At 50.6% G+C, this 55,477-nt stretch overlaps 3 protein-coding genes across 5 annotated transcripts; 1 reads left to right on the top strand and 2 right to left on the bottom strand.

The window, feature by feature from the left end:
* Nucleotides 1-6,013: 6,013 nt before the first annotated feature.
* Nucleotides 6,014-16,116, top strand: Rbp3 (retinol binding protein 3). Its single transcript, XM_059274578.1, has 4 exons — nt 6,014-9,067; nt 10,950-11,140; nt 14,169-14,311; nt 15,794-16,116. Exons 1-4 carry the CDS (start codon nt 6,014-6,016, stop codon nt 16,114-16,116), a joined length of 3,711 nt encoding a protein of 1,236 aa, XP_059130561.1.
* Nucleotides 16,117-23,643: 7,527 nt separating this feature from the next.
* Nucleotides 23,644-24,630, bottom strand: Znf488 (zinc finger protein 488). Its single transcript, XM_059273711.1, has one exon. It carries the CDS (start codon nt 24,628-24,630, stop codon nt 23,644-23,646), a length of 987 nt encoding a protein of 328 aa, XP_059129694.1.
* Nucleotides 24,631-38,178: 13,548 nt separating this feature from the next.
* Nucleotides 38,179-55,189, bottom strand: LOC131919720 (anthrax toxin receptor-like). Of its 3 annotated transcripts, XM_059274134.1 has the most exons (16): nt 55,023-55,189; nt 53,772-53,843; nt 51,983-52,064; nt 51,866-51,899; nt 50,901-50,980; nt 50,751-50,819; nt 50,406-50,483; nt 50,253-50,313; nt 48,214-48,318; nt 46,570-46,639; nt 45,981-46,059; nt 44,484-44,756; nt 43,933-43,971; nt 42,856-42,978; nt 41,833-41,910; nt 38,179-38,489 (listed from the first exon to the last, which is right to left on the bottom strand). In XM_059274134.1, exons 1-16 carry the CDS (start codon nt 55,082-55,084, stop codon nt 38,280-38,282), a joined length of 1,515 nt encoding a protein of 504 aa, XP_059130117.1. In that variant the 5' UTR covers nt 55,085-55,189; the 3' UTR covers nt 38,179-38,279. The 3 variants fall into 3 exon arrangements, with proteins under 3 accessions (XP_059130117.1, XP_059130119.1, XP_059130118.1); XM_059274136.1 differs by lacking the exon at nt 51,983-52,064 and having other exon boundaries at nt 53,772-53,839; nt 55,023-55,114; XM_059274135.1 differs by lacking the exon at nt 51,983-52,064 and having other exon boundaries at nt 55,023-55,065.
* Nucleotides 55,190-55,477: the final 288 nt, after the last annotated feature.

A 55,477-nucleotide genomic window follows, 5' to 3' on the forward strand; every position in this document is an offset into this window, starting at 1 on the left:
TGCTCACTTTGTGGCCATGTGATTTCTGACAAAACCCGGCCCCTGAGTAAACATCCCCAAGCAACCACAGAGTGGAGAGGCAGTGCAGGACCTTAGCCCTCTGACGTTCACTGTGATCTGAGCTGCTTTCACTATTGGGGCAGTCCTCATATGTTTCGGGGGTCATGCAAGGCCACTCGCCTTTATTCCAATTCTGTGACCATCTGGGAGGGACTGCCTATGATTTGGGCCTCGGAAATTATCTACTCTGTCTGGACAGCAGCCCAGGCAGGAACATCTCCTGCCTGAGGATTCCACCGAGGACAAGGCTGGGGGTTGAATTTGTTGGGATCAAATGTGCTGTTGGTTAACTATTTAAAACTTGCCTCCTTTCCTTCCTTGGTGACCTGCACTGAAATGATTAGAGGTCCAGCCTTACTGGGTGAGGGTTCCTGGCTCTGTTGCTCATCTACTGCCATTGACTCTGCCCGCACCGGCCAGCTTCCTTGAGTAGTGTGTCCCCTAGGGAGGACAGGATTTCCAGTCTTGTACTTCAGCCCCTCACCTGACTCTCCCGGTGGCTCATAGGACTGGACGGGGTAAGGAAGAGCCTGATGCCCTCTGGCCAGGCAGGGCCCCGAGGGACTTGGAAAGATCTGGACCACTGTCACGGCTTGATGCTCCCACATAATTTAAAATGATGATCTACATTAACTGTTTCCATGGAACCAATGAACAGCTTTAACACAAAACACAATGAAGTATTATTCTTTATTGGTAGAGTTGAAGAAAAGATACATTCCCGAGACATGCCGGGCAACCTGGCGTGGCAGCGCTGTTCACAAACGGTGATCGGTGGTGATGTCTTCTCCAGGTCCTAGGGATGATTCTGTGTGTGTGAGTTTTACTTAGAAATCAAGTCTAATGTCTGGTATGTGTCTTTCCATAATGTAAGGCCACAGCTGAGGGCTCTCCAGTTCCACAGCCCTGCCCATCTGCCTATTTAGTCCCTAAAAGATGTGCCATCCCTTTCCCTGAGGTAGGGGAGCCAGGGGAGAGGGGGGCATGGAGCTTCCACAGGATAAAGGTGTGTGGTATCTGCACATTGGGGTCAGTGAGTGCATTTGTATTTAGGGGTGTGTGTGTGTGTGTGTGTGTGTGTGTGTGTGTGTGAAAGGTTTCCCAGACACATGTGTGCTGGCATGAGCAGCTATATGGACAGAAGTTTGCTGGAAGTTAGCTGCCCAACTTTACCCTCACCTCGTGTCCACATACACATGTCAGAGCAGAGTGTCTCTCTCCGGGAGACAGATAACCTTAGGTTATCTCCACCTAGTGTCCAAGGGCGTCTCTGTCAGTATCTGTCCACCACTGTCGTGCTCAGAAGCCCATCTCTCCAGCCAAATCCTACTCACAAGCTTCCTAACCCCCATTCTCCTTCCTCAGGCCAATGTTCTTCCCACCCCCTCCCCCAATTTCTAGCTGCACAACCCAAGTGACATCACCTGTGAGGGAGACCCCAAATTCTAGCACCACCCACTCTGGCCTACCGGACGTTCCAGCTCTAAAGAGCGACAGTCCAGGCTCAGGGGAACATCTCCCACACAAGGACTCCGCAGAAGACAAAGCTGGGGTCCGGGGCCCTTACAGACAACCGTGAAGTTTGGCTTTAGTGTCGTAAAAAATGGACACCAGGCAGGTGCCCCTCTGCATGTGTTTGCCTTTCAGATCCTGCCTCAACAGCCCCTCAGAGGACTTCCCCTTCCAGAAACACATCCTTATCTTCAACCTCTCCACCCCTAAACACATGACAGCCTGTCACACAGTTGCCAAGGCCCAGCACGGGAATCTGACATCCTTCTGGCTTATGCCACTTACGGTCATGAGTCTTCTAAAGGTGAGACCATAAGCTTCTTGCTTTGGTCAATTCTGGAGGGCCAACACGCCCTGTGTCACAGGACAGACTGATGTGGTGCAGTACGCAAGGACAGAACACACAAGGAGAGACTCGAGATGGGTCTCTTGCCTTTCCTGCCACTGGGTTATTTGCGCATAGCATTTGTCAAAATTTGCTCACCCACCGCCATGGATTGAAACACAATATGGCCATCCTCCGGCCACTTACATGACAGATGAGCCCATCTCCAGTGCTACATTGGACACAGCTCCTAAAGCACCTTCTGTTTATGGTAAAGTGGTGGCTGTGATGTGCATGGAGATGTTGAAACCGTAGGAGAGTGTTGTCCTTACGCTGCTCACAGAAGGGCAATCCTCTACCGCTTTTATGACCTTTCCTTTATGCCAGAAACAAGGGGAGAGAGCAGAAGAATGCCAAGAATATACGCCAGACACATGAACACAGGGACAGATCTCTGGGAGTGGTTTCAGGCCTCATGAATCTAGGCAGACAAAATCTGGGCTTTGCTGCAGAATACCTGCCCTGGAGTCTGATGACCCTGTTATCTCTGCCCCAATATGTGCCTAGGAAGCCCACAGGGTTTCTCCAGCCTGTGAGCCACAGGCAGCAAAACCATCCACCTCTCAAAGGCCAGCCAGGTGTATTCACCAGGCAGCTTCTTGGGAAACAGCTAGGACACATGCCACTCTCTGGCCTGCACTGTCCCAGCTCCGCCTTTAATGAGGATAGCAAGGAGATGGTGCCCATACCTGAGCAGGACACCTCGGGTGGTGTGTACTGGGTCAGACAGCGCCCTGTTTAGAACCCCTTTCTCTTTTGATAGCAGCCTGTGCTTTGTAAATCGTCCCCACTACAGACAGCCATGTGCTCACCACCAGCCTCAGCTTCACTTGGACACATTCTGCTCAGACGCTTACAGTTCCCCGCCCATGCACATCCCTGCTCATCAGAAAACTGATTCCGACCCGTTCCACTGTCAGCCTGTCTGCAACATTCTCTCACCAGCGTCTGCTTGACTTGGTTTTTCCTTTAGGGCTGATAATTCCTAACGCAGGAGCATCTTGATGGGGGCTGTAGAAGCCGCTTTTGCCACAGCTGATATGTTGAATGGTGTGCAGGTTTGAAGGGGGTCGGGGGCTCCTCTAGTCTGTGTTACTTTCTGGGTCAAAGCGTTTACAAAACAAGGACAATAAATAATGATCAGAAAAACCATGTGTGATTTGGAGCATTCACAAGCTTCCCCATTTTTTATGTATGTGTATGTGGTATGCATGTGCATGTATCCATGTTCTCATGTATGTGCATGCATGTGGGGAGAGATGCTCATGCATGTAGAGGCCAAAGGCTGGTGTCAGGTGTCCATCACTCTCCATCTTGGAGCAGGGTCTCTCACTTAAATCTGGGCTCAGGGATTAGACCGACCTAGCTAGCCAGCTTGCTCTCAGGACCCCGCCTCTGCCTTCTATGTGCTGGGATTATAAATGAGCCACCATGCCCATCTGAGATTTATGTGTGTGTGAGGGTTGGAATGCCCGACCTCGTGCTTCTATGGCAAGAATTTTACCCACTGAGCCATCTCCCCAGACCACTTACTCATTTTAAATGAAATAATTGACATGGTAGGTAATTTTTTTTTTTAATAACTCAAAAAAAAAAATGCTAAAGTCAGGCCAATCCAAGAAACCGAGAGCTCATGTGCTTCAGGGGAAGAAGCAAGATTTGAGAACCTCAAGACAGCCCTGAAATAGTACCTGAAAAGCAACTTTACTGTTGCTGTGACAAAATACTGACCAATGATGACTTACGACTCCTGATCTCCAAAGGGGGGTTTTCGGAAGTCTCTCTCTCTCTCTCTCTCTCTCTCTCTCTCTCTCTCTCTCTCTCTCTCTCTCTCTCTCTCTCTCTCCTCATACCTGTCCACCACTAAGTGAGCAACTTTGTTCTAGCATGTTCTGTCACTGGCCTAAAAGCGATGGATGCAGCTGAAAGCTCTGAAACCATGAGTCAACGTAAGACTTTCCTCCTGTAATTGTTTATGTCCGGTATATTTTGACGTTGTGGCCTTCTGGTCAGTCTTGCACTAGTGTGTCACAATACCGGATCCAGATCTCATGTCACCCAATCAAGGTATCGTGTACCCTAGGCAGCGGTAAGGGTTGTAGGTAGTTCTGCAGCCCATGCTGGGCAGCTGTTCATTTGTACACATGAGGACCTTCGCCTCCTATCCTTGGAGGGCATCTTTGTGATACACGTTCCTCCCACAAAAAGAGCATTATTCTTGGTAGTCTGCACCCTCTCCCTGTCCAGACCTTAGCCTGGGCTCCAGCAGTGACAGATACATACCCTCAGAGGAACTCTGCCAGCATGCTTGGACTTGAGGCTTCCCAGGTGGAGGGTGAAAAGACTCAGTCCCCCAGAGAGGCCTCGTGTCTGCCTGCAGCTTCCCACCCTAGGCTGATTCTCACAGTAAATCTGCCTCATTTCCATTGGCTGCAAACAGTGGAGTGATGAGACCATATGTCACTTGGGTATTAAACAAATCCTAATGAGCTAAAAATATGTTTGTTTTAGCTAATTGACCTCTCTGGCCTTTGTAAAGCACTTGGTAAACATCTTCAGATAATGATTTCCAGAAACTGGCTTGCGGGTTTCCAGCTTGCAGGGTAAGCTCTCTCATCCTCGTCCCAAAGACCACCATCTCTGGCTGTGACACCGTGGGGCTCTCTGCTCTTCACGGAGCCCAGCCAGCGTGTTCTAGATAGAATTCAAAAGCCGGAAGGTGGGAACGGGAAGTGGCTGCACCAGCTGCTACTCTCTGTCTGTACAACACCCCCACACATGCTACAATCCGGCCTAGGGATGTCTGCTAAGTGAGAGAATTGTGCCCACTAAAGGCTGGCTGGGCAAAGCAGGGGTTCCAGATGTGGGCTCCGTGGCAGAGGTTTTTAGATATCCAGGGCAAGTCAGTCACAAGCAAAATCCATAGCACTTTCATGAGAAAAAGGTGGAACATAGCAATGCACCTGGGACTGGCTCCCAGGTATACTCCTGCAGTATGAGAATGGCCTGTATTCTGTGTGTGACTTAGGGCCACAGACGGCCACTCACTTCTCACTGCAAGCACTGGGCTGAAGCTGAGCCCTTAGCCAACAGGGGTCCCCACTGACAAAGAGAGTGATGCTCACTAGATCTCACAGTTAACCTTATCTGACCTGGAAGTATTGACCCATGTCCCTCTCACCTGTCATACTGTATACTGAAATCCAGACATTCCATTCATCTTGTTGCTAACTTGTAAGGGGACCTATATTGTACCTAGAAGCATAAACAGGATATAGGAATAAACTTCAATTCCTGAGGCCAACAATGGCCCCAGACTCCTCGGCCTTGGCACTGAGATGATGGTGGCCTTCCCAGCCACTTCTCGCTGCCTTTCACCTGTCCCCATCGGAACTGGTGGGCTCAATTAGCTACTGAACTCCATGGCAATAAAATATATATGATACTTGTTATAGAGTTACCTCATTGGTAACTTCTAGACATGGCAATGCTTTGTGAAAATGTTCACATTTAATCTACCCAACAACTCTCATAGTCTACTGAATAAACAAGATACTCTGCTAAGTCTACGGAATAAACAGTAGCAGAACCAGACCTCCAACTACATCTGCCTAATTCCCAAGCCATGGGTCACCCACAGTAGTAGGAAAATGATATTTATTTATAGATGAACAGCTCTCATTTGCAAGGCTTTAACAAAAACTGTGAGTGTGTAAAGCATAGCGCAGGGCCTAGTATGTGGCAGGAACTCAAAATAAACACAATTATTTGTGTTATTTCATGGAGATGTGGCTCAGCAAGATGAGATGCAGTGTTCCTTCCGGGTCAAACCACCCTGGCCTCTTCCTCCTAGTCCCCTGGTGCATGCACTTGAATTAGACAGGATTAAAGGCTTACCAGAGCTGGAAGCCTCACATCTAACTCCCAGGTTGAGCCCCAGACCTTCTGTCTGCCTGCTAAGAAGGACGAGGGAGAAAGGCAGCTGTGGGAGCAAGACCACAGCCTTGTTCACGGTCAAGGGAGTCTGACTCAGGAGCCAGGGCTCCTGGTATCCCAATGACGAGAGAATGGGTCCTGGTTTTGTCCAGCACACTGCTCTGTGTTCTGGCTGGCCCCATGCAGCACCTGTTCCAGCCAAGCTTGGTGCTGGACATGGCCAAGGTCCTCTTGGATAACTACTGCTTCCCCGAGAACCTAATGGGAATGCAAGCAGCCATTGAGCAGGCTGTGAAGAGTCGTGAGATTCTGGGCATCTCAGACCCTCAAACGCTGGCCCACGTGCTGACAGCCGGAGTGCAGAGTTCCTTGAATGACCCACGCCTCTTCATCTCCTACGAGCCCAGCACCCTCGAGACCCCCCAGCAAGCGCCAACACTCACCAACCTCACCCGAGAAGAGCTGCTGGTCCAGCTACAGAGGAACATCCACCATGAGGTTCTTGAGGGCAATGTGGGTTACCTACGAGTGGATGACCTCCCTGGCCAGGAGGTACTGAGTGAGCTGGGGGGGTTCTTGGTGGCCCACGTGTGGAAGCAGCTCATGGACACCTCCTCCTTGGTGCTAGATCTCCGGAACTGTGCTGGTGGTCACATCTCTGGGATCCCTTATGTCATCTCCTACTTGCACCCTGGGAACACTGTCATGCACGTGGATACCATCTATGATCGCCCCTCGAATACCACCACCGAGATCTGGACCTTGCCCAAGGTCCTAGGGGAGAGATACAGTGCTGACAAAGATGTGGTAGTCCTCACCAGTGGACGTACCGGGGGCGTGGCTGAGGACATCGCCTACATCCTCAAGCAGATGCGCAGGGCCATCGTGGTGGGTGAGCGGACGGAGGGTGGTGCCCTGGACCTCCAGAAGCTGAGGATAGGCCAGTCCAACTTCTTCCTCACAGTACCTGTGTCCAGGTCCCTGGGACCCCTGGGAGGAGGTGGCCAGACGTGGGAAGGCAGTGGAGTTCTGCCCTGTGTGGGGACACCTGCAGAGCAGGCCCTAGAAAAGGCCCTGGCCATCCTCACCCTGCGTCGTGCCCTGCCAGGGGTTGTCCTCCGACTTCAGGAGGCCCTGCAGGACTATTACACGCTGGTGGACCGCGTGCCGGGCCTGCTACACCACCTGGCTAGCATGGACTACTCAGCCGTGGTCTCTGAGGAGGACCTAGTGACAAAGCTCAATGCTGGCTTGCAGGCTGTGTCAGAGGATCCCAGGCTCCTGGTGAGAGCCACTGGACCCAGAGAAAGCTCCTCTAAGCCCGAGACCGGGCCTAATGACCCCCCAGAAGCCGCTCCTGAGGTGCCCAAGGAAGAAGCCGCCCGGAGGGCGCTAGTGGACTCTGTGTTTCAGGTGTCTGTGCTACCAGGCAATGTGGGCTACCTGCGCTTTGACAGATTTGCAGACGCCTCTGTGCTGAAGGCACTGGGTCCTTACGTGCTGCACCAGGTGTGGGAGCCTCTGCAGGACACGGAGCACCTCATCATGGACCTGCGTCACAACCCTGGAGGGCCGTCCTCTGCTGTGCCTCTGCTGCTGTCCTACTTCCGGGGCCCTGAGGCTGGCCCCGTGCGCCTCTTCACCACCTATGACCGCCGCACCAACGTCACCCAGGAGCACTTCAGCCACAGGGAGCTGCTAGGCCAACGATACGGCAACCAGCGTGGGGTGTACCTGCTTACCAGCCACAGAACTGCCACCGCTGCCGAAGAGTTCGCCTTCCTAATGCAGTCCCTGGGCTGGGCCACACTGGTAGGGGAAATCACTGCGGGTAGCCTGCTGCACAGCTGCACGGTGCCACTGCTGGACTCGCCAGAGGGTGGCCTGGCACTCACAGTACCTGTGCTCACCTTTATTGACAACCACGGTGAAGCCTGGCTGGGTGGTGGCGTGGTGCCTGATGCCATCGTGCTGGCTGAGGAGGCCTTAGAGAGAGCTCAGGAGGTGCTGGACTTCCATCGCAGCCTGGGTACCTTGGTAGAAGGCACCGGTCACCTGCTGGAGGCTCACTATGCCAGGCCGGAGGTCGCAAGGCAGGCCAGAGCTCTCCTGCAATCCAAGCTGGCCCAAGGAGCCTACCGCACAGCAGTGGACTTGGAGTCCCTGGCCTCGCAGCTCACAGCTGACCTGCAGGAGGTTTCTGAGGATCATCGCCTGCTGGTGTTCCACAGCCCCGGCGAGCTGGTGGCCGAGGAGGTCCCCCTGCCACCTCCCGCTGTTCCCTCCCCAGAAGAACTCTCCTATCTCATTGAGGCCCTGTTCAAAACAGATGTGCTACCAGGTCAGCTGGGCTACTTGCGTTTTGATGCCATGGCTGAGCTAGAGACAGTGAAGGCCATCGGGCCTCAGCTAGTACGGCTGGTGTGGCAGAGGCTGGTGGACACAGCTGCGCTGGTGGTTGACCTGCGCTACAATCCTGGCAGCTACTCTTCTGCCGTGCCTCTGCTCTGCTCCTATTTTTTTGAGGCAGAACCCCGCCAGCACCTCTATTCTGTTTTTGACAGGGCGACGTCTAGCATCACGGAGATATGGACCCTGCCGCTGGTGGCCGGGCAGCGCTATGGTTCCCACAAGGATCTCTACATCCTCATGAGCCACACTAGTGGCTCTGCAGCTGAGGCCTTCGCTCATACCATGCAGGACCTACAGCGGGCCACAGTCATTGGAGAGCCCACAGCTGGAGGGGCACTCTCTGTGGGCATCTACCAGGTGGGCAACAGCCCCTTATATGCCTCCATGCCTACCCAGATGGCCCTGAGTGCCACCACCGGTGAGGCCTGGGACTTGGCTGGTGTGGAACCTGACATCACTGTTCCCATGAGTGAGGCCCTTTCCACAGCCCAGGACATAGTGGCCCTGCGTGCCAAGGTGCCCACAGTACTACAGACAGCTGGGAAACTAGTGGCAGATAACTATGCCTCCCCTGAGTTGGGGGCCAAGATGGCTGCCAAGCTAAGCGGTCTGCAGAGCCGGTATGCAAGGGTGACTTCAGAAGGGGCCTTGGCTGAGATGCTGGGAGCAGACCTGCAAATGCTCTCTGGAGACCCACACCTGAAGACAGCACACATCCCCGAGGATGCCAAAGACCGCATTCCTGGAATTGTGCCCATGCAGGTAAGATACAAGAAAGACTTGGCCTGACCCAATCCTGGGAGTGAGTTGTCCAATAGACAGCATGTGTGTGGCTGTATGCACAATGCAAGACTGCAGCTCCAGGCTTCTGTGTTTACATTTGTATTAGTAATGTCCTTTCTTCCCTTCACCATGCTGTGTCTTCTACTCTCTGGGTCCATGGTCCCTGGACAACCCTATAGAATACTCAACAAATCTAATGTGAAACATTGGGATGGAAGAACTTTCCGTCTTAGCCAGGAAGAAGGCAAGAGTTTTTGTGAGTTCCCACTATCAGTGTTGGGGAAGGGGGTAATTGAGTTATCTGAGGCTCCAACATGAGATTTTTCTTTCCCTGAAAGTATGAGATTTATGTTACCTGGATCTACTGTGTCCTTAGAGGTAAGGTATGGAGGCTGGTCCATACTTTGGGTGCAAAGGCACAGCCCAAAGACCTGAGTATGGGGCCAACTTGTCACCTTCTCTCTAAACAATGCACAGTATTTCTCCTGAGCAGAGGTGTGTGAATATAGGTCTGTTCCAAAGACCAGCTTGATGGGAAATTTGGAGCAAGGTGGCTGCAGTCAGCAAACTTGAAAGCCAGCACCGAAGCACCTGGGAACACCAGTGGGTACAATAAGCTGATTGTGGCAGCTGGGAGGGGGTGGAAAGGGAAGGGACCTGGCCATGGCCAAAGCACATGCGATTCATGGAGGCCCCGCTCTGCCTAAGGTTTCCATCAAAGAGCACTCCAGCCACCTCTCCACCCATTCTCACCGGTGACTTTGCTGTGAGGTCACAGCGAGCAGGCAAGGCTTTGCTTTGGCCTGAGGTGAGGGCTAAGGTATAGGCAGCTTATCTGGGAGGTAGTCACTAGGCAGGAAGAAGGTAAGGAGGAAGTAAGGGTGTGGAAGATCCCACTGAGACCCTGGCAAGTGTCGGAATGCCTCCTAGAACCAGTCCTTGACAGGTGAAAAGGATCTATCAGCATCCGTCCTCCAGCGGTGGGAGGTCAAGACTCTTGCATGCTGCAGCTACATAGACATGTGCCACATGGAGAGGTCTGAGGCAGAGTCGGAAGACACAAGACTCAAGTTTCCACAGGGAGCCTTGCTGCAGGGCAATCGCCTGCATTCAGACAAGAGCTAAGGGCAAGGAAGGGCTACAGGCCACTGTCTAGACCACACAGACCTCTTTGCCCTCTGTCTAGGTCATTGAGTCCCACCACTTGAAACAGTGTTTAGAAAAAGGAGAATCATACCAGGAGGTCTGCACTAGACTTCCAGGACCCCAGTTTCCAAAATTGCCATGTTGGGTTTTTGTTTATTTTATTTTGTTTTTCCAGCATAGGCCCCTCGGGCCATGGAGTGCAAGAGGGTGGTGGAATTTGGAGTGGCTTCCTTTTTCACCTGTAATGTCTGTGAGGGCCTCGGACAAGGTAGTCGCCTTGTCTGCGCTTCAGAATTGTCCTGGAAAGAGGAGAATAACAGTGCCTTCTATACAGGGTTGCTGTCCAACGTGATGAGGGCTGAGAAGAGCTTATCCCAGGGCCAGGCCCCTGAGAACGATTACTAAGATCTCCCCTCCTCGTCCCAGCAGAGATGGGCCCAGGGACATTAAGAAGTGTCTGGTGAGGTTGGAAGCACCATACTTCTCCAGACACCAGATGAGGGGTTGGCAGAGCTGAGCATTCGCCGCAAGGATGTCTCTGATCAGCTGACTCACACACCACACATGGTTCCCATCCCAGGGCCCATCACCCACATGCTCCCCTCCCAGACACCACTAACTCCTTCCCATTTCCTCAGTAGCCCATGGCACCCTTCTCCTGGGCACTGCCCTTTGCCAATCTCCTGATACTGAGCTAGACTTCCCGTTCTTCCAGATTCCTTCCCCAGAAGTCTTTGAAGATCTGATCAAGTTCTCCTTCCACACAAATGTGCTGGAAGACAACATTGGCTACTTGAGGTTCGACATGTTTGGGGACTGTGAGCTGCTTACCCAGGTCTCCGAGCTGCTGGTAGAGCACATCTGGAAAAAGATCGTACACACAGATGCCCTGATCATCGACATGAGGTCAGTGGGCTAGGCTATGATTCCAGGCTGAGCCATAGCACTGGCTGAGGACAGTCAGAGCTACAGGTCAAAGTTGGAGGGGGTGGGGAGGAACCCCATGACACAATCAAGGAGCTGGAAGGAACCAGGCCACCTGCCTGCCAGGGATCTGCCAGCTAGCCAGAGGTTCAGATCTTACTGGCTGGTGAGACCTCAGCACTGGTAATTTTTTATGCTCGCCTGATGATCCCAATGTGTATTTCAGGTGAAGAGTTACCCCACATCTGTTGCCTGACAGAAGAAACAAAGTGAGGGGGCAGGGATGGGAAAGATAAAAACTGCTGATCCTTGGCCCCATGGCAGCCCTGTATCAGTAGCTTCAAGGGGGATTGCATAATCTATAATTCTGATCGTCAGCCATTCTACTGTGGTTGTACGGCTGCAAAATCACCCCCAAAACAGCCATTCTCATGGGCATCACAAAGCCAGGGCCCCAGGGACCATTTGGAAATGAAGAGATGCCACTAGAGCAAGAAAGCTTTCCATAACAAAAAGGTCGTTGGATCTCTTCACCCATTCACCACCCTTCACTTCTGAAAAACAAAAAACAAACGAACACTTTACATGGGAGTTCCCATCACAAACCCCCATGACAAACACCCCCCTCCTCCAAGCAGAAGAGACCTCAGGCAGCGGCCTACTCAAGCCTCCCTCCAATCCTAGGCCTTTTGGGTGTGTCCCAAGCACCAGCCACCAGTACAAGGAAGATCAGGCTGCTTCTCTCCCAGGGGAGCCTTTCCCACTTCCCTGCTGCCGGAGAAAAGACTCAAGCCTCTCCCACCTAAGCACTCAGGTCTGCTGTAATTGCAGCTCTTGCACGACTCTTACTTTTTCCTTTTATTTATTAAAGGTTTTCATTTGTTTTACATACCAGCCACAGTTTTCCCTCCCTCCTCTCTTCGCATCCCACCCCCCACCCCCCCACCCCCACCCCACCCCCCCCCCCCCCCGCCTCCCATCTATCCTCCCCATCCACTCCTCCACTCCTCCTCCATTCCGAAAGGGGCAGGGCTCCCATGGGAGTCAACAAAGCATGTCATATCACCTTGAGGCAGGACCAAGCTCCCTCCTCCCCAACCCCTCCCCCGCATCAAGGCTGGGTGAGGCATCCTAGCACAGGGAATAGGTTCCAAAAAGCCAGCTCAAGCACCAGGGTCAGGTTTTGATCCCACTGCTAGGGGCCCCACAAACAGACCAAGCTACACAACTGTCATCCACATGCAGAGGGCCTAGGTCAGTCCCATGCAGGCTCCTTAGCTGTTGGTCCTGAGTCCCTGAGCTCTCATAAGCTGGGGTCAGCTGTCCCTGTGGGTTTCCTTGTCATGACTTTGACCCCTCTTGGTCGTACAATCCCTCCTTCCGGAGCTCGGCCCAGTGCTTGGCTGTGGATCTCTGCATCTATTTCCATCAGTTACTGGATGAGGGCTCTCTATTGACAATTAGGGTAGTCACCAGTCTGATTACAGGAGAAAGCCAGTCCAGGTACCCTCTCTACTGTTGCTAGGCGTCTTAGCTGGGGTCATCCTTGCGGATTCCTAGGAGTTTCCCTGGTACCACGTTTCTCCCTAACCCCCAAATGCCTCCCCCACATCAAGACATTCTTTCATTACTCTCTCCCCTCTGTCCTGCCCCCAACTCAACAAACCCAACCCCTCATGTTCTCTTCCTCTCCGCCCACTTCCCCAGCCCCTCCCCCTCCAGTTTAGCTAGGAGATCTCATCTATTTCCCCTTCCCAGGGAAATCCATGGGTCCCTCTTAGGGTCCTCTTTGTTTCCTAGCTTCCCTGGGGCTGTGGATTGTAGCCTGATTATCCTTAATATCCACTTATGAGTGAGTACATACCAAGTTTGTCTTTCTGGGTCTGGGTTATCTCACTCAGGATGATTTTTTTTTTTCTAGTTCCATCCATTTGCCTGCAAATTTCATGATGTCATTGTTTTTTACTGCTGGGTAATACTCCATTGTGTGAATGTACCACATTTTCCTTTTCCATTCTTCAGTTAAGGGGCATCTAGGTTGACAGTCACTAGGTGGTGCTGAATCATGGCGAGGCTGGCATCACTCCCTGGGAGATCATTTTCCATGGCCAGGATTTCTACATGCCCAGAACCTTAGCTGATCACTTTATTCCTTAGATACCTTAACAAACATCAGAGCCACCACCAGTACAAATATCCTTTTCATTAAATGTCATTCACATTTTTTAAGGGAAAGCCCAGCTACAGGCATCCTTGGCTTAGATTGTTCTGACCTGGGGTTGGGTACAAGATGCTGAGGTCGAGGGTCCTGATGATTCATGGCTCTCAGCTGGAAGAGTCTTCTGATGTACTGTCAGCCCCAGAGAGGGAAGGGCCATGCAATGTTGAATGCAAAACCCCCACCTTGTACTTCCACAATCTTGAGTCTACTACCACACCAAAGGCCACTAGTAACTTACGCTACTACACTTAATGGATTCTGTGTTCTATTCACAGGCAGTATGGATGCAGAGGGGCAGTCCATGGTCGATACATGGGAAAACAATTTCAACCAATTCCTAATTATAGGACTCATCAGAGCCTTTAATACATTAATATATGTGAGCAGGGTCCAAATCCAGTATTTTCTTTTTTCACATTCTTTCTTTTGTTATTATTGTTCTTTTGAGACAGTCTCAATGTATAGTCCCAGATGCCCTGGAACTCACTTTGTAGGCCACGATGGCCTTGAACCTCCAGAGTTCCATCAGCCTCTGCCTCTCAAGTGCTGGAATTAAGAGTGTGAGCCACCACACCCAGCCTATACTTTCTGAAAGCGTTCGATCACAGACTCTTTTAGTCTCAAGAAACTAGTGCTCTGCAGAATCCCCTGGATCATGTCACCTGTGGAACTGCGAAGGGGGTGCAGGGGACAAAGGGCTGAGACATCCTGAAATTAGAACCCTTCTTCACAGGACACAGACCCAAGTCTCTCTGTGAGCTCAGCCGCTCTTCGTCTCTGCTTCCCTAGGTTCAACATTGGTGGCCCCACCTCTTCCATCTCAGCCCTGTGTTCCTACTTCTTCAACCAGTCACCCCCCATTCTGCTGGACAAGATCTACAGCCGGCCCAACGACTCTGTCAGCGAACTCTGGACCCACACTCAGCTCACAGGTACGTGAAGCCTTCTTCTCCCTGTTCTCATTCTCAAACCTTCTGGGAAAATCAGAAAGACAACTTGAGAGGATATAAAAATACAGTAACAGACCATACGGTCCCTGCTCTGGTGGTCCACGGGACACAGTACTGGGACAACCTTGAGTACCTGAAAGCACATGTCTAGAGAAGAAAAGTAAGGCACTAGATGGCTTGAGTGTCTTGTCTAGGGTCCCCCAGCTAACAAGTGAAAGAGCCAAGATTCAAATGTCACTTTGCCCAACACCTGCGTCTCCCCCACTCTCACCAGTAATGCTAGCACCCTGTGGAACAAACACAGAATCTGGACGCCCCCTCACCTCGCTAATCAAGTGGGTGTTTTCACAGCTCGTCTTGTCTGAGCTCTCAGTGGCAGGCTCATCATAACTGCCTGAAGAAATGTCCAGGTGCTAACAGGCCTTCCTTTACCTGCCTGGGCCTGAGAGCATCCAGGGTATCAGAGGCAACCCAGAGCTTCATAGACCCCTGCCTCTCAAAGTCGTATTTCTTGGTGAACGGCCTGCCTCCCTCTGCCCAGCATACAGAATCAAGGACCCTGTGTGGAGCCTGTGTTCCCATCCCCAAGAGGCCAGTGGAGAGGCCGATCGGGTACCTCTGACCAGAGATGCACCTGGCCAGTTTCATGTCTACACTTCCTCATTACATAAGCGTTTTGCCACCATAGATTTCAGGATTTATCCAATAACCCTGAAAACTGTCAAGGAGAAAAATCAGAATCAGGTGAATTCTGAATTTAAACAGATATTCAAAACCAGAAGGTTAGGACAACCTCCGATTTACAGATTCTAGAACTTTGGCCCACCAGCCACCTTCAGCCACTAAGACCCTAAATGAGTGGTCTTTATTGAGGTGCATTTTCACTGTAAAATCCACACCAGATTTAGAAAACCTACTTTAGAAATGAAAGAAAGGAAAGGGGAAGCCATTACAGGGGGTGAGGTGGGGAGGAAGAAACAGAGAAGGTGAACCTCTGTGCTTCCGTGGAGTAATTTCATTTTAAATAAATGTATCTTTAACATACTGTTTAATCAAATCGTGATTAAAGTTAATTTCATCGGTTTTCTTTTATATTTGTTAATGTAGCTACTTAAAATTTTCCAACAACCACCGAGTAATAAGGTAATAAATGTTGATCTTCTGGGGAACTAAAGCAAAAAGACTCTCAGGTTAGATTTGGGGGTACCATTATTCAGGACACAGCTGCATGCCCAGAACTCAGGAAAAGCCAAGGCTTCCTTTTATTTGACCACAAGCAGCACATGGCAGTGCTTGGGCATATGAATAGCTGTCCCTGTATCACAGGGGCAGACCGAAGCCAGTGGCCCACATACTGTCACAAGAGAGCAAGACTCAACCTGTGGCCCGCTTCATCTCATCTGGACAGGGTAGAAAAGGTAGGATGTTGATGTGACCCTGTGCTGAAGGGCCTCTCTCCTCCAGGTGAACGCTATGGTTCCAAGAAGAGTGTGGTCATCCTCACCAGTGGTGTGACAGCCGGTGCCGCTGAGGAATTTACTTACATCATGAAGAGGCTGGGCCGGGCACTGGTCATTGGTGAAGTGACCAGTGGAGGCTGCCAGCCACCACAGACCTACCACGTGGATGACACCCACCTCTACATCACCATCCCCACAGCTCGCTCTGTGGGTGCCATGGATGGCAGTTCCTGGGAAGGGGTGGGGGTGACACCTCATGTGGTCGTTCCTTCAGAAATGGCCCTTACCAGAGCCAAGGAGACACTCCAGCGGGCCCTGCGAGGGTGAGGCAGAACCTGCGGCTCACCGAGAAGGGTCTCCACGGCCAGTGTTGCAATGGCAGGTCCTCTGAGCTACTACTGGTGCTCTAGCATGGGATCCTGCCGAAGGTCACATGGTCCAGGGCCTACTGAGCTGGGGCATCCTCAAGAGCTCATCCATCGGACCCCACTGATGCATCAACCTCTCCCCTGGAACTCCAAAAGTGGGAGCTCAGCCACCTCAAAGACAGCCCCCGTAGTAGTTACTCTGGGGAGACTGAAGTCCATCTCTCTTCTACCCATGCTTCCTAGCCTCCAACCTCTGGTCCCCATATTGTCACCAGAAGAAGTGCATGATCCACAGATGTAAGGCACATGTGCCAGTAGCTTTTCCTAGCAGCCATCTTTCCGAGAGGGAAAAGAAAGAAGTGCTTAATGTTGGTAGTGCTTTCTGATGTTACAGCGACTCTTTAACTTGGGATGGCATCGTCTTCTCTAAGTTCATTCTTAGTTGATAATGTTATTAAGTCAAAATGTATCTGGTACCCAAACAAGCCTATGAGAGAGTCAAAATATCCCAAATCGAACCACCCTAGGTCAGAGCCCGTGTGTGTCCTTTATCTGACTTACTGTCCCCGGTTACCTTCTGTGACTCTTAGAGAACAGTGGAGGCAAGTAGACTGCTTCTGTGTGACCTTTCGATTGCAGTCTGTAGTCTGGGGTTGCCGAGCATCTCTGTGTTTCTGGCACTCAGTGGCCACCGGCAGCTCGTGGCTTCAGCGGCCACCGGCAGCTCGTGGCTTCAGTGGCCACCGGCAGCTCGTGGCTTCAGCGGTTAGGGGCTCTTCCTCATGCACCCCATCTCCACTAGAGCACCTCCCCACAACCCTGAGGTCATGTCTTTACCCACCAAGCATTGTCACCTTTATTTATCCTCGTCTGCGACATGGTGCTGGGTGTGCAGTAAATGTGTGACTGCTCTGCAGGGCTCAAGCACTCCGATTCTAGGGGCCCCCTCCCCTCCTTCCTCCTCCCCCCACTTCTCTCTCGCTTCTTTCTCTAATTTAGCTTATAGCCTAAATTGAATTCTTGGTGATAGAACGGTCAGTGGTATTTCTATCTTTCTTTTTAATACTTTGTTCTTTTTCTAGGTCCTCATAATAAGCACATAGCACTATCTGCAGATGTGGCAGTCATTCTGAAATACAAAAGTGTGTCTGTCTGTAATTGTGGCACCAGTGGTTTTTCTGTGTATGCCTTTCTCTCCTTGTCTGGCACTGTGGGCATTTATGGATGGAGACTTGGGTTTTAGGCCCGAGACCAAGAGCTTTAGGGGCGGCAGCTGACAGAGAGCCCGTGGATGTTCAGCAGGGAGGATAATCAAGGTTCTTAATTTTCACGTGAGCAACTATCACCACCCTTCACCTGGGAGGCCACCGAGGTGCAGGAAACCCAGAAACCTGCCGGATGCCACGCAGCAGGCTCGCTCCCCTTCAGACCACCTGGTGTTTCACCCTGTGGAGATTCACTCCCAAGTGCACCGCCTACAGCAAAGAGTCCCTAAGAGGCCATGTTCCTAGACTCTAGAGTCAGCCTGCCTGAGTGGGAGGACCAGTCCAGCCTGCTCTGGTTGGTGTGATTCCAGGAGACTTACTTCACTCTCTGGGCCTCCGTTCCCTCATGTGTTCAGTAAGGGAGGTAAATATTACACCTGTGAAAAATTACTGTTAATCAGAAGTCCAGCCAAAGTCAGACGTCATCATTTTTCTAATTCAAAATTGGATGTCTTGGAAGCTCAGCTCCCTGGTAGTGGGCAAAGGTTCTACCTTGGTTAGTTAGAGGAACCTGGGGTCAAGATTAAATCTGGAACAAGTGACAAGTCTAGGCATCAGCATCCTGCCGGATGCCCAGTGGGCAGTGCAGACGGGCAGCAGCAGCATCCTCAGGAGGCAGCTCCCAGGTATGACGTCAGCTGTGGGCCTGCCTAAGCCGCCTATTTTTCCTACCCACTATCCAGCCAGATCTCTCGGGCTGCTCTTCTGAGACCGGACACAATCCAGGCTCCTCCCAGAAACTCCCTTCTGCCTCCATCAGCCATACTGTTTTCTTTTAGAGACTAGTGCAGTCTGGAGCTGCTAGTGAGGGGATAGGTGGGACCTCAACCAAACCTTTGACCTGAAGATCCCAGTGTTCCCGTCACATGGTGCATAGTGTCCCCTGGGCCTGGGGAGGGGATGTGAAGTGGAAAGAAACCAATATTCTCTGCATAGCAGAATAAGTCAGCCTTCCTTATGTGACCCTCTCACGGTACCTGCTTGGAGACAAGACTAAGTAAAAGAAACAAGGAACAACACATACACAGGTCCCAGAAGCTGTCTGTACTTAATACCACCACACTCTCCGGCCCCACCTGACCCAAGGCAGCTCCTGTCCCCAGTTCAGCATCTCGGACTCACCCATACATTACTTCCAGACACCGCCCTCTCTTGCTCCTCTGCCACACTGACACCAGGGTCCGGCGAGTTAATATCTAACATTACTCCATATTGGCCCCATCTGTCATTCTCTCCCTGGTCTCGAGGCCCCAGCTTGGTGCCTGAGCACCCACTTCAGCCTTTTGCCTCATCTATGAGCTGCAAGGGGCTGATTTTACTGAAAGGCCTTGATCTCTGATGGCATTCCTCTCAAGGGTCAGACTTACCTGTCCCATCCTGCAGATCAGGTGGAGAAGGAGCCTAAGACTGTGAGCAGCAAGGGTGGGGCAACTCCCTTGACCTTTGTCAGGGGTGCTGGAGGGCCCGAGAGTCCAGTTGGTCCTAATAGTCCGGGTGTTCCCACCACCTGCACGGTTAGTGGATTATAAGAGCTCTGGAAGGACTCCAAACTGGCTCTGTCTGGGCAAGACCTGCCTAAGGGGCTTCCGTTGTTCTCGACCAAAGCCAGCCTTTGGGTACAGAAAATGAACTCAGGGTTGTTAGATGCATAACCTTCTGTATGGTTGCCTCTCTCCCTGGGGCAAATCTTGAGGATGCCAGGCCAGACACCATGCAAGGAGTGAATGCAAGACAAAGAGCTCCAGAGAAGGTCCAGGGCCTCGATATGAACAGCAGGGTTAGGGAGCTGGCACAGTCTTCACCCTGGCCGGGGTGTGACCAACAGGACCAAGGTGGCCAAGATAGAGGATGGCGCTGAGTGTGCTCGAGTGCCATGCCCAGGTGCAGTTGGTCATCAGAGGAAAGGACTTGGACCTCCAAAGTCTTGCTGGAGTATGCATGGCCTGGCTCCCTACAGCAGGGGGCATCAGGAATCCCATCCGCATTCGACCAGGAAGGTGAGGAGAGCATCTGGAGGTCCCCACAGAACCCCTGCTGAGGCTAGGCCAGCACAGAGGGGAGGCCCCTGGCCATCTCCTGTCTCACTCACCCTACAGTGCCCAGGGTCACCACCATTACCAGAATGCAATGAAAGGAAGCCAGGCATATTAAAGCCCACTCCTGGGCCAGCAAGCTCTCCAGGTCCCCACAGGAGGGCACTTAGCTACCACCTACTGGTTCCTGAGGGATTTAGCTGCTGCCACCTGGCCTGGGGACCTCAGCTCTACTTTACAGACCAGTGACTGGTACTGAAGATAGCCTCTTAACCTGAGGATCTTAGAACAGCAAGGGACCAGACACCGGAGGTCCCCTGCCGCCAGCCCTGGAAAACACATCATGGATAAAAGAGGGAAAGCTACATTTAAAGCCTCCTCTCTTCTCTTCCCACCCCTCATACAAAACGGATTTCTAAACATTTTCTCCTAGGAGGTATCTTAAGTTACATCATATCATAGAATAACTTCCTTAAAGAGGGAGGGACTTATCCCAGCAGATTCATATCTCATATACTATATGACCTTTAGGCCTGTCACAAGACTTGTAATAAGGAAAGTATAAAATGATGGGGATTTGTGAAATCTCTATTGGAGAAGCAGCTTACAGAGAGGCCTCTAGGGAGTGCCATCCCTTCCCAGGGGGATGGAGGAGGCAAGGGCTGTAATTGGGCTTTTCATATTTCCAGCCTGTGCAGCAGGTCTCTTCCAGTGCTCATGAGGATAGGGGCCATGAGTGAGGTTAGAAGGGTGGGCCTGGCCCCTGGTGCATTCAACAGCTGGAAGCCTATCAGACTTGGGGGTGGGGCACCAGCTGATTGATGGTTCTTTCATTCTCCACACAGCAAGTCCATGCCACGTTGTCCATGTCACTCACATTGCCAGAATGCAGCAAAAGGAAGCCAGACATACCAGATCCCAACCCTGGTCCAGGAAACCCTCCTCCAAGTCACCACAAGAAGGCATCCATCTGCCTAGCTGTGTTTAAGCAGCAGTTGAGTTAGTAGACAAGTACTTTTACACTAATTCCTGGCTTGCTGCTCTCTCTTTTAGCTTCTTTCAGGCCAGCTCTGGGGTGGCTTTCCCCAGGAAACCCATCCAAGCTCATGGCAAGACCTGTCACCAAGGTGTGCCACCACCATGTCTGTGCTCTGGCCCCTTCATCTACACACGTTTTTCTAATCATACAGTCATTTGCATTTAGGATCCCTGACCTAAAGATCCAGGAATCTGCAACAAGTTCAGAATTAGGACCTGTCATCATGGTGATTTTAATTGTTTCCAAGATGACAGTAAAAAGAAAACCTCAGTGATGGTCTAAACTCAGCACTATAAGCGCTCGGGATATGAGTTGTTGGTAATTGTCTAGTAAGTCGATCTGAATGCAGCATGGCCTTCTTCAGCCTCATTTTCAAATTCTTTTTTAAATTCTGGGCAGTGCTGGAGACTGAACCTGTGTCTCACACATGCTAGGCAAGCACCCTACTACTGAGTCATAACCCCTGGCCCCTGAGGATTTCTTAGAAGCCTTAGTTTTTCCAAGAATTATTTTATATTTACAGATGTGGAAGTGGTTGTGCCACATGTGTGCGGGCACCGCTTGAGGCCACAAGAGGGCACCAGATTCCCTGCAGCTGGAGTTCAGGGCAGTTGTGAAGCTCAGCATTGGTGTGGTAACCCACCTTGGGTCCTCTGGAAGATCAGCAAGCACTGTTAACCACTGAGTCATTCCTACACCCCTAGAAGCAGTAACTGAACTGTGTATAAGGTGGTTGCCTGATCTGTTCTGGCTACTATAACAAAATGCCATAGACTGAGTGGCTTATAAACAACAGGAATTTATTGTTCACAGTTCTGGAGAGTAAAAGAGGGACAGGTGTCAGTGGACAGAATGCCTTATGTGAGGATCACCTCCTAGTTCAGAGGTGGTTGTTTTTAGCCATGTCTTCAGAAAGAAAACAGGGAGCTGGCACTTCAGAATTTTCAAATGAATTTTGAGAAATGAAAATATCCAGGCTATTTTTTTAATGAAAAAGATAACTCAGGAAGTCATGGTTTAAAGTCGCCTCTCCAGGAGGAACAAGTGACGTGAGAGAGGAAGACAGGAGAGGGGAGCTGACCTCCAGAGGAAGCCTGAGAGCCCAGCATGCTTATTCTGAGGAACTGTGTCACTAACAAATCCTAAGTCATGGACTCCCAAACATCTTTGAACTTGTAAATCTGAAGGGCTGCCAAACAGCTGTGCTGCCATCAGTTCCGAGCATCATCTGCACCTCATGACAGAAGCACTCCCCTTTCAAAGAGACGGCATAGAAATCACGGGTCAATCCACTGCGCCAGAGATCAGCGTGAACCTGCTTTTGACAGACGCCACCTCCTGCCCTCCTTGCCAACTCAAGAGTTGTCGGGAGCAAGGCCAGAGTCAGGCAGATCATTCATTTGGTAACTTGTTATATCCTTCAGCAGATAGGTGTGAGTGCCTACTGTATGTCTGCTTTGTTCCAGATGATGGGAATACAGCAGGAACGAACAGCAGAGCCCGCTTTCACTCTAGTGATGAGTGCTCCAGTGAACAAGACAAATCTATACACTACTTAGTGTACAGGATGGAGAAAAGTGCTCAAGAGAAGAGTGGTGTGTGTGTGTGTGTGTGTGTGTGTGTGTGTGTATGTGTGTGTCTGCATGTGTGTCTCTGTGTGTGCATGTGTGTGTCTGTGTTTGTGTCTGTGAGTGTGTCTGTGTGTGTGAGTGTGCATGTGTGTGTCTGTGTGTCTGTGTGTGTGTGTCTGTGTGTATGCATGTCTGTGTGTGCATGTGTGTGTGTGTATCTGTATGTGTGTGCATGTGTATGTGTGTTTGTATCTGTGCACAAGTAGCAAGGTTAAGTTGAAATGGACGTGCGGAGACTAGGCCAGCCTCTAAGCTCCAGTTCTTGAGTCATGCAGTACGCTCTGTGACCATGCTAGCTAAGCAGACATGCAGCAGGCTGGAAGAGACATAAGCTCAGATCTGGGGGTCACTGGATTTTGTTCTTCCATCAATACTCTAGAGTAGTGGCCTTGGGAAAGTCACTAACCTTCTCAAGTTTAAATTCTTCTGCAGTAGTACGAGAATTCACTGTCTATGTCCTCCAGTGTTGGGGGGGGCAGTATGACCAGAGGTAAAGTGCCTGCTGGGGACCTCATTCTTAGTTCCCTCCAGTTGTTCCTTCCTGCTCGGCTCAGGATCACAAGGAAGGATGGAACCTGGGAATCACGCAGAGTGAATGATGTATGTCTGTTTTCCTCTTCTCCCATATTCACAGTGTGAAGACCCGGAGAACAGGAGGGTTGGTTGCTGCCCCCACTCCCTCATTAGGGTTTCAGCCAGGCCACTTTTCCACTTAGTCCCTTTAGGCCCGGATGTAGGTTGTCCCAGAGAAGGTTAGGCTTGTGACCCAGGCGGAGCCCGGGAATCTAACTGAGCATTTCAGCTGCCATCTCTGCTCCCAGCTTCACTGTGTCCAGAGTATTGACCCAGCAGGAAAAGGACATAGACCTGAATGCAGCCTGAGCCACGTCTGCCAAGCCAAGCTCATCCTCAGCCTTGCTACACACTCATGGCAGAGAAACCCAGTACTTGTTCACCCCTGAGATTTCACAAATAATGTAGCTGACTAGCTCAAGCAGTGACTAGGAACTTTATACGCTTAGTGCTCACATTCTACCAGGAAAACGAGCTGGCCACTTACCACACACCTTCCTCAAGACTGATGGCATTTATTAGCACACCATTTTAAAATGAGAAAACTGAGGGTCAGCAAGTTAAAGGAACATGTCCAAGGTCGCGGCTCTTAGGCAAGAGAGCCCACCTTGAATGCAGGCTTGCTTGCCAGCAAAGCCAATGTCTTATGCTCACATGCTTTCATGCAGGGCACTAGGAACAGAGCCAGGAACAGGCCCGTTCCCTGGATCATGGGTCCCCTTATCCCATGAGCGAAGCTCACCATTTTAATGCATGAATTTCCAGGAAAACACGTCACAGAGGCTAGGACATGACAAATTATAACTGAGCTGTTCATCTCTGGGAAGCAAAGGGAACAACCTTGAAGACACCTGAGACAACCTTGTCAATAAAGGCCAGGAATCACCTGTGCCTCACCACTGAGCACTAGACACTATGGCCATCGGCTTTCTCCTTAGCCACCTACTAACTGTGTGAGGTCATATGCCTGGAAAGATGGTGGCGCTCCCGGAAGAACTCATGGCAAATGGGGCAAGTGAGGACTTCCTCTCTCCGTTTCTTAGAATGCGGATCAGGGCCTACATGCTCCCTTTTGTGATGGGACCGCATGTGGAAGACCAGGTCAGCCGTCAGACGAAAGGCAAGGTTGCACTTTGCACACCAGTTCTGAGTGGACAAGCCTGGGGAGGAGAGTGTGGGGGGCAAAAGAGCCCGAGAGGCTGTGGCAGAAGGTGGTGAGGATGTGGGTACTTGCACCTGGGTGTGATCCAGCCATGGTGTGGGAGCCCCCTGGAAAGCATTGCAGAATAGAATGTTCTGTGACAACGTGTGTAATCTCCAGAAATCACCCATGACCTTGAAAGTTGACAGCTGAGCCCAACATGGGATGTCCACAGTGGTGATGAGTCCTGAGAGCTCCCATGGGCCCTCTGCATTTCCACTGGCCAGAAACATGTGGGAGCGCCTGGGTTTCTCTGCTGGGCGCTTGGCCGGCTTGCTGAAAGCGCTTCTCTGCTCACTCCGGGCTGCACCCGGCCATACTGAGCACACTGTGCCATCAACTGAGGCTCTGGGGAGATCCAAGAGTGGCTGCTGAGTGCCAAGCTGGCCTTCTGGGTCCTCTGGCTTCCTCTTCTGAGCCTCAATATCCCCTGGCCTCTCCTGGAGACATGGCAGCTCTGTGCATGCCTTACAGGCCAGAGGCCTGTCCAGTCGAGGCTTGGTCAATGCTGTCGACAGACTCAGTTCAGAACAGGCCACATCTTGGCCACTCTTACCTGCAGCAGCTCCAGAGTCCAGGTTTGTCTTCCTGAGCAGCCCTGACTGGACCTGCTCGGGTGCCATGAGCCTCCATCTTTTCTCAACTGAAGGACTCAGAGAAGCCCCTTTGCCCTCAGCCATGTGATCAGCAAGGCCTGACAGGCTAAGCAAGGTGGATGTTCCAGCAGCCATTCATCTAGAGGGCTTTGGAGTTCCAAAGGACCAGTCTCTACCCCCAGGAGGAGCTATGAGACTGGAAAGTCCCTAGTGAAGCCTGGACTGGATGCCTTTGACGACTCTCTGCAGAAAAAGAGAGCAACAGTGAGCAACACTGGTCATTCAGTGCCCCATGTAGGCTGACACCAGCCCAGCCCACTTTTTCCGGCCTTCCTTCACTGTCTGTGAGGTGGGAGCAGGATCATCTGAGGAGAAAGAGAGAAAGGATGAGCTCAGATAGTTTAGACTCCAGCGGTAGGTGGAGACAGGTGTCTGCCAGAAAGAGCGCTGGAGCACTGGCACCAGATGAATGTGCCACGACCCCTTGCAGGGAAAGGCAGGGAAGCCACAGAAACAGCTACTGTGGTTAACAAACCTGGCTCAGAACCACGGAAGCTGAAGAGGTAAGGAAGGGAGCCTGCTGTGAGGCAGAAAACAGGAGTTCCTGGACACCTGCCCACAAGCTGACCCTGTAGTCAAGAAGAAGGTACCATCAGCTCCGGTTCCAGGAGCTCTGTCTGGCCCTGACTGGTCCAGAGCCTGGGGGAAGCCACAGCATCAGGAGGCGGCATTTGGAAGGTTCATGGATTCGTTATCTTGGCTCCTATGGCATGCCTTTCCTTCCGTTTCCGACACTAGCAGCCCCTTCCTCCACATCACAACTCCAGCCTGCTTCCACTTGTGTTGATTCCTCTGGACCAATCTTGGATCCCTTATCCCTGCTTTCCCTACTTCCACCCAAGCCTTGCATGGTCAGGCCGCCTTTCCCTGTGGACCCTAGTCCAGCTGAGACCATCCAGTGGCCACTGCTTAGTTTTATGCACTTTTCCCCCTGCTTCAGTCCCTGATAGGGAGTGCTTTTTGTGGAGTCCTTTGGGAGTCAGGGGCTTGATAGAAAAGCCAGGGACAGGGGGAAGAAGGGTGGGTTTTTGTTATGAAGCCTCAGGACTGCTCCATAGAGACCTCACTTTCACCTCACCTAGATCTGGCTGTTCTCTGAGTCACAAAAGGAAAGCTGTGGAAGGGTCACAGTGCAAGTGGAAGGGAGGAACATGGGTAGCCACAGTGGGGCGCAGCAGCTGAGGACTAAAGCCCCAGAGTCCCGAGGGATGCCAGGGCAGGATCTCATGGACGTTCTTCCCACACTGTGGGAGCTAACCACCAAACACATGCTTAGAAGTGGCTTTTGCTCCCAATGGAGATTATAACTCAGCACCGTTTCCTTTGAGAACTGCAGATCTCCCCGAGTGTGCAGATCTGAGGGTCCCTAAGGAGCCTGCCCATCAAGCAAAGGAATGGCCTCCATCAGCACCCTGCCCTCCCCTGCCTTAGTCATCATATTGTCCAGCTGCAGCTCTAGGGACACCCTGGGCAGGATGGGTGTCATTTCTATTCTGCTGATGTCTTAGGCCCAGAAGAAAGAGCCTTTGCCACTCTCTACCCACAGAGGGCACCTAGATAAGTCATACAGCAAGCAATCAGAAGGTACTATCTGGACCAAAAGGTTCCTAAACCAGCCAAAAGGAAGGGAAGATTATTGCTTCTTGGGACAATAGAGTAAATATCTGATTGTTTTTGTACCTAGCATCTTCCCAGTCAAGTCCAGTTTCCAGTGTGTTCCTACTACCAGGGTTCTCCACTGCTACTCAGTCCCTGTCTTTCTCCAGTCCAGGTCTCCAGCCATCCTTCTGCTGGTGGGACCTACTCTGCCCCATATCCTAATGAATTCCTTCTCTGAGTCGGCCAAAGCTGATGTTTGCTACTTCAATCCAAAGCACTGTGACTGTCTAGAAGTGACAACCCCACCCAACTCTGAGGGCTTGCCTCCGGGACTCTATCAGGGAGGATGTCAACACAACACACACTCACATGTGCACACGTGTGAGCAAACACACACACAGAGGCTACGGCCCAGTGGCACCAGCAGCTCAGCATCATCCCTGCATCTGGGGCAGCCACTACCATATCAGCAGAACATAAACAGTGTCACCTGCCAGCTTGACTTCCCTGACAATTCTAATGTGTTTGCACCCACATTAACAGTTTTCCTTGCTGGTTGGCAGGCTGATTTTAATTCTTGTTGTCAGGTGTGCTAGGCCACTTCAGGTACTGAGAGGGACGGACACAGGGGCTTCTGTAGGTACAAGTGACCAGAGGGCTAGAGGAACACTTGGCAGGGTGGGTGTGGGCTGTGTCTGGCCCTTGCGTCACCCTGAGGCACAGTCCACTCTCCACCTGACCTTGTTCCTGTCTAGAGCTTGAGTCTCCCTGCTCGCCACTCACCAGACACACTCACTCTTGACTCGTCCTGCACCTAAACCCACTCACTTCCCCTCTACCCATTTCAACTGTCTACTTGTCCCAAACCATTGGGCATCCACCGGTGAACTGGCTTCTGACTGTGCCCGGAGGTGCCATGGTTTAGAGGGAACAGCACACTATGGGGGAAACGCATAGGAAGCAATGCCATCAGCTCTCTGAAGGTGGCCTTCAGCACTCCCCTCTCTCCATTGGCCCAGCCATCTGGTTCTAAAACTAGGAAACAGAACCTAACCATCTCCCTCCACAGTGCTGGCAGAACCACAGTGCTGACTGGACCAGTATTCTAGAGTTTTCATCATTGGAAAAACTTACCCTGAGCCAGAGTGACTCAGAAGTGACCAGGCTCCATCCTCACTGGGACTCAGGCTTCTTGGGCAGCTGCATCATCTCTCTGCCTTCCGCCTCCCTGTGCAGGGAGCACACAGCACATGCATCTCCCACCTGCCCCTTTCCTTCAGAAGTCCCCAGAGAGATTCAACCAGCATCAGCTTTTTGAGGGAGTTAAAATATAGAAGTTACCCAAAGTGCACGAAAAGGGAGCCTCGACACTGTCTCCTCTGACAAAAGCTTTTGAACAGCTGCTATGGAAAAAAAAAAAAAAAAAAAAAAAAAAGCAAACACAGTCCCCTCCTCTGTGTGGTTCTTGGTCCCCAGGTCCCTCATTATACTGTGTGCTGATGGGACAAAATGGATCACCTCAACATCCTTTCTAAACCACAGCTTCAGTGGGGCTGCTTCTAGCATCAGGCATCATATTGCCCAGTGTTTTGAGTGCAGAGGTGACAACAGCCACAGGGTAACCCTGGGCAAAGCAACCAGCCCTTCAGAGCCCCAGGTTTCTACTATGAAATGGGCTAAAAACATCTCCACAGTTCAGCCCTGATCTCCCAGATGTAACTAATTGGATAAATTGCTCCTCTCTTTCTCAAATAATAGCAAGTCTGTTTGAATCCCCACCAGTGAGTTTCTATTCCATGAGCTCACGCAGACACACATACACAGTCACACAGGCACATTCGCACACACAAACACACTTTACACACACACTTAACACACAAATATACATATATTTTCACACAAACACACACTAATACACATATGCTCCCAAAAACATATTCATACACATTTATATGAACACTCCCACAATACACTAAAACACACAAGTCCTCTGTCTCTTCTCTAATCGCAGATACTTCTCCAAAGTCAGCTGGATCCAGATAATGTTATACCCAAGGGTGTTCATGAACCTGCCTCAAAATTCCCTAATCTTACTGCACTCACTTCCAGCTCTGCAGAGGCCCCATGATGCCCCTTCATGGTCCAGGCAGCATTGTCCAACCAGGGACAGCTAATCCCGGGAATCAGAACTTTCAGTGGCATGCAAGAAGATGTGACCACCCTCTTCTCAGGGACATGCAGGGCAGAAAGGTGGTCACCAGGATGCTTCATTATATAAAAAGTAAAGTGGTGGTAACCTACTGTTTAAGTGTGTATAGACAAACAACTCTGTGTATTTGATTTCACTTAATTTTCACAAAACCTATGCAGTGCATTGTGTTTCTCAACCCAACATTTATTGCCAACCTATCCCCATGTCTTTTTGCTCAACTACACAGGGCAGCTTTTGACACCATTGTGAATCTGGAGAATGCCAGCTATTGAATTAGATAGCCTATCCAACCATATGCCCTATCAAAGCCATCAACCTAATCCTTAATAAGGGGGGGGGAGAAAAGGGGGAAATGAATAAATGATAATGAGGATAAAGAGAAAGGAGAAATGGAGCAGACATAAGCAAACTAATAACTAAGCAGAGGACAGTTCAAAGAAGAGTGTGTATATATGTGTGACTTATGTGTGTGTGCTTATATGAGGGTGTACAAGTATTAGAGTGTGCATTTGTCTGTACATGCCTTTGTATATGGTTGTGTGCATGTGTACATGAACATGTGGAATCATTGCCTGCCTCCCTGAGACTACCTCTGGCTCACAAATCAGCATTGCTTGGGGTTAATCGTGCAGGCAAGTGCACGGGATTTCCTATATGGCCCATCTCAGGTCCTACTCCCACATCTATCCTCCATGAAAACTGCCAGATGGAAGCCTCTCAAGATGGAATATAGTGTGAGGCTGCTATGGCTTGCTCCTGCGGAAACGCTGCTGCCTCCATGTGCTCTGTAGGGACTCCCAGCCCTCCCTTTAACAGCGCTATCTTTCCCAGGGCCAAAGCTAGGCTTCCAGGTCTCATTCCGCTGCATCTGCATCCCCTCATCCCTGTGCCTCCCAGATGGTCACCGCAGATGTGGGGGCTCATCTCCAAGCCACTCCACATCCCAACCACAGAGTTCTGTGGGGCAGAAGCCTGACCAATCCCACGGCACCCGGCACTTTTCCCTTCTCACCTGCACCCCCACCACCCTGTGTGCCTGTGGACTCACTCCCCGTGCAGCTGTTTTCTGGGCAAAGTGGAACTGCCCCTTCCCCTTTCTCCTCCCACAGACACCAGCTGCCCTAGGCAGTGATGGATCTGTGCAGTCCTTGTTCCTTGCTCTGGACCCCGTATAAAAAGACTCTTTGTTGTTCTGGGCTGTCCTCAATGGCCTCAGTTCATCCTGGGCTCTCCATCCTGACTCTCTTTAGGGGTCCTCGTCACTCCATCATTGTATGTGTTCCACCAAAAGGCTTTTCTTATCATCCTTGGCTCTTTTCACCACAAGGCACCCCTCTGAATTGCACAAATGTGGTTCAGAACTACTCCATGTTCTTCTAACTGATAAAAAAAAAAAAATAGAAGAAATTCCAAGACCCTCCCACCATCCTCAGAGACCTCAGATCACGTGACGATTCTATGATCCGGAGTGCTTTCTGACACCAGGATCCCCCAATCAACAAGATAGATATCTTACCATGGCCCATCTTCCCTGCCACAGTAGACACTTCTCCCTGTAGCTCCTGTCAGGGTACTGCTATTGACCAACACAGCAAGTGCTACATTCTGAGAGATCAATCTATTTCCAGTCTTGTTATTCCTGCTTGAATACAAACTATAGACTCATCATTCCAATGTCTAAGAGGCTCTGGTTACATTCTCCCATTCACCCTTGCTGTTCCAGCTACTGTGGAGCCCCACATTCACATCATAAAGGTCAAGTGCATAGGTTCCAGGGTCAGAAGACCTGGACTTCATCATTCTTTGCCATTATCCACACTAGGACCTCTATTTTCCTATCTATAAAAGGGAATATTTGGGCACTCCATCTCACCGTATTGTCCTAAAGATTGGTTAGATCAGCATGTCTAAAGTGCCAAGGAACCTGGCTCACCACTCAGTTTGAAGACAAACTGTTGTCATGCTTATCACAAAGGGACAGTCACCTCATGGCCAACTTTCCATGACTTGTGAACTCAAAGAAACAAGCACGCAGTGGTGCTAAATGAATAATCAAGTAGCCAGGTCATTTCTTTCCTTTTTCTCCTGTATACAGACAATAAGATCTTATTAAACAACTGGATGCCTCAGAGTTCTGAAGTCCTCTTAACACTGTATCAATTCCTGTGGATCTGAGTTGCAGCTCAGAAACAAGTTCTGCTCCATGACACCATAATACCTGCTAGATTGTAGCCTGTATTTGCTTTTCTTCTCAGTTGAAACAAAACAAGGCATGAAACACTCCCAGTGTATCTAGTCTTTTCACATCCCTAGTCTCTGGAGTCTTCCCAGACCCTTTTGGAAGATTCCAGAATGTAATCATGCATTAACACCTTCTGTATAAGAATGATAACCACCGGGCCGTGGTGGCACACGCCTTTAATCCCAGCACTCGGGAGGCAGAGGCAGGTGGATCTTTGTGAGTTCGAGGCCAGCCTGGTCTACAGAGCAAGTTCCAGGAAAGGCGCAAAGCTACACAGAGAAACACTGTCTCGAAAAACCAAAAAAAAAAAAAAAAAGAATGATAACCACTTGAGTTTTTCTGTGGGGAATGCTTATATTTCTAGGCATCTCCTAGTTCCTGGAATATTAGAAACATTGGAAACATAAAAGCTTTCCAGGCTTTTGTAGAGAAGCAGAGCTTTTTTTGTTTTGTTTTGTTTTGTTTTGTTTTGTTTTGTTTGAGACAGGGTTTCTCTGTGTAGCTTTGCACCTTTCCTGGAACTCATTTGGTAGCCCAGGCTGGCCTCAAACTCACAGAGATCCGCCTGGCTCTGCTTCCCGAGTGCTGGAATTAAAAGCGTGTGCCACCACCGCCCGGCTAAGAAGCAGAGCTTTTGAGTGGGCTTCCTAACCAGTTCCTAGAGTTTTCATGTCCAGCTAAAGCTCCAGTCTTCTAGACCAAAGCTGTTTGAATACAAGCAAAGTCAGTTCCCAGGACTACAGTAAGGCTACACTTAGTACTAACCCAGCTTGGCCATGTGGACTCACATAAAGGTAGATGACATATCCTCACCCTTCCATCCCCAGGAATTTTCAGAAACAGGGCCAATGAACTCAGAGAACAAAAACAGTGCTCCATAGGGGTTCTACTAGGTGAATTCAGGGTTAGCTATGGTCGAACATGGCCAGGACACCAGAGCAAGGAGCCACACTCCAATAAACATCATTAACCAGCCAATAAGTAGTGTTATCTGGGGTGATATTTCTGCTAGAACCTGTGGGGTTGAATTGGCCCCAAGGACTCAGATTCTAAGACATAGCTTGCATTGCGGTTTCAGCCTAGCCACTCACTAGGCACATGACCCAGGTCAACCACTCAGGATGTTAATCACATTATAAATAAAACTGGAATAGTGATTTTTAGTTCAGGGTGCTTCTAATTGGACTAAACAGGGTGTGTGTATAAGATAAGCTTCAATAAAGGAAGCTCTTGTTCTTGGTACTACCAGAAAGGAAGAGCAGGTGTCCCACCCCAGCCAGGTTTCACCTCCAGGGCAGCATTCACAGGATAAAGTACCTGGCTTATCTACCAGGCTGTTCAACAGAGACCCTTTTATATTCAAGCAGTAGCATCATCTAAAGAGAGAAGGGCAGTGACATTTTTATAAAGATACAGACTGTGTAATGAAGGAAAATAAAATTTAAAACATTGAAACTCAAGACTTTGCTTCGTATACTTTTTTAGCAGCTTATCTGTTTTAAATATGAGCCGCCATCTCCTGGATTTCTGAAGAAGAAATCTGCCAAACAAAACTGCCATGCAATTCCAAATCAGCTGAGAAGCATCCCTTTCACCAGCGCCATTACCAGTTCTGACTCACTGGAGCCAGTGGTTGGATGACTCACAGGACAACTGAGCTCTCCAGTGCAGAGCACAGTCTCCCAAACCCCAGCTCCCAGCACATGCGTATTAACTGTTCAGAATTCCTTAGTATAGCATTGCAAACTCTTCAGCTAACCACGCCGCAACCCTCATTGACCAGATGCTACTTCTGCCCACTTATTGACAAGCTTCCTTTTCTGCATCCGTGAAAAGTTAAGCTGGCAGAATTATCATTAAAGGCACAATAAGCTACAAGGTCAATTTAAATTGTTCCAAAGAAGACAAGGCTGCAAACTTTAATTGGTGATTAACATCTTTGAAAACAAGCAAGTTAGTGTATGTTTTGTATGTGCTTTTAAATATACAGATCATAAATATCATTAAACATGAAATCGTGTCTTTGTCAAGACTAAATCTTTAACAAAGCAATAAACATTGCTTCAGTAGACATGCTGTACCTGGTTCCCTAACAATTTAAGCAGGCTAGCTTTCCTAGATTTCTTGTCTTTAAAATGTATCTAAGGTAATCTTTGAGGGTAACATGAAATATTTTCACATTTGTTCTTCAACCTCATGTAGACAAAAACGTACCCAGCCCTGGGCTCCCATTGTCTTCCTACAATCCAGCCTGGAACACCACCCCCTCTGTGCCCCAGAACCTGACAGCACAGCTTGCCCAGAACGCACGCATGGTTGGAGCTGTCCCCTAAATGCTACTCCAAGGATCGGCTTTCCTGGTGTGCTGTCTGTACCTATTAGAGAAGAAAACGATGTCAAGAAACGGACGCAGCATCTCATCAAAACCAGGTATTTTCTTTCTGCTCACCCGAAAAACTCGGACATTTATGTATTTTTCCACAACAGGCATTGAGTTACGTTTCCAGATCTTTGTAAATATTTGTTGGAGAACACATCTGGGATCGGGTCATGGTTCTTACCATGGCACTCAGCACAAGCCCTGTTGAGAATAATAGAGTATAGGGATATCACACACACACACACACACACACACACACACACACACACACACACACACACACGTCATGTCTAGGAGAAAAACCAGACAGAATTGTATGCAAAAAAGAAGTGGGGGCAGCGGGAAGAAAAGAGGAGGAAGAGAAGATTTTTTTAAAAAAGGAAAGAAAACGGGAGTGCAAGGAGGAATCACCAATAAAGATGAACCCTACAAAAAAGAAAGAAAGTGAGAAGAGAGAGGCTTGGGAAGAGACAAGAGGATGGGCCCCCAGAGAGTGGACTGGACTGGAGAAAGATGTAGGAGTTGGCCACAGGGGGGAGGGAAATCCCGCCCTCAGAGCTAAGGCAGACTTGAGAATTCTGCCCGGGAAAAGGCCACAGGAAGGAGAAGCATCTGTCTCCCTCTCCTGCTCGCCAGTCTATCCAGTAGGACCGCGGGGCGCGTCTCACCTGGGCTCTCGGCAGCATCAGCGAGGCCGGCGGGTACCAGCTGCGGGGTGGCTAGCCTGCCTGCGCGGCTGAACTTGGCTGCGGAAGGAGCCCACGGGAGTCCAGGCCCCGCCTCGGGGGCGGGACCTTCAGGTCCCTAGCCCACAGGGTCCCCACCCCTGGCCCTTCTAGGCTGAGGAGGCACCAGGGACCTAGATCCCAAGCTCCACTCTGCCGAGCCAACGTCTCCCACCTCGCCCGCAGGCTCCGGAGCCTGACTGGCAGCCAGGAGCTCCAGGCTCAGTCCTGCTGTGCTTGGAAGTGATGTCTTCTGTCACCTCTGAGCTGTTGGACAGTGCACTTCAACGTCTAGGCTCTTGAACCCTCCTGGCCCTGACCGCGGTGGCAGTTTGGTGGCGTGCAGGCTGCCTGAGTTGCCCAAGGACCCCTGTCTGCGCTCAAATCGCTTTCCGCTAACCTCCAGGAAAAGCCGCCTGAGCTGCAGCTGCGGTTTCACAGCGCCCTCCTGGCCTTCGCTGGAGTAACCAGCTGCCTCCCTGCCTTTCCAAGTTGTGGATGGCAGCAAGGTCCCTGCCTGTCATCAATCAGCAGGTGTACCTGGAAGGAGGGCAGAGTGAGGCAGAGGGAGGGTCCCTGTGAGCGAGATGGCTGAGAATGGGTGTCCATAAGGCCATGTCCTGCAGGACCAGGGATTTTTCAGGGAAGATGGGGGTAGAGCTGAGGCAGGGTGGTGCTTGGCCCGTTGGAGCACTCTTGTGTGTGGGAGGGCGCTGCTGTTTGAACCTTGGTCGCTAATCATCTGGAAGTGGGTAGGGAAAGGAGACTCCTTCTGGGCTGAAAGGAAAACCCACCCAGCTCCCCAGCTGCTTCCCTCACTCATTCATTGACACAATTGTTCTGAGGCCAGTGGGGATCCAGGATGCACAGAGATAAACAGAGGACTCTCTGGAGCCTTTCCCCGGGTTTGGGGAGTCTGTTATCAAAGTAAATGGGAGGTGGGTAAGGTTGGAGCTGCACATCCCTCAGAATCATGGGGCTTAGTCAATGATCTATTGCTGTGTAGAGACATCGTAACCATGGCTACTCCTATAAAGGAAACATTTAGTTGGGGGCTTTCTTACAGTTTCAGAGCTTCAGTCCATTATTATCATGGAGGGGAGCATGCTGGCATGCAGGCAGGTGCTGGAGCAGTAGCTGAGAGCTACATCCTGGTCCTCAGGCAGAGAGAGAGGCTCTGAGCTTGGCACGGGCTTTTGAAATCTCAAAGCCCACCCCCAATGACACACTTCCTCCAACAAGGCCACACCTCCTAATCCTTCTAATACTTTCAAATAGTTCCACTCCCTGGTGACTAAGCACTCACATATATGAGCCTATGGGAGCCATTCTTATTTAAACCACCACAGTGATGTTCCCACAGCACATTTTATTTGTTAATAGAAAGGAGAATAACAATTAGGCACTTGACCAAAGCTCCAAGCACCCACACAGGCAATCATCAAGGTCAGAGAAATACATTTTAGAAGCCACTAAGCTCAAAACATGGATTACCCAGGAAACGTTGACTGTCAACTAGCCACACATTGCTCATGAACATCAGGCTGTAAGATCTTTGGGTGCCTTGGAAAACAATATACATATTTACAATTAGTGTCCACCTGCAGTACTGCTCGGGAGTGAGCACAAAATGAAGATAGCTTCAGAGGTGCAAAGCCACCAATGTCGGTGGAAAAGCTAAGGAGTGCAAAGGAGCTGAAAACGTGCTAAACTGGGTGAATGATACACATCAGCACCAATTTGTAAAGTTCTTTGAAAGGGAAGGAGGGAAGGAAAAAGGACTGGAGAAGAAGAAATAGGGTTCTGGCTGCAAGAACATTGTGACCAGGACAGAAGGGAATCTCAAGTTACTAGCATGGGCCTGCTTCCAGATTGCTGGGCCCAGCCATTGGCTAGTAGAAGCCTGGGAGGTGGTCTCCTTGATGGGGATGTGTCATAGAGTATGGGAATGGGGTAGGTTCTAGTAATACTCCATTCCAGTTACACACACACACACACACACACACACACACACAGGTGTGGGGGGGATATCTGAATGGTGACATTAAATCACACACACACACACACACACACACACACACACACACACATAAAATTGAAAGCTTTAATCCATACATATAATTATGTGTCTGAGGAAAAAAATTACTCAAAACAACACACACCAAAATTTTAAATATTCTATGAAAAAAGAAATGGGGTTTGTAACCCAAAAAGTTTATGTTAACTGAAAAGGAAATAAATGAGCTAGAAATCTAACCAAATGTATTAGAAAATGAATAGCAAAATAAATCTCAAGAAACTCAAAAGGAGTGATTTAAAAAGAACCATATATGTTAAATAAAAACAAAAGTACAGTAGATCTTCACAGCCTGGACTCCAGAAGTTTCTATCATTGCAAAGGTCCAAGGCAGAACTAACACCAATAGACACAGGGCAGAAGCCATGTCAGATCACCAAGACCTCCATTTCGTCCCGGACAAGCAAATGCCTACCCAGTCCAGCCTCCAAATGACTCTTGGGGAGCAACAGTCGCTCTTCTTGTCACTGTACCATCATCATAGAAGCTCAGGGACCCCCAGTTTCTACAGAACAGGTCAGACCAGTGTGATCAGACCCCATATCACAGCCCTGTGTGGCTGCCTTACTTCCTGAAGGCCAGGAGGCCACTGTAGGGCTTCTGGGTGCTGTACATGATCCTGGCCCCATCTGGGTCTTTGATACTGCTCAGCGCACTGGCTCCAGGGACTGTCTTCTCAGCCCTCTGGGCAGCCCACCAGGGCCTCCACAGAGACTGCTAATGCCGCTGTGGCTTCTCCCTGCTGCTCAGAGCATCTTGCCTTTGCTGCCCTAAGCATTTGATTGCTGCCCATCCCAACAGGAGCCTAATCTGTCTAGGTGTCGAGCTGGGTAGAGTGGACTGGCCCTTAGGCCCTTCCTGGCTGTCAAGGGAGAGAATGTAGACTGGAAAGAGTGGCCTGGATTTTTTCCTTCCTGAGCAAGCTGAACCACAGCAGTAGTGCAGCCAATAGAAGGTTAAGGAAGTCCTGGCTGGCCTCCGAGAACTTTCTTCACCTGTGTCAGCATCCACCCAACACCCCAGGCCGTTGGTGTCCTGGGCGGGGTGCACACAGGATGCTGAAGGCATCTGTTGGTGACAAGACAGAGGCTTTCTGGTCAGGTCTCCTTCGGCTACCCTTGGTGTATCTCCTCTCACCTTTCTCCTTCTTCTTGGAAATCATGGTCCTAGGCTTCAGCTCCCAAGCCAGGCCAGTAATCTTCCCTTTGAAAGAGAATTCCATCCTCTGCTTAGCCCAGGGACAACCATCTGAGAAGCCTGAACAGATCTTGACTCATCAATGGCTAAGTTAGCACAGGTGGGAAGGGGGAGGGTGAGCTTTTGGAAATGACAGCCTCCTTGGGCCAGTTCTTCCAGAGAGTGCCTGTGAGGCCAAAGGATATCTCAGTAGCACCCTGTTACCTGTCTATGTCTTACCTTCTGTAAGGAAGCCTGCTGTGAGGTCCAGTGGGACTAAGTCACACCCTGGGATGGATGGGAGGACTGTTGACCCAAGTGAAGATGTGAAATGTCTTCAAGCTATATGAAGGCACCCTGGGCACATCTTAGGTGACATGCTACAGGACAAAGGCATTCTAAAGCCAGGAAGTGCTCTGCTAAGCCATGGCCACAAGTCAGACTGATGGAGACAGTTCCTCAGCTGAGGTCCCTTCTTTCCAGGTGATTCTAATTTCTATCAAGCTGATTTAAAAAATCTAACCAGCACAGGTTCTCACAGGCACTCTGGAAATGAGTCCGAAAATGGGACCAGATGGAAGTTCTGCGTCCTCCAAGAGGTTAAGCACACAGATGCAGGACCCATAGTATAGCAGCTCAAGATCTACAGTGTAAGCAGCTGCTAGCTTCTTCTGTCAGCTCCGGTGTGTAGGCACATGGATACAATTGGGCAGGCTGGATGGTTGAGCACACAAGGCACAGCTCTCACGGAGCGTACATGATACTGACGAAGGACACAATACATATTTGTCTCCTCCAGAGAAGTCCAGAGAACCCTCTGAACTCTGCTGGACTCAGGGATGGCATGATGGATCTGGAATGAGAAGTCTTGGTCCTGAAGAGGCCTTGCCTCCCTCTAGGACCCATCTAAGACAGGAGTAGCCTAAAACTAGAGACCAGGATCACAGGATTCAACAAATGAGAAATTCAAATGCTTTCCTTTATAAAAACTGAAGGAAGGAGACTAAGCCGGTCTTTTTAACTCAAAATTTGGGAGAAAGGGGTTTTACAGAAAAATTTCCCTTCGGACAGATAAAGACAGAGTCGTCAGAAATAACAGTGGCCCTTGTCTAGTCACATGATGCTAGAGAGCCCTGTCCTGTCCTGCAGCAGAATCACATCTCAAGAAGTAGAGCATCTCCCTGGGAGACAGATTTGTTAATGAGCAGCAAGTTCCAATCTACTATTTCTTTTATTAAAATCCTCACCCTGATACACAGGGCACCGGAGCCAAGCCCTCTCAGCCTTGGCTCTGTGGCAGCTGAGGGGTTCGCTCAGTGGGCTGGAGTGATCGTGGGACTCTGGAAAGAGGGGGTGAGCAACTGCAGCCTGGACGGAAGCCTGGCGCAGCTGCCTGGGAACTGGCTGCACTGAGAGCAGGAGGCTAGAGGCAGACACTCGCGGCTGGGTGGCAGGATGGCCTTGGGGCCACAGGGGTCCTGAGCACAGAGGGCCTTCAGGAGAGCAAAGCTGATGCACGGCCCCTGCAGGGAAGAGGAGAGACAGAACACTGAGATACCACTGCAAGCAGGCCCTGGAAGCTGTGGTTGCTTGGTTGGGTGGCAGGAAGCACCACAGCACTACAGGCTAAGCTTGGGTGACTCCTCCTCTTCCCTGGGTCCTACCCACCCACTTGTGCTTTCCTTCTAGATCTGCTGCAGGTAGCAGGAGACTGAATGGTGTGGAGACCAGGAAAGAGACGCAGGTTCTGAGAAACTTTGTTTTTGTGTGTCTTATGCAGCAGAAGGATTTCTGTAAATGCGATTAAGGATTTGGGGGTGGGGAGCCATGCTAGAGATGTGAAAGGAGCATCTGCAAACCTCAGCAGCAGACAACGCCAGGGTTGGTATGGGCAGGGGGCTCCCAGAGAGCTCTGCCTTGCTGGCTCTGTAGGTAGAGAAAGGGCCTAACACTACGGAAGGCTGAGGCTTCATCTCCAGAGGCCGTAAAGGGCAGGGACTCTTCCACAACCTCACAAGCATGGGCTCCTGGAAACAACTTGACTTTAGCTCACTGAAGTCATTCTACACTTCAGTGTGCAGTCCGTAACAAGTACAAGGGGCCACGCATGCTCTGGGGCAGGAAATAGGGTGAGTTCAGGACTATTAACAGGTCGATTGAACCATCCAAAGGGATGGGCATTGTTTTCTCACATAGGAGATGCAAGGAAGCCAGATGGGGGATAAACAGTGCTTCTCAATACACCTGCCTCTCAACCCAGTGAGACAGAGGTCTCTATCTCACTCTATGTCCACCCCGCTGAGGTCTCTATCTCACTCTATGCCCACCCCCACTGAGGTCTCTATCTCACTCTATATCCACCCCCCACTGAGGTCTCTATCTCACTCTATGTTCACCCCGCTGAGGTCTCCATCTCACTCTATGTCCACCCCACTGAGGTCTCTATCTCACTCTATGCCCACATTGCTGAGGTCTCTATCTCACTCTATGCCCACCCCCTGCTGAGGTCTCCATCTCACTCTATGTCCACCCCACTGAGGTCTCCATCTCACTCTATGTCCACCCCGCTGAGGTCTCTATCTCACTCTATGCCCACACCTCTGAGGTCTCCATCTCACTCTATGCCCACCCCCCGCTGAGGTCTCCATCTCACTCTATGTCTACCCCGCTGAGGTCTCCATCTCACTCTATGTCCACCCCGCTGAGGTCTCTATCTCACTCTATGCCCACACCTCTGAGGTCTCCATCTCACTCTATGCCCACCCCCCGCTGAGGTCTCCATCTCATTCTATGTCCACCCCCTGCTGAGGTCTCCATCTCACTCTATGCCCACACCGCTGAGGTCTCCATCTCACTCTATGCCCACACCGCTGAGGTCTCCATCTCACTCTATGCCCACCCCCACTGAGGTCTTTATCTCACTCTATGCCCACCCCCACTGAGGTCTCTATCTCACTCTATGCCCACCCCGCTGAGGTCTCTATCTCACTCTATGCCCACCCCCCGCTAAGGTCTCTATCTCACTCTATGCCCACCCCCACTGAGGTCTCTATCTCACTCTATGCCCACCCCCACTGAGGTCTCTATCTCACTCTATGCCCACCCCGCTGAGGTCTCTATCTCATTCTATGCCCACCCCCCGCTAAGGTCTCTATCTCACTCTATGCCCACCCCCACTGTGCACAGTCCTGGGATTGCCCCCCCCCCCCCGCCCACCCGCCTGCTGCCACACACTCCAACCTGGAAGCCCGGGCCCACACAGACTGGACTCACTCCACATTTGCCTGTATGTCCCTCTGTCAGCTTCTTGTGCCCAGGTAACCGTCTGAAGAGTCTTTATTAGGCCTTTTACAAAAGCCTCCCATGTTGCTCACTTCCAGTCAGACCAGAAGGGCTGCTAAGCCTACTGCTGATCTGCTGTCTGTGTAACTCAGCTCTTAAAGGGGTCGGCAAAATCAAATGCTGTCAAGTAACCCTACATCCATTTACCCTCTTCACAACAGCGAGTGGATTTTGCTAAGGGGTACAGGGTGCTCAGCGAGGAAGTAATGTGTCCCAAGGTGGTTATGGGAGTGAGCTCCAGCAAGTGGAACATAGACAGGAATTGTTGGGTAGTGTTTTTCAAAAAACCCCTTTACACTCTTCCTCCCTCTTTCTCCTCAGGATACTGTTGTGTTTATCAGAGCATGAGCAGACACTTTGTAAGGGGCTATAATAATTCATGAGTCTGATCAACTGAAGAATTGTTAGGCCTACCTGTGGGGCTAACATGAAGCTGTTTAGATAAAACTTCTTGGTGGCACTAAACTTTCTCAAGCAGTATCTTCCAAAATGAAGCCTCTTTCAAAATTCCCTTCTCTTTGTACTTTTTTTTTTTTTCAAGATAGCGTTTTTTCTTTGTGTAGCCCTGGCTGTCCTGGAACTCACTCTGTAGACCAGGTTGGCCTTGAACTCACGGAAATCTGCCTGCCTCTGCCTCCTGAGTGCTGAGATTAAAGGTGTGTGCCACTGCCTGGCTCTCTTTGATATTCTTATGTATTTTATAACACAGCTTAGAGACCTTATACATATACCCATGGGAGCCTCTATTCACTTCTTCCGACATTGCTCTCTGCCATATGTCACATTCCCAGTTCCAGAGCAGCCATGGACCTTGGACTGGAGAAGGCAAAGGGCACTCTTTACCACCTTTCCTCTAGGCTCAGGACAGGATTCACACCCCGTTCTACCAACAACTGCCATGCTCACCATAAACTGGGCAGCCAGAGTCCAGAAAGCATCATTAGGATGAGCCAGACCTGAAGTAGCCCTGTAAGAGTGACCTTAGTCACCTCCCCTGCACCCACATAATAGCTGGGCACAGTCGTGTATGTTCTTAACCCCACAACTGAGTAAGGCATAGGCAGATTCTGTAAGATCACTGGCAAAGCAGTCTAGTAGAAACAGCAAGCTACAAGTTTAATAAGAGACCCTGTCTCAAAAATTAAGGGGCAAACAATTGAGGAAGGCATGCATTATTGACTTCTGACCTCCATTTGTTCACATACACAGGCAAGAATGCCTGCTTATACATGTGTATGCACATGCTTGAGCACACACACACATACACACACACACAAAGGACCTTTACTGACTGGTAAATGGGGTCACTATTGCTCAGACAGCACGGTCAGCTATGGCCAAAGTGACCAGCCATTGACTTCATAGAGGCTCTAGGAGGCTCATGAGTACTAGGTCTCATGTCCTGGGAATTCTTCCTCAGCTCATGCTAGGACATGGTTCTGAGCCACAGTCCTAGAAGGCATCTGTCACAGGCAAAAGAAGTTGCCATTCTGCCCCTTTGGAGTGGCCTTGGGGCCCACTCACCTGGTCATCAGTCTGAGGCCACATCAGTGGCAACTGGTGGCAGCTTTGGGGGTTGAAGTTGCACACGGTCACATTGCCCTGAAAAACAGAATCATGCGATCATGAGGAAGAAGCAGGGCATGGACTTCGCCTGAGAAGGCACACAGGTCCTTGTTCTAGGACTCTGTGCTCAAGGAATTCTGAGAAGGAGCCCAAGTGTGCTCCTGGAGAGAGGAGCTTACAGCTTTGAGTGCCTGGGACCATCACTGTGAGACACAGTTTAAGAATCTGGGATGAGTCAACATAGGTCTCGGTGGGGAGAGAAGCTGGCTTTGGAAAAGTTTAGAGGCTGGAGGGGTGTGTGATGGCAAGCAGAGGCCTTTAGGGGAGCCATGATGTGGACATAGACCTGGAGAAGGGCCACACAGGAGAGGCAGGTTAAGCAGCCTATGTCTTGCTCAGTGTAGGTGACACAGACCGAGGCAGAAATATAGAGAGCAGAAGAGCCTGAGCTCTAGGGGTTGGGAACCCTACAACCTCAGCTCTAAAGTTCAGACTCAATAGGCCTGGTGTGGTAGGTGGGGCCAGGCCCTACATGCTAGGCTAGGCCCAGGGCCAGTAGCCTTCTCTTCCGCTGGAGAACTTGTGTTGACTTCTCTTCATGCCATTGGCAGGAGATAGGTGGGACTGGGTCTCAGCTAGCCTGCGAGGCTGCAGAGGAACTAAAAGCTTCCAGAAGGAAGCAGGGATCATCACAGAGGCAGGACCAAGGAGGAAGAGGACAAATCCAGGTAGAAACCAGAGACGAGACCCCAAGCCACTTCCAAGCCAACTTTTCCCTCCTTCAGACCTGGACCTCCTAGATGAAAGAAGACTTGGAGGACTGCTGGTCTGGGACCCTCCTGCGTGCTCTCCTCCCTAGGATAAGGGAGGGACCACATCTGCTTGTTCTCATATACATATCAGTTCAGATCCTGTTCCCTAGAGTTGCATCCTCCAGCAACCAGGCAGGCTGGAGTCACAGCCCCCCTGGGGCCCTCTCACCTCCACATCTCTGCTCACAGACAGGCTACCACAGGTACAGCAGCAGATGATCACAATGGGGGATGGATTTACAGGTGGTGCTGGAGGAGACACTGGAGGAGGGGGCAGTTTCTTCTTTTTGGGCTGATAGGAGAGACAAAAACCTGTCTGATCCTTGTCTGTGCTTTTCACAGCACTTGGCACTGTGGGGCCACTCAGCTCTTGTTTTGGGGTGAATGGAAAAATGTAACCCACACCTTGGGGAGGTCTTCCATGGAGAGAAAAGCAGGGAGCTCCCTCCCCACAGTTCTCAGAGTCATAGCTTCTCAAAGTAATAACAACCCACTTCCTAGGTCAGCCTGGTTGGCCGAAGCCTGGCCTGGTTGCTGTACTGTAAGCCAGCACCAGCCAGGTAACTGTCCCTTACATCTGCCTCTGGCCTTTGCACAGGCATATCCTTACCCAGGCCACTCTGCAGTCAGCACAGTCCTGGCAAGATGGGGAGGCTGTTTCTATCCCAGCCCAAACCAGGCTCCACCTGCCCCAGCCTCTCACTATGACTTCTGGTTCTCACCTGACTTGAGCCACAGATGCCCATCCACCTTGTTCCTGTGCTTCCCTGGGGACATCCCTCACAGCTCAGGGCCAGCTGGGACTCCTTCACCCTCCTTATCTAACCTCAGGTCTTTAGGCGGATCCCAGCCAACCCCTCTACCCTGCCAGGAGACAGGGATGAAGACAGATCTAACGGAGCAAGACCACCTCCAACATGGGGATGGGGACCAGGGCTTGACACAGAAGTCTGTTCTCAGGATCTGAGCTGCAACCTCAGCATCAGAGTCCTTTGAGGTCCCCTGAAAACCACGGAGTCAGTAGATAACAGCTGCTCATGCTGAAACAGTGCTGCATGGTGCTGATTGTGTGGCCAAGGCAGGAGATCCTAAGAGTCTTTGACTGACGTCACCGTGAGCCCCGTCGTAGACCCTTTGAGATGCTCTACCCTTCTTCCTTCCCGAGTACAGACAGGTCTTCGATGCCTCTTTTGAAGGTTATTGTCCTTAGGCATGTGACAGTATCCGCATCCAAAGCATGACTTACCTGTGGTTCGGGCTTAGGCGGGGGCAGCTCCTCAACAGGCTGGAGGGTAAAACAGACAAAAGAAGCTGGTGTGTAAAAAATGGGCTCTGCCTCAGCTCAGCAGACAGGGTAAGCTGGTCTGGAGCAGGGATGCACATATCCTGGAATGGGTGTGGGCGCTCAAGCCTGTGCTGCCGTGCGCAACGGGGAGCCCCCCTGATCTGCTGGAGCCCCCACCCTTCTCTGCAGGTGGGAGTGATGAGCCGAGTCAAGGTGCTGATCCTGGAGAAGCCCAGCCGCTAAGTGCTGCCAACCTGCCGAGCCCCACCTGCGTGAGAACCCACGCTCCTTCCCTTCCTCTAAGAGAAGCCCAGGGTCTTGCGGTCTCCCCTGACCTCCGGGCTCCTGTTGGCTTTCTCTACTGTCTGCTCCCCTGGATAGAGATGGGACCTGACAGTTCTGTCTCTGTGCTCTGCCGTCCCCAGGGTCGTGGTGCTGCCTTGCGTCTATGCCTCTTGGACGGAGGGAGGGCGTGCTCCTGGGCCCCAGACTGAGCATGTAGGGGCACTCACCGGAAGGTAGCACAGCTGCCAGAAACAGCCAGTCAGTAACAGAGTCAGCAGCAGGACCAGGAGTATAGGGGCAAAAATGAATCTGTCGATGCTTGGCTTCAGTTCCTTTGTGACCAGCGGGGTGGTGGGGACGGTGGTTGTCGGTAGAGTCGTTGTGGTACGCGGGATCGTCGTGGTGGTCGTTGTGGTGGTGGTCGTTGTCGTGGTGGTCATTGTTTTAGTTGTGAGTTCCCTAGTGGTGGTGGTGGCTTCGTCTGTAGTGTAGGATTTGCCCTGGGATAGAGGAAGGTTGTATGCCAACCACCGCCAGAAGCACATCCCGCAGAGACCAAGGGCCATGGTGGAAGGCCCTCCTAGATATCTGCAGCTTGGCTTCTCATCCTCTTTCTTATTCCTGGACTTCTCAGAACTGATGGGTCACCAGGAGATCCTACCTCTGGCCCTGCTCCAAGGCTTTTGCCAAGGTAAGGATGGCCCAGGATTCTCCGTGGTCTGAGGATCACAGCCTTCACTATGGCTTCAGCTGACAGGGCACTAGGCTATGGGTGACCAAATCTCCGGGAGAGGCTGCAAGACCTCTCTTCCCACTTCCCAACTCCACAGCCTGGTGCTCACCCTTCTCCCTCTGAGGCCCGTCTTGTGACCTAAGCAGTGCCCACCCTCATGGGTACTTAGCAAGGTCTGAGTTCACAGTCTTGGTTCAGGCTCAGGCCACAGAACTTCAGGATTGGGACTACTCTCCCAGTTGCCTCCTAGAGCAGGCTGCAGCCTGCCCAACCCTACTGAGTCAGAGGCCTGCTAAGAGCAAAGGCTGTAGAAATCGCTGGGAGAAGGTGCCTGGGACCCCGTGATGCTTGGCTGGAAGCTGAGACCATTGACTGGAAGATGTAACAATAGCTGCTGTTGGGGGCTGAAGACATGGGGCTTCTCTGCTTCAGTACTTACGTCTGGGAATGTTAGGTGGTGAGTGCCTACAGGGCAGAAATCTGAGTTCATCCTCCCAACTTACGTGTGGAGGTGAGGGATGAGCCAGGCAAACCCGAAGATGCCACTCAACTCTGAGGGGTTCTTATAAGCTGAGAGAAACCTCCTTTTCCTTGACACCCTCTTCTGTCACACTGCACTGGGCTCTGTTGTCACCAAACAGGCTTCAGGGCAGGGGGTCTAGAGTATGTGTGGGGCAACATTAGTGTCCAGGGCTCCATTTCTTTGTCACATACACCCTGACTGAAGTGGTGGACTTTTGTATTCCTGAACCTGGGACACCCCTGTGGAAGGGCTACGTGCCCTAGACATCATGGACAGGCCCTGGCAGACAGCTTGGTGCATGCCTCACTGGCCCTTCTGGAAACTGGGCTGGGTCACATAAGTTGTTTGTGTGTATAAGCTGCCCTTGGGGCCTGCCTGGAACCTCTCTGCCCCTTTGACCTACTGGGTAGACCTGCACCAACCAGAGGGTCTGTGCAGATGGGGTCTCAGCCCCACCCTGGTACTCACACATAGCTTGCTGGCAATGAATAAATTTTTATTCAGGAAGTTTCTTCCATTGTCCAGGCTGAGTAGAACATGGATCACTCTAACACAGAGACAGACACTGAGAAACAGCTTGGCCACAAGGACCTACCAAGAAATAACCCCAGTTCTTCTCATGGTCATACTAAATCTCAGACACTCCAAACTGCTGCAGAGTGGACTTATGGGTAAAGAAAGGAACTAGGAGTGAACCTCTGCAATGATAGTGAAGGGCTGCAGGTTAGACCATGAGAGGCACCTACATTCCATGGCCTTTGAGCTAAGGCATTAGGGAGATGGGCATGGACTCACCATGCTGGCTTGTACCAGAGAGATGATCAGAGAAGATGTTGCGGCCCTCAGTCCCATCATCTCCTGCATCCCACCCTCAGTAAAGCCTGAGCACTGTGCACCACTCAGTACCATGGGGGCCACTGACAGGGCCAGGCGGGAGGGTATTGGAGCCCAGCTGCAGGCAGACAGGTGTTCTACAGCAGTGGGGACATCTTAGATTCCACACTATATTGGTAAACACTGATCTCTTCCCTCGAGGCCTCCAACAAGGGCCACTTACTTTCCTGGTTCCTCTACGATCGGTCCAGGACAAGTAACCGTAGTCTTGGTTAGATTGAAGGCTTTTACATCTAAAAGGAAAAGACAAGAATGGCCAACAGATGCGTCCCTTCCACCATTGTTGCCCTCTACCTGCAGAGCTGATCAATAAGCAGCAATCTCCTCTCTACCTTCTTCAATCCAAAGACTGTTGGTGGACCCCAACTCTGCCCAGCATCAAAGAGCACTCTGGTGCCTGGTAGAAGCAGGCAGCAAGAGCCTTGCACCTCAGGGCTCACCTACTAAGCACTATGATCACCTTCCCCTTTCATAACCTAAGTACACACACACACACACACACACACACACACACACACACACGCACGCACTTTCACACACACACATACACACATACACACACACACACACACACACACACACACACACACACACACACACCTGCGCTCGCGCACATGCATGTGGGTGGGGAGATTATACTTGTGAGAGAAAACATGTAGCATTTGTCTTTCTGGATCTGGCTTATTTTGCTTAACATGATGATCTATCCATTCTCCTGAAAAGCGACATGATTTCATTTTTATTTATAGTTGAAAAAATCCATTGTGTCCATGTTTATTTAGGATAAGTATGGGGATAGTAAACAAGATAAAGGACTCAGACAGGGCAAGTGGAGAAAGGGAGTTTTTAAATAAATGAAAAGATAAATAATTAGAGGAGTGGAGAAGAAAACTGTGGACAAGGAAGAAGAAAATAATTGGAGACTAGTAAGAAGAGAAAAAACAAGCAAATTTCCCAATAATGAGAAAACCAGAAAACAAAATTACAATTAAATGTAAGGAGGAAAATACAAATTAAATCATGAAAAATACGTCATGCCAGGTGGTGGTGGCTCTTGCCTTTAATCCCAGCACTCGGGAGGCAGAGGCAGACTGATCTCTGTGAGTTCAAGGCCAGCCTGGTCTATAGAGCGAGTTCAATGTTAGCCAGGACTGTTACACAGAGAAACCCTAACTCGGGGGGAAAAAAATTATATACATGTTGGGGGGGGGGCTTTAAAAATGACATAAAAGTATTCCTAAAACTGCAGTAGAAAGGGAAAACAGAAAAGCAAAAAGACTGTCTGCTACCCAAGACAAAAATCTATAGGCCACTAAGGGATTCTGAGAGCAGGAGGGTAAAGGAGTCTCCCCGTGGAGGAGCCCTACATGATTGTCCAATGCCAAGGGCTCAGGCTGGAATCATGTACGTGCAACAGTGGATGGGTTCAGCAGGTCTATCTATTCTATGTGTGACAATAACAAAGAAGAGGAGGCTAGGGACTTGAGAGGGAATGGGGCCTGGGGAGATAGGAGAAGTTTGAAGAAGGAAAGGAAATGATATAAAATGAGGAATAAATTAAAAAGTTGTCTAATAATAAAAAATATATAAGAATTAGATGAATGTAGGGCAGGGAATAAAAAATAAAAACATGAATTTTTCTCGCATATAGTAAGTTTAAAAGAGTATTGGTAAAAGTGCCAGCGAAGGAGGTGGCATCCCAGGTATCTCCGCCAGGGCTCTTTTCACTTAGACACACTACCCCGGTGTCCAGCAGGACAGTCAATGAGGGTGGAGAGACTTGACTAAGAGAAGTGACCCCACTTACCTTTGAAACTCATATCAATGTCACTGAAATAGAACCTGCAAATAACCTCTTCTTGACGCATGGCAAAGTCAAAGCCATATCCACGAATTACCACCGGGTTTGATTCTGTAAAGACAATGTTCAAACCGTGAGGAGAGCTGGGGGCTTCATTCTCTCGGATCTATCTTTTCAGGACTCTCTACTCCCTAAAATGGAATTTCAAGGTGGCCTCCAACAAGGGAGAATCTCTGTGTGAGCCAACATCCGTATTGGTTCCTGCTTGCTGACACTCTTCCTCACAGCAGTGGAGATACTCTCTGACACTGAAGACCATATACAGGAGACACAGAGTAGGCGGCAGGCTGGCTGTTCCCACAGGAGCCAGATAGGATTTCCTCAGCCTGTGCCCTTGCCCAGCTGCCTCAGGGCCCAGATACAGCCCATCCCTGTACCCTGTGCACTTCAGATGCCCAAAGGTAGCTGACCAAGGACTCTCCTCCCTCTTCAGACTCCAGGAACACAGGCTGACTCAGTGCTAGCCATAAGACACAGCCCATTCGGCTTCACTTGGGGTGCAACATCCTGCCTTGGGCTTCCCTCCAAAAGACAGGCACTCTGTATGTGGCAGGTTCACACAAGATGGCCAACAGTTCAACAGGTCTGTGGTTGAACTGATGTCTGGAGGTACCTGTCTGATTGGAGACAACTCATGTTTTCGTCTGGGGTTTCTCACAGTTGCCCAGACACCAAGGCATCTTTGTCCATGGGACAATCAGAAACATGAAGGAAGGCTGCATGACTGGGCTCCTTTACCCAGAAGTAGAAGGGAACCTGTGAGGAAGGAGGCTTCTTCTCTGCACTCCTCCACACAGCAATCTCCTCTCTCTTACACAGCACGGGGAAGGCCAAGGGACAGAATAGAGCCCAGAACCAGAATAGAAACAGCATCATCAGGTTCCGTACATCTTCTGGAGGGTGTATCTGTCACCTCTCTATCCAGTCTCTAATCTCATTGACAGCCTGTGCATGCCACTTCTTTCTAGCATAGTCCTGTCTGCCCAAGCCTAGAGCCCTGGGGCTCTGTGGGAGGGCACAGATGTCAGGATCCAGCTGCCAAGACTGAAGGAAGCAGAGCAACCCAGGCCTCCCGGGCCTGCCTTCTTTTGCAGGACACAAAGGCCAGCCACATGGCGACCAAGCCTGAATGCACCGTGATCGTGGCAAAGGAAGGCAGCTTTCTCCCAAGACCAGACACATGTGTGACCTCTGTAAGCTGACCTGGGGAGGCTGGAAAAGACAGAAGGCAGAAGCTGACCCCTGTCAGCTCCAGTCCTTGGGGTCAGGCATCTATCATTTCAGTGCTGAGGTGAAGTGAACATGGCTGTCTTTGAAGATATTTTTGTAGGCACAAAGAGTCCCTCATGCTTCTAGTAACACAGTGGATACCCTCTGCTCCCAATTCTTTCTCTTTATTCCTCAGTGACTGACATGCTACTGTCCTCATTTCGTGAGTGTTCAGTGGTTGACTTTTCTGGAAGTTACCAAGCTTCTCTGGATGTACTGGTGGCTCCATCTAGGTTTCATTGAAAGTTTTGTACCCTTTTCCTAATTGCTTAACAATTACACTTTTGTTATGAGATAAATAAGCAGTAATTGTACACTTAATGCTATGTCATCACACCATGTACCTTCCAAATGTACATTACGCTATACCCAAATCATAGCCATCCCATGCGTGTTCATCCCCCACATGTACACATTCCACACATCCATATTTCAACATACATGTGGTCCTTGTTCACATAATGTATCAAAATATACATATCATGTACCATATGCACAACACAAAATCTATACATAAAGACACATTATATAATAACACAAAAATACATACACACAGAATATACACCCATATAAACCACATGCACACAAAACTTTACACACCATCCAGAAACTGATATGCATTCATACTCATTGTATGCATATCACCCACACACCACAAACATATGCATGCACACATAACACATTTGTCTGCCTACAACAGTCCCCTCAGCTCTTACCTTTTATACATATAATCGGTGTATCTAAAGACTTAAGGGATGGACAGGCCTTGGAAGCTAGCTGGAACATGGAGAGCAGTAAACAAGGTCAGAAAAGTAAGCTTCAGGAATCCTGTGAGGTGGCCCGCCTCTGCCTGTACCCATTGCACTCACTGGGAAAATGAGGTCATTCAGATGATCCGCTTTCGTATTTGGAAATGCATTTTCTGGTTTGTCTGCAATTCCTACTATCTAAAAGAGAGAAGTGACTTGAACATCCAGCCAGGAGCCATTCGATTCAGTCATGGCTCAGACACTGGCTTCTGCCCATAGCCCAGGCTCTGAAAACAGCAAGTTCTCTGGCCACCCATCTACCCAGGGGAAGAGTCTGTCAGGTTCGCCATACTGCTGCAGTGGCCGCCTGTTGCCCAAACCACCAGGGTAGATGAGATGACCACCTCTGGGCGGAGTGTTGCTTTAACTGGATTCAGAGGGGCACCTGGTCACCTAGACAGTTACCTGATCTTTCTTAGAGCTGCCCACACCCACACTGTAAACAGACGCTCCCATCCTCCGAGCTTTGTCAGCCTAGGAGAAAGACAAGAGCCACATATAAGCCACCAACGCAGAGAGCAAGGAAGAGATGCAGCTGAAGCTGGCTGGGCTCACCTCTTCCACTGAATACTGGTAGGCATCATCATCCAGAGGGCTGTTGAGCAAGGAGATGATCATGCTGGGACGATAGACACCTGAGGAAAGCAAGAGTGATTTGGTGCTTGAGGTTCCAGGAGAGGCCCGCAGAACCTCTGGGCCCCCACAGGCTGTTGAGCCCAGCACTACCAAATGGAGGCCCAGTTTCCTCATCCCCTTAGCCACTTGGGTCAGGAGCCCAGATCCAGAACCAACCATTCAGTGATCCCCAGAATGAGAAGGGACTATGTTCACTACCTAGTCTACAGATTAGGAGGCAGAGGGGTCAGGAGCAGTCTACAGAGGTCGATTTGGCTATACCCTCAGGGAAATCCAGTCTCTACTCAGCCTATCCATGAGGCTGAGCATGCCGAGTGAAGAGGGTGGAAGCTGGTACTAACTCTGGGCACAGCCCTGAAGATGTCCTATTGGTAACAGTGGGCCCAGTAATCAGGACTATGGGTCAACAGGTGTTAGACAAGGGACTCCACATCTCAGCATCTTTCCCCATCTGCTCCTACCTATTCCAGACAAGTGCTATGGGCCTATACTCAGGGGCATGGGTCCTACTATGCATTGCCCCTTGTACTGCCTGACACATGGATGCAAGAGACAGGTTAAGAAAAAAGAACTGGAAAAGGAAGATCTGGCAGCCAAGGAGACACCAAACCCTGGTTCCCTGCATGGGTCACTGTACTTATCTCCTTTCTGTTCACAGGGCCATCTATAGGACAAAGACCTCAGCATGATCGAGGCCCACGCATAGCCGTATGGGGCCTCCTACCCTTCTCAGAAACATCACAAACACAGTGCTCACAGAGGCCTGAGGCCCAGAGAAGGGGCCATGAGACAAGTACTGGAAGAGGCCTGAGGATCTGCACGTGGCCTTTCCAGGGAATCCCGGCTCTGTGGGGACCCATCCAACAAAAGTGCAGGCAGCTCACCTCCTGGGTATGTCTTTCTTATCTGCCTATGTGCCTGCAAGGAAACAAAGAAAAATGGGAGACGTTGTGAGATGACCCCATAGTAGTGGACACATAGGTGGCTCTAGCCCTCCACACCTTCCGCAATCCTCGGTAAAGGTGTTCATGTCCTGCCGGTACGCTATACTTCAATCTTTCAACACCCTTAAGGATTTCTTCTCTGAAAAAAAAAAATCAAAAATAAAGGTGACATGAAGACTATGGACAGTGACAAGACATCCCCAAGCTTTCCCTGGGCCTTTCTCTGTCTCTGATCCCATGAGCACGAAGGCAGCTTGGACAGGGGTAGGAGGACAGGGAAGTTCTCAGCCAGCGTCAAAGCCAAGAACTCTCATGGGGGCCCACATTCCTAACTGGAACCCTGATGCTGAGGTCACCCTCCTGAGCAGTCTGTTACTCGGTGGGTAGGGCTGAAGAGGGCCATGTCACCAGCTGAGTCACTGCCCAACTCCCATCTTCCCTGTCACGGAGTCCTGGCATGACTTCTCCTCCAGTCTGCTAAAGGCAGCGGCCAGTCAGTCTACTTAGACATGAGCCCAACTGTGGACTCCACAAGCTCCCGACAGAGAAGTCCTGAGCCTGGGAGGTGGGCCCTGAGGCTGTCCATGAGGCAACTGCGTTGCTTCCTAAGCTAGAAGTGACATGGTCTGTCAGGTGCTGTTAGGACAGATAGAACTGACTGAGGCAGGCAGGCCTGGGTCTGCTAGCTGTTCTGGGACAGGAAGTGGGGTATGAGGATAATCCAGTGTGGCAAGGCTGCACAGACACAGCAGGATGACTAACAGGGGACTCTAAGGTGGCTTCCTGTTGGGGAGAAAGAGATCTTGCCATGAGCTGAGCTCTGAAGACCTTTTTCCTGGCCCAGCCTAGCCTAGGAAATATGAGGGTAACACCCATTAGGCCCAGTGGGGTCAAATCACAGTCTGCCAAGCCCAGCCCAGCCCCCACCCATGTGCCCAGCCCCTACTGACTCTCTGGGCTTCCTGTGGGAAGCCTTCCCATAGATGTTCTGCCACTCAAACCCAGTTAGGTTTCTCCAAATCCAAGCCACAGGGCATATCAGATCTTTCCTGGACTCTTGGAGCCAACACTCATGTTCCTTTCCCCAAGTGAACTGGAGCTGTCATCTCCATAGGTGTGGGACACATCCTGTTTCACCCCCAGGCCCTGGACAGGGCTTTCCTAGGCCTCTGCACACCCCAATGCTAAACATCATGCCTTTCTCGCTCTGTTCTTCTTGCTCTGGATGGAGTTCCAGGCTAGGCATCCAAAGCTCTTCCTCCTGAAGCCCCCAACAACATCCTTTCACTGGTACTCTGGGGACAAGTGGGTCACCTCCCTCTGTGGGTACCTGCTCCACATATTTGCCTGTAGTGTACAGGCCAGCCTTGGACTCTTGCTTCTGCCCTGGGATTCCCCCTTCCCAGAGTGGGCCTCAGCTGCCTTTCTCTGGACCCCAGAACCTTCCCCTGGCTCCCAGCTGTCTCTCTATCCCACTGACCCGGGCAGAGGATGAGCAGGTTTATCAGGCTCTGTACAAGCCTGGGCTGTTCAGGGGATCCACATATCCTCCACCCTCCTCAACCCTGTGTATTGTCATAGCCAGGTCCCAGAGAAGAGTCAAGAGTGGTGGAAAACAGACAAGCATGAATGTTGAAAACTTCTGGAAGCACCAGTTTATGGGTTCCAGTGATGCAGGAATTCAAGGGGTTGGCAGGCTGAAGTTAGTAGTGAATATCAGTATCCAGGCATGTGGCAACAAGCCACTGTAGACACCGTAGGAGCCCTCATGGAGGTCTCTGCAAGCCCTCAGTTCCACAGAGGCCTGAAACACCACTCCTGAATCAGCTTTCACATAAACACTTACCTGTCTCCAGTGAGGGGTAGGATGACGTTGCCCTTACAGGAGTAGGTGATGATGGACACCCGCAGATCCTGGCTGGGAGGAAGCAGGTGTTTATGAGGAGCCACCACCTCAACATGATGTCATCAAGATGTCAAGGAAGGTACTTATACAAAATTCTCTTTTCCCTCTTCTCCCCACTTCCCCTTTGAGGCCTTATCTAGTAGGCAGAGGATGTTGAGTAAATTTCATGAAAGATTCTGAACCCTATGGAAATGTGGCTCCTAAGAAAGTGGCAGCCAAATCGGTCCCCTATTCCATCCCTGTGCTCAAACACATGCGCACTTATATGTGCTTACACTCATACATGTACACACACTCATATACACACCCACCCATGCTGAATAAGCAAGACTCCTCCATAGGATCCCCCTTCTCCTCACCTCTTGTCTACTGTAGATTTCCCAGCATCTCAGCCTGACTCCAAGGAATTGTTCTTCCTCTGGCTTCCCCTTCTCCCAACCCACTGCACTCTAGCACAGGACCCTCAGAAAACTATCAAGCATCCCTGACCGAGTTTCCCAGTGACCCATCTCTAGTTCAGCTGACTCAGCTGGATCTCAATCTTAATCTTGCTCCTCTAATCTCCACAAAACTTCTATGTCCCACCCCCACCTCACCCCGGCTCCCACTGGAAAATCTAAACCCCTTGGCCTGCCTTAGTAAGTCCCTATGCCCTTGTTTCCAAGCTGACCTGGGGTACTGGCACTCACCAGCCTCAGAGACCACCCACTTCCTTGAGACCACCTTACTGGCCGCTCTGTCCTTATCTTCTCCATCACTGAAGTTATCTCATTTCCATATCCTTTCGGATACCACCCTGACTTCCTCTAGGAATCCTTGCCTTGTATCCTTCACAGCTGGTTGTCTGTCCTCTTCTTCTGACCCCCCCCTCCCCCACAGCACTCTGCAACCAAGTGCTAGTTCCTGAGTTACTGCTCTCCCTGCCTTTCCAGACCTTGCAGCCTGAGGGGTCCTGGAGGGTGAACTCTGTCCCTATTCTACACCTAGCTCCCAGGCAAGAGCAGCCAATGCTGCAGGACACTCCATGGGACCAATGGACTGTGTCCTCTGCCCTGCTCAGCACACCAGCCTGGGTCTGTGCTCCCTCTATAAGGAACTCTTGCACCTCCCAATTCCGAGAAATGTGTCCTCTGCACGACCAGACACGCCCCATGCATCCATCCCAAAGGAGCCTGCAGCATCAAGTCGTACTTTGACACCCTCTTTACCATATCCTCCACAAACTTGTGAACGTGTGGCCAGGCGCGTGACATGCGTTCAGACCTGAAGACAAAGGAGACATCCCTCGGTGGATACAGGGTTCCAGTGGACCAGGCCACTTCCTCCCTCCCCAGCCCTCCACTGGCTTCCTTAACAGAGGCCTCTACACCAATAATGCCCACTACACTAGAACAGCCTGAGAGGTAACTTTCTCCAGGGCCAGCAATGGGCAGAGGGTAGCTAGAGAGCCCCATCTGGTGGAACTGAAAGGACCCCATGGTAGAGGCTCATTGGTGTGGCTGAGCACAGCAAGGTAGGGACTGTGTGGTCTTGAAATAGGGAAGGGTCTCTTTTTGGAAAAGCCCCCGAGTGCTTATAGGTAGCCTCTCTGGGCTCCCCACTTGCCCTTGATTTTCTGTTTCCAGGCCCCTTTCATCACTTAACAC

The sequence above is a fragment of the Peromyscus eremicus genome, chromosome 9 (assembly GCF_949786415.1).
Source record: "Peromyscus eremicus chromosome 9, PerEre_H2_v1, whole genome shotgun sequence".
NCBI lineage: Eukaryota > Metazoa > Chordata > Mammalia > Rodentia > Cricetidae > Peromyscus > Peromyscus eremicus.

Bases quoted from the DNA above. Each gene is read 5' to 3' on its own strand.
- Rbp3 (XM_059274578.1), top strand. From the start codon at position 6,014: ATGACGAGAGAATGGGTCCTGGTTTTGTCCAGCACACTGCTCTGTGTT. The intron at 9,068-10,949 runs GTAAGATACAAG...CCGTTCTTCCAG, and splicing joins CTGGAATTGTGCCCATGCAG to ATTCCTTCCCCAGAAGTCTT. The intron at 11,141-14,168 runs GTCAGTGGGCTA...CTGCTTCCCTAG, and splicing joins GCCCTGATCATCGACATGAG to GTTCAACATTGGTGGCCCCA.
- Znf488 (XM_059273711.1), bottom strand. From the start codon at position 24,630: ATGGCTGCTGGAACATCCACCTTGCTTAGCCTGTCAGGCCTTGCTGAT.
- LOC131919720 (XM_059274134.1), bottom strand. From the start codon at position 55,084: ATGTCACGCGCCTGGCCACACGTTCACAAGTTTGTGGAGGATATGGTA. The intron at 51,900-51,982 runs GTGTGGAGGGCT...GTTTCCTTGCAG, and splicing joins TTTACCGAGGATTGCGGAAG to GCACATAGGCAGATAAGAAA. The intron at 50,314-50,405 runs GTGAGTGCAATG...TCCATGTTCCAG, and splicing joins TGAATGACCTCATTTTCCCA to CTAGCTTCCAAGGCCTGTCC.